The following is a 72089-nucleotide window of genomic DNA, read 5'->3' on the forward strand; positions in this document are numbered from 1 at the left end:
CAAGCGGTGTTACACCTTACACGGAAACGGAATGATCTTAAAACATATGGCGGTGCAGTGCGGAAAGAAAAGAAAAACGTGCAAGTCAACGTGCTTGCTAAGACGAGAGTCACTAGTTTTGAACAAAGTCTATTCTTTTTTGCACAATATAGCTGTCTGACGTTTCCTGTGATGAAGAAAAAAAACGGGATTAGAATAAGATTACATCAGCAGAAGATATTCTATCCGTATCAGAAGGTGGGCCGGTGGTCTAGTGGTAACACGCTTGACTGTCAATCCAGAGGTCCGGGGTTCGAATCCCGGTCCAGGCACTGGAAATTTCTGAGATGCCCTTGAGTGTTTCCCACCTAACTAAGAGGCCTGTACTGGTTCTTCCCAGGAAAACCGGCTTTGGGTGTATCGGTGCTATACACCAGGCACGTTAAAGAACCAAACTGTCTATTCGCAAAGAGCTAGACTAAGTTAGCTGGACAGGCTTACATCTAAAAAGGATTTCTCTTTATCTGTTTTGGTTTTTTTTTATCTCACTATGTCCCTCTGGTCGGATCGCTCTGTGTCTGTACTAGTAGAGGATGAATTTCGCGCCCTGTGTGGCTGTGTTTGCTTTATGTAAAGCGCCTTTGAACGTGTTTATTATGAAGAAATCTGGTAAAATAATAATAATAATAACAATAATCAGGGAAATGTTCTAAAATTCCTATCATCAGTTTTTCTACTAATAAGCATTCTTTTTTTATAATTATTTTGTTTGCAACAATTAACTAGCATCTGTTAAGCAGAAGTATGGAAATATCAATATGTCAATAACCTGTAACAAGTGAATTTACACATACTGTGAAAAAAATAAGCATCACGACCATTTAAATGCACCTACGTGTTTTTTTTTTTACAAATTGTGGCATGAAAATCTTTCTTGTCGCTGACATGAGTCGGGGAAAAGCATTGGCACTATAAAATGGAAAATCGGCGCATAAAGTCAGTGAATAAGATAAAGGTTTGCTTGGTGAACATTTTTATCGGTAACGTATTCTCATTGGCTTAATTTTAATACAGACAGTCGCAAAAAGTATACCTATTTACATGTGACGCCATCCAGCTGACTTATGGAAGGTCGGTGGTTGTTCTATCCAGATGCCCACCCGTGATGAAATAATGGTCAGAAGGGCACCTGGGGTCTTTCTCCACAATCAAAAGTTAGAAAGTTGTCATATGACCTACAATTGTGGACCAAAAAAAAATGTTCATGTGACAAACATCTGAGCTAGTTGTGTAAAGATATAAGACAACAAGTAAAGCATCTTAAAAAGTCACAAACACTCAACTTTTAAGCTGTCCTACTCTTTATACCTCTTTGTTTATTTTACGACAAAGACCAGACTGTGTAATTTGATTTCCGCTCCTTATGTTTTTCATGGTAACCAATTATGTAAATAGGTCTGGAGGCCTTCATATTGTTACAAGAAATAGTAGATAGTTAATTGTAAAAATCAAATGATACGGCAAAATTTACGACTTTTTGTCTGAATATTTCTAGCTCTGTAGCAGATAAAAGCACGTATTGTGATAAATCGTGCAATCACATGGCCGTATTATACAAAAAAAGACAGACTTTCTTACAACGTTAACATGAGAATTTCGAAGGGAAAGTCAGTTCTCTAACAAATTAATCCATCTGCATTTAAATATGAGCATAACTTAATAGAACGATACTACAATGGTTGCCAGTGATTGCAGGTATAATTATTTAGATATGAATAAAATATTAACGTAAATGGACCAAAATAAACAAAAGAAAACAAAACCAAAATGTAACGTTTAATATATTGAAACATAACAGGGCCAAAACATAAGAATTAGTGGTTATTCATCGCTTTCCGTTCTTAGTAGAGAAACATTATATATGGCGTTCCAGTATCTAACATATAAACAGTTTGCTTTCTATGTGATTCGATATCCGAATGCAGATTTAGTAGTTGTGTTCTTATCAAAACCAACCGCTCATTTTGAAGAGTTTGAATTAAACGCAGATATTCTCGGAATGAAGGGCTCTCCGTGCACATCTTACCAAAGACTTTCCCACAGTCTAATATAAATCTAACAGCTGTTATTCGTCGTCACCATTTCTAAAGCAAATGGCGCTCCTAATTGGATGTTTGCATCCAGCGATTGACGCTGTATTAAAAATGTACATACATCTACGTGTGTAGTGTAATCCACAAGTAAACAGTCATACTGTATTAAAAGGTTTTAAATAGTAGTTCTCCTATAAACAGAAAATAAAATCAACAAAATATTAAATAATGCATTTTATCACAGTTTTGAGCTGACATGCATTTATGTTGAGCGGAAGAAATAGCGAGGCACAATATTTGCATCAACTATGATAGAATGCAAATGTTTTTAAATAAAAGGATAATATATAAAATAAGAACAACAATATGTATCAGTTCCGCGACAGCGAGAGTAAATAATTATAAAGCAGACAAGAGTCGATTAAGATTTAGGCATACTAAATTATATGGATTATTTTTCCAAAATAATTCAATGATGCGAGTTGATAGTCTAAGTACATAATTATGAAAACACTGAAAAAAACATGAAAATATTCATTTCCGATATCTTTGTATTTTGTAATCTATTTGTCAGCTTTTGTGTTCTCTGATATTCTATACAATTGGTATTTGAGTATTAAGTGTCACTTCTGTCTATAGTTATTTCAGACGTATTGCACTTAGGACATTTTATAGAGAGAGTTTCTGATACGACACAACTCAAATTATGTTACTTATAATTATTACATTGTATACCAGTCTGAGATTATTACCCCAGATTTATATAGCACCCTTTTTTATGATTTACACGTTCAAAGGTGCTTTACATAGCGTTAAAAACAAGTTATTTCTACTGTATGCAAGACAAATACGAAGCAATTATTTTTGATATTTCATTAAAATGTGTCTTTCTCTTTAGATAAACCCCATTCACTTATAAAATTAACAATTGCATTTTGTCGTTCAAGGATGGCATCCCATAAACCAGGCTTTTTGAGTTTTAACTAAGTGTTATATTTGCCATCCTTTTCGATCATAAACTCCATCCTATGGAGCTGTATAACATAAATCCACTTAAAGGTGGATAATCGGATTTTGGCCATGTAAGGGATTTGTTCGAAACTTTAGCATCTGATCATTTACACTCATTTATGTTCACTTAACACTTAATGCAAATTAGATTTTCACTGGAGGTATTTTTAAAATTTCATTTTCCTAATCCTGGTTGCCCAACCAAGATAGAGTTATTTTATCATAAGTATAAATTTGATAAACATACTTTGCCTAAGGAAATGTATAAATATTAGACATATTGTAATATATTTGTAAAATGTTTGCATTAAAAATTATGTATTTAGATGGAATTCATTAGAAACGCAAGTTTGAAAAATTATTATTACCTCCCTTTGCCTATCTTGGTTGCGCAACCAAGATAGATTGGAAATAAATGAATTCAGAAGCTACACACAGCTTTTAAACTTGCATTTTGGTTCAGATTGTTCAATAGTTGATATGTCTATCAAATGCAAATGTAAAACTAGACACTGTATCGAAATAAAAAGAAATACCCAGCTTTTTATATACTTTCATATTAAAGGGGAGTAATTACAAAATTTTATAAAAATAATAAAATATACATTTCAAATAGGAATCTAACTCTATGTAATCGTCTTTTTGTTCCTTAAATAATTCTCTACCAGAATATACAAAAGTAAAAATGTCATTAAATGTTGTTTAAATGTGATTGACCACCTTTAAGCTGGAGATGGAGGGGTGTTGCACATCATGAGCAGGCTCAGTCAAACCAAATGTGCTGATTTTCATCTTTGTTGCGTTCCATGCATCTATTATAGATGTCATTAACTGTCACAACAGCAGTCTTAAATTGACGACCGTAAAATTTCTCTCTGAACTTGTTATACTTTTAATCATTTTGGATCAGTTTGTATGTATAATGGACTTCACCTTTAGTCGTTGCAAGGGGACTGGATGGGTTGTTGCACAGTTCATTGTCTCTCAAGAACAGTCTATTATCAACGATCTTATCATAGATTTTATTAATAGGTTCTATCACATAAGAAGTCTTTAAGGTATTAGGCCCATAATAGAGTACCTCCTTTATGAAGAGTATTCAATTCCTACCATAAACCTACTTTGACTGCAACTTTCAGGGGGGCCGCTGGGACCAAATGTTTTTTCCTTTTTTTCTAGTAAGTTTTTACTTCTTTCAAGACTTATTGATTTATTGTTCAAAAGTGGAAAAAATCATTTGATAAGCGATTTCTTGCTGTTCAAAGTGAATTTACCTCTGAATCAGAAGGGGTAGAGTTAGACATCTGTAAAACTACTGAGTTACATGCGGTAAAAGTTCTCTATTTTGCCTTCATTCTTTAGATTACATATTGTGGAAGAAGTGTAGGTAGGTTTTACTTCTGCGTCAAGGTTATTTTTGAATAAAGTGAGCAAAATTCAAAACAGACCCACAGGATTCGACCTTAAATTTTCAATGCTGGAGTTGGAATTCTGTCTCATCAAATCCGTTTACTCGAGGCACCCTAGAAAAATTATACTGACAGTTTTTATTTTATGTTTTATAATTGTTTACACAAAATTTATAAAAAACGGCACGGTAAAAGTTATTAAAAATTTGCAACTAAGTGTGAAGCACGGTCAACTGTAAGAATATACCAAGCAAATGCCATTTTTTAAACATTACTATTAGGGGCCTAATACCTTAAGTATAGTTTAGCGAACGTAGATAAATGTCCACATACTTAGACTCGATATTGTTATATTTTTGGTGCATTAATTGAATCCATTTCAATATATCAGTATACTGGGATTCCACCTGAGTCGGTACTAAGGGCTGTAAAGTGGATTGAACATTTCTTTTCCTCTCAAGAACAGACCCAGTCAATTCTTGTTTAATTCTGTTGTTTTGCTTAGTTGCGTTCTTTGATTCTAAAAATTCATAATAATTTCTGTTGTATTACCTCACATAATGCTGTGATGATTTCTATTTTTAAGGCATTAAAAGCCAATTAAGTGTTCAATAAAGGTTGTCTCGGAATTATAAAAAATACGTTAAGATGGTTCATTAGTATACAATGTATTAAATGTGGGTAATCTGATGTAGACATTAATTTAAAAAATCCAAATTAATGAAACACTGTTAATAGTGAGTTGTACAGTTTGATTTTGAGAAAGTAATTTGAGCCGTGCCATGAGAAAACCAACATAGTGGGTATGCGACCAGCATGGATCCAGACCAGCCTGCGCATCCGCGCAGTCTGGTCAGGCTCCATGCTGTTCGCTTTTAAAGCTTTGGAAAGCATAGTTTTTGGGGTTTCGAAAACTAAATCGTCAAATAAAAGTAAAACTGTAGAAAATGAACTCGGATATGACTTGGGTATAACACTTCTTAACATGATTACCAGATATTTATCGTTAGACTGGGTTAAAGTACAATAAATACAGTACAAGCCCTATTACTGTCATACAGGTTGTAAGTTTCTCTCGAAGCTTTGATATTTTTCTAAAATTGGGACCAAAAAATGCACCAGAGGCCAGACCATTCCTATATTTCAAAAATGTCTATTGGGATACCTTTTGACCTCCTAAATAGGATCTCAAATCTCAAGTTTTGGACAAAAATGCAGCAGGGACCACCATTTCATACCTATGTTTCAAAAATGACAAGGGAGAAACACTGTGACTCCATGTCAGGAGGGGGTTAACCCCCGGACCTCAAAATTTGGACTAAAAATGCAACAGGGGCCACCATTTTATACATATATTTCAAACATTTCCAGGCGGACACGCCCTGACCCACCTAACATGAGGGGTTACCCCCTCGTACCTAGCCCCACTCGGCTTGCCGATGCCGCCTTCATTCTTTAATTGTTGCCGCTCCCCGCACCCAAATGAAATATTTCTCGAACCGGGTCTGTTATACATACACTTTGTATTCTAAAAAAGATAACTGACATCTAACATATTAGTGTACTGTTTTATAATCTCAGATCTTTAGTGAATATAAATATATTCTGAATTGACGGTTCGTTCGCATAGAAATAAAAATGCTTCTAAAACCCTATGCCACTGGTTTCAGAATAAGTTAACTCTAAGTTTTATAAGAGGTGTCTGAAAAGTATTTGTCGTATTGTCGTGTCGGCGGGGCGAAAACACGACAACATGAAAACTCGACAAATACCTAATTTGTCGAGTTTTCGTGTCGGCGGGGCGAAAACACGAAAACTCGACAAGTAATGTATTTGTCGTGTTTTCATGTTGGAGGGGCGAAAACACGACAACACGAAAACTCGACAAACACCTAATATGTCAAGTTTTCGTGTTGGCGGGTCGAAAACACGACAAATAAAGGGCGCCAACACGTCATATTTATAACCGCAAACACGAAAACTCGGCAGATAAATTTATCGTGTTGGCGCCCTCTAAACGTCGAGTTTTCGCGTAAGATGTGTCGTGTTCCCTCCCCCCTCCCCCCACACGAAAACTCGACAAATTAGGTTTTTGTCGAGTTTTCGTGTTGTCGTGTTTTCGCCCCGCCAACACGAAATGGCAGAAATCAGCCACCATTTATTCGTAATAATGTTCACGGCGAAGAGGACAACACTTTTAATAACAAGCTTTATTATAAAATCATTAGCGAAACGTTTTAAGTATCTCGAATTGATCAGATAATATTTCATTTGATACAGTCCGACATTTCTCTCGCATGTGTCAGATGAACATAAAAACTGCATCAACGAAATTACAAGACTGCTGGTATTCGTAAGTTTTATTTGAGTGTTTAATGTATAATCCCAACGTATTTAAACATTCTACTTATACACGGAATTGTTTGAAACAACACCAGAAGCGACAAATACTTTTACTGAACTAGCTTTTAAATTAATGTATCATAAACATATTTTAGCCATTTACTGAACGTTTGAAAGCTGGTTAAAAGTGTGAGAAAAAGAATTTTCCTTACAATTAAAAGACATATATAATTTATATTGTTACTTTCTGATTAACCATTATATAGTGCTACTTTTACATTAGTCCATACATTTATGATACTTACAAAGATAATAGTATCATACATGGAGATCATCCCACAAAAATGGTTTTGATACAAGCTGAAGCAATTGTTTAGTGATAAAAAAAATGTCAATTGGCCTAAACCCACCTACACTGTCTACAAGAGGGATAATATGTGAAACTGTGGGATGTTGAGATCATATATTTTAGACATGAAATCTCACTTAACATGTTTGATATTTTGCAGTTCTTATACGAAATTGTGCGTTTTCTGAATTTTCTGAGAGAGACTTACATTAAATAAATTAATTACTATGTTTTATATGCTTATGTGCTTGTTTCCGCTTGAATTTATGACGTAATCTACGATATTTGCCATGCACACGTGACTCTTTCCTTTATTATACTGATTATACTACGTTGTTCAAATAAGTTAATTTACCTTAATTGTTTTAAGTCATTCAATTTTTTCTGTTTTTCAGTTTTCCTGTTTACGTGACATCCTACTTGTCACAGTTTTAAAATGCGTTCAGTGCTATTTTATTTGCATAATGTCGCTTTCTTTGAATATATTATAAATCTCCACATCACCATCGCAACTTCTATGCATTTATTGTAAAATATACTTTACGTTACTGTTAAGTCGGTTGAAAAGCTCAAAAGACCTTATGTTGAACTTGTTTGCTATCTATGCGATTTTAAATAAACCTTACCTTCGTTATATTATAAATGATATCATATTGCACGAAAACAAAAGCACATACATTTACAAAACAGAGTTGAGTTGTCGTAAGTTTCTGTGCTGCAAAGGATGTACATTCACATATCTTATAGCAATACACATATTTCTATAACCATAAAATTTTATTTTTCTGATCGAATAAACACTTTTCCATGAAGACCCCTACATTAAAAACCAAATACAGTCTTTCTGACATATATATTTTGAAAATTTATGTGAACATAGTTAAATTGTTAACTAATATTTAAAAAACATATACAAGTAACTTCATTTTAAATGACTTAAGGATGGTTATTCTTGTTGCATCAGTTTCCTTATGTTTTAATAGAAAGTATGACCACAATAACACCTAATGAAATAGTGCAATATCTGTCCGAGAAAATTAATGTATTCTCTGATGAATGTTTATATCAGTTTTGGTCCTTACTAAAGGCATAATCCAAGTGAATCATCTAGAAATAGTAGTGATGTGTTGGCCAAAATATTCGTACAAAAAGATTCCTGTAAAAATAGTTGAATTTAAAATTTTCGTATCATATTTAGGGCAATAATGTTAAAATATTTTCTTAAAATGATAAAGTAATGCAAGAAATCCCTATGACTTTCCAACTAACATCATCCACACTGCATCTGCTTGTGTTCTTGCATTGTGTTACATTTAATTTAGCTATCCGTGAAGTATATGTTAAATTACGTTTAGGCAATGATAATGTCAACTACAAGATTACGTGCAAAATAACCCGTGCAGTTCATAATTTAGCAATTATTGAACCTCATGTGTGGGCAAAGTACTTATACTAAGCAAAATCAAAGCCCTGAAAGGACTGATAGCCAGTGCTTATTGAGTGATATTTCAACCGATAACCTAAAGAATCAACATTACATTGTGCATAGACCGGTGGTGATTTGAACAATGTTGGTAGAGGTTCACAAGACAATGGTACATGCCAAATATCTAACCTCTGTTCATTATGGTTCAAGACAAGAAGATTTTTAAAGGTTTTCCCTATACAATTCTATGTAAAACTAAGTTTGTCCCAGGGTGGGGCCAATTTTAACCCTAACCCTAAATCCTAAAACCTAACCATAAACACTAACCCTAACCCTAGAGCGGAGTGATTTCGAATGTGAATATAAAGTTCATAATTATCCTAGAATCCGTTGCTGCTTGTTATTGTTGTTTAAAAAAGTATTCGTCAGTTACCCACTGTCACAAACTGACATACGGGCCTCAATGCATCTGTAGTTTAAATGCAGGTATTGGATCATCTTTTTTTCGTAAATTTTTTAGTTATTGAGGTAAATGTCAGATTTTACGCATAAAATACCTCTCATGATTTTCTGTATTTCATAACTTAAATTTCCATGTAAATTTTGTTAAATTCGGTTCAGTAATAAGAAAGTTGATATTTTATAAACTTCAGTAATTTATGCTTTTATCCCCAAAACCACTATAACGGGCCTTAAATTGTCAAATACATAGCCGCGCCAAAGTAGTCGAATTTCCCGGCTATATTATGATTCCCGTGATCATGTAAATAGTCAGAGTTCACGCCTATGTTGTGAGTCCCATGAAATCCAATATTTGGCGGGACATAACCCTACAAATAGACTGGACTAGATATGTCTAGTGCACATCATTTTCGACATTACACGAAATTATGTCACTTTGATTTTTTCTTGGTAGAAATTTTGCTCGATCGAGGTAAGAAATTCATTTCTTAGATTTTTGTACAATTTTTAAATTACGATGTTTATTTTGTAAATTTTTGCTCATCCTACAGAATTTTGTAAAACGTTTACTTTTCGGCAAGAGATAAGCAAGTTTCGGTATGTCAGGCTAATTAATTAAATTTTTCAGACTCTTGTAAATTATTTCGAAAGAGGAATCTAAAATGTTTCCTTTTGTATAAGCTGTAAGATTTGTACTGAAATTTGTGTAAGATGATAATTGTAAAGTACCCTTTTTCATAAAACATCCATGTCAAACATTTCGATGTAAATTATGGAACGCCGATACTGCATTGCATTATAATGTATAAATCTATATGTTGGCAAGTCTAGCACCGTGTATTTGATATGTAATTGTAATTTGAAATTATTGTGTGCCAGTCTATAGCATATCTATACAATGTCCGTTTTGTTGTATGGTTGTTGATCTTACATTCATACCAGCTGTTGTAAAACGTTTGACTGCATTGCATTTTGTTAATTAGTGGTTGTAAATAATAGCTGCAGTTTATCATTTCCTTATCTATAAGTTTTCATCATAAACTTTTCATATCTTTTTCATACTTTAACTTTAGACTTGTAAGTAATTTATTTGAGAAATAATGGAAGTAATTAGTGACGTATTGTAATCACGTGACGTATGAACATAGGAGCACTCATATTTTGTATAAGTAGCACGTATTATTTATGGGAGCCTTCGGAGGTATGGTATACCCAAAGGAGCAGTTTTATGCCCTTATTTGTTTTGCTATGGTGTTTACCATATGTTATATATTTTAGCTTCTTCCACCAGACGACTTTTACCTGGTGATGATGTCACGACCCGGAAGTACAATACTCGAGATTAACATTTCTTCCCTCGCCTGGATGTGATTTTCGCAGCGCAGAGCTTTCGTTCCATGGTTGTGGCTTAACCGCAGTGACGGTGATTTTTCTAATCAACTGAGACAGCTCAGGGATACAAACACCTACCTACATAGGGAGCCAAAAAGGAGTCAACGTTTTCACGGTTTAGAGGGACTTTATTTGAAGATACGTTTTTTTTGTGCTACTTTAAGTTTGAAGTAAAAGGAAACACCTGTGATATGCCATGGCAGAAATGAACTGCAATTTTTAGAACTGTACATCTTCTAGAAAGAGATACTGAGCTCAGAATTTTTTTTATTTTTCTGTTCGTTCTTTTCTTATAATAAGAAATTTTTCTTTCCTTCATTCATTGTAAATAATCATTTTCTGTAAATAAACTTGTAAATATTGTAATGGGTGTTAAGTTGTTCTGGTAGTTATTGCCCCCGGTACGTCCATCCTGTTACACCCACACTATCACACAATACAAAGATTATAAAAAATAAATATGGGACTATTTTCAGAATATTTGGTTGATGCGGTCACATAGAAATAGAAGGAAAACTCAAAGGACGCAAGGTTGAAACTTGTTACATGTAGTTGATTTAGAGCTATAGCCTGTTGCTAAAGCACTGGCTAAAACAACATATCATTATGACCGGATATATTAGGCGGGTCAGTCAACACGTTTACGTATTTTCAACCGAATAACTGTGTATGGGTCAGAAGGCATTGAGACTGCCAAGAACGAAGTAATCAACGGGTCTGCGAAAGAAAGTGCATTATTGACTGCTCAGCTGAAAGTATAGCATACACACGCCACCGAGTTTTATTTATTGGCATTTTTACAATGTTTAATGTATAAAACCACTATGTACTAAATAACTTTTCGGCCAGGATCAAATAGAAAGAAGTGGAAACTCCATAGGTCGCTCAACACGACAAAAACGAAAATGTTGCAGGCTCGGCTTGATTGAGCCTGTTCATGGACGGTAGTGGAAATGCTTGCTACCATCCACGCCCTCTAACCCCGGGTTGAGCAGAACTCCACATTTACACATGCTTCATGTACAAAACAATTTAGAGACGTCCGCAGATGTATTCATATGGCAGAGCACACGGAACCTTCAATGACACACAAGGTGTAATTCCATGAAAAGAGGCGTACGGTCCCCAGTTAAAATAAGGGGTTTGCCCTTAACGAAAAAACAATGGGCAGAACAGCCGCACAAGTAGTATTTCTTGACAAAGTTTGAATTTGTTGCTCTTAAAAGAAACGAATGAATATTAAAACCGTATTTTATGATCAGTTCTAATTTCATAATTTTTAAGAATACGTAATTCCCACCTTGTATTATCACAAAAGAAAATCCGAAGAGTACGCACTCATTGATCGTAGAAAGGTTTTGCCAATACAGCCATGAATAATTATGTTTGTTCTTGTTCACAAGCATCCGTAAGTATAATTTAGTATGACAGAAATGCCAGAGTAATGATTGCCTTTTACTGCAAATATTATAAAGATCTTAGTGCAAAGGTATAAATTTGCACTCTAAAATGCATTACGCAGAAAAGATAGAATAACTATTGTCATAAATATTGACAGTGAGTAAAATAATAATGTTAGCCTATCTTTCAAAACCAATTAATCTTCATCTTTAATCAGATGTCGACTAATTAAAAACTTGATCATGCAAATATTTTCTGAGGGCATATGGTAGTTTCGTATGAGACACCAAATCAAGTTATTTAGAGGGAGCTTATTACAACTGCATTGTTATATTTATGACTGATTAAAAAGGGCATCTTTGAGCAAAATATTGGCTTTAAATATGGGACCATTTATTCCAATTAAAGTGGCAAAGCTTACTTGTCTGAGTGCACGAATTTTGAAAGGTATTTTCTACAAAGATCTGTGATATTAAAAACATACTTAACTTTCTTTTTAGACTTTATATAACCAAGCTTTAGTATAGCAAAGACCCAATTATTTACAGCTTTACTACATCAGACTTCGTGCATTTTAATCTCCCATACATTTACATAGTTATAAAGCCACCAACTACGTACAGTTACCACGAGCAAAGAAGTTGAAACAGAATTTGACAGATCATTAACCTGTAAAAATAAAATGATTTTTAACTAAAAAGCTATTTTTAGAGACTAAAGCGAAAAATTTCCCTTTTACTGACAAATACTTTGTTTAAAATAGAAAAAGTGGAAATCCACAGGTCGCCTAATACGACATAAACGAAAATGTTGCAGGCTGTGTTTGATTGAGCCTGTTCATGGGAGGTAGTGGAAATGCAAGCCATCGTCCACGCCTTCTAACCCAGGGTTGATTAGAACTGTATGCAGAGCGTAATTCTATGTTATAAGTTCCAGAATATAATTTAGAGACATCCGTAGATGTGTTCATATGGCGGCGCACTTGGAATCGTCAATGATAAACAGGGTGCAATTACATGAAAAGCGCCGTATGGTCTCCAGATAAAATAATGGCTCCAAAACTTCCAAAAGCAGGCACCATATCCACGGGGTGATTGAACAAAACCCAAAGCTTTTAAAGCGGGAGTATTAATATTCACCCAAGCCGAAATGTTCAAGCTAAAAAAATAAACTGTACACTAACAAAACATAAATGTCGTGATGAACAATCTAAAGAGATTAGGTTTATTTCATCAGAATAGGAATCACACGATACACAAATTTGTCTCTAGTTAGAACTATATGTATAAAATAAAGTTTCCTATAACAAAGTATGAGACATTGCCTAATGTATTTGATTTATATATGTTGACATTTTGACACTGCCACTATTTATTGATTAGATTGACAGACAGTAGTAACTTTGTATCAGAAAAGTAGTCATTAATAGTCTTTAGAAAACTTGTTAGACATAAGCTTGATTCAAGATACATGTTGTATTTGCATTTTTAGGGTTTTTGTTTCAAGAAAGCAAACATTTTCAAAACTACAATTGCCAGATGATGTGAGAGTAAGTGTACTAAATGCAATAGGCATTTCATTTCTATTTGTGTTCAGTATTGCTGTTTCATTTCATAGCATACGGTTGTATTATAATTTACATCTCTGTGGCAAATCACTAAAACATTCCAAATAAAAGAAAGCAAAATTAAATGTGATGACCGGAAATTTTGTCGGTACGACTTTAAACCCAACAAAAAAAGTTATAACAACTATTTTCATATCCAATCTACAGAAACAGCTAAAGAACAATATGAAATCACAAGATTGACTTGACTTATGTTATTTATTATAAAGCTTGTTAAATGCGCCCTAAAATAATAAAACCAATTGTTTAAACTACATGTATCAAATTATACTATTTAATTACAATTTATATATTTTTTATAGAATATGTTATTTCATGCAGATTTTCTGTCAGAAAAGAAACCACATTATATTTGATCCCACTATCTTTGATCACGTTCAAGAAAAGGAATCGTGTTGATTCTTGTTCATCGACATGCAAACATTTCATTTAGTTTGACTAAAACACAAACTTTATGATAATCTGTTTCGTCAAACAAAAGGGCTTTCAATGAAATAGGTGGAAAACTCCAAATGCATCAAGGATTACAATTGGTATAACACTTCAAAGCGTGAGAATCAATTATAGTAATTTGTCTTGCAAAGCCAATTAAGCTATATTAGACTGACATGAATATAGACTTGATCACGCAAAGATGTTTAAAACACACCACACTATTAATTCCCATCTGAAAGGCAAATGCATAAGAAAAAGAATGATCCTTTTTAGATGTATTTATGAGTAAGTTTGTCACGTAAGCAATGTATCCTTTTTGCGAATATATCTTACAGATTTCAGTGGTAGAAAATTACACACTAGGCATAATTTTATAATGATTCTTGATCCGTAAGTAAAACGCTTTACACTAAACGAACATAGCGGCGGTGTCTTAATTTGTAAGCTCCAGGAGCATGTTTACAGAATTTTTGCGCTGTCTGCGAGATTTTTCGTCCGCTAAACGTACACAAATTGTGTAAGTTCATAGGTCAAGAGCCTGTTTCACAAAACTTGTTTATTCTTTGTGCTTTTTTTGTACTTAACTACGGCATTCATATTAAATTACATACGAAATTCATACGAAACGTCTACTGCTTATTTAAAACTGATATGTTGGGCATATGGACCAGTAAACTATTCAGTTAAATTGACCGTTTTGATCTATGCATTTATATTTTAAGCGTACACCAAATCGAACAATTCTTAAAGTGTATGAGTATATCATCCAAACACAGAAATATTTGATAAACGAATGTACATGTACATAGCATGCATATATATGTTCTGCCGTACTGTCCCGCACGACTGGATACTTTCATATATTATATTCTCAAAAACTTGCCACCTTTAAAAACGAATGTCAGTTGTAATGAAATAGAAATAAACAAGCGCTGAAAACTACGTTTCATCTAGTTATGTGAAATTTCAGCACTGGAACATTATTGCAAATGCAACAAAACAATGATATGTAACAATTCTTTGAGAATGGTGAGTTTCTAAATGCGTTGAACTGCCTGAAAGTCTGGACTCTTTATGCAGTCCTTTCCGGAATTCAAAGAATATTTCAGCAAATTGACAATTGTTTTGTAGAGTTATGTACATGTTCAATTTTAGTATAAAACAACCCTTCCTTACTAATATTTAATTTTGTTTGAATGTTTCTTTCTCAGTATGTCGTGGCTAAGCGTTAAAATGAAATGCAGACATTTAGATTAAAAATATATATTCCCAAATAATAGATATACACATTATTACATAGTCAAAAATTGAATAGTAACACAGGAAAGCATAAGAAAGAGAGAAAAGTCTTATAGAATTCTTCTCCCTTGCGGAATATTTACTTGTAGACAAATGACGAGTTTAAAGCTTAACCAGAAAAATAGTCTTTAGTTATCAAAAAAACTGTGTACAAGTCGTCAATGTTTACTGTTGAAAAAGAAAATTATGACGAAAAAGGGAAAATAAAAAATGTTAAACGTGTTGAATGATATAGTTAGTATGAGATAATACTATTTAGTGCGTGCGATAAAGATAGAAGTGTGGATTGTATTTGTTTGTTTTGGCTTTAACGCCGTTTTTCAACAGTATTTCAGTCATGTAACGGCGGGCAGTTAACCTAACCAGTGTTCCTGTATTCTGTACCAGTACAAACCTGTTCTCCGCAAGTAATTGCCAACTTCCCCACATGAATTGTCGGAGGCTGAGGACGAATGATTTAAGACACAATGTATTTTATCAAATCGTCAAGGAGAACATACGCCCCGCCCGGGGCTCGAACTCGCGATCCCGCGATCTATAGACCAACGCTCTCCCTACTGAGCTAAGCGGGCGGGCGCCAGAAGTGTTGAAGGTTGAAGGTTGCCTCAAACGAAGGTGTCAATTGACCTATACGACTCTCTTATAGTCAAATGACCCCTTCCTTTAGAGACAACCGTCGACACTGCAGACATTTTAACATGCAGGTATTTTTGCAAAATGTTTGAATATAAGATGACCATTACTCGTGAAACCCATCCAGTTGTATTACTGTGTCAGTCACCAATTTAATAAGTAATTCTGGAACCATTTGTATTTAATTTAGGTAAGTCATCGTATATAACAAAGACAATGTCAAAGATAACAATATCCTTGTCGGAAAAAAACTTACTTTATGGCAAGTAAACGGTTAAATTCAGCTAAAATGATTGGCTGCAGATATTGACAAACACTGCAATGCATTCTGATTGCTTTTATAAATCTCTCAATTACATGTATAACGTTATGTCATGGTTACAAATAGTGTACTTTCATTTGTATAATATTTTTATTGCATGAAAGTATATTATTTTATATATATTTCTGACTGATTTTAAGATAAAAAAAGTATGTGGTACAGATCTAAGCTATCTCCGTTAAGCAATAGAAAGTGGTGGTTTTGTTGAATGATTTAACTGAAAGGAAGTCTGCTTTTACTCTACATTATACTTTTCAATGTTACATCAAAACTATTCTGGTCAGTTAAGAACTAGAGGAGCATTGCTTGTCAGGGGTCAAAGAGTCTTACTGTCATGATACGACTGCGTCATAATCAATGTCAGTTTTACAATTACTCAATATCTGTATTGGTTCACCCCATGATAAGCATTAGGGATTTGCAATTCGACCTGTTCTCCTACTTAAAACTAGATTGTTTTGATATGTTTGAATTTACATAGTGAGTCACCCTTGATATTTATTGCGTAACATAAAATATTGAGATTAAACAAAACACATCACGTGGTAGCGGAAACCATCAAGAAATCTATGGAAATTGAATTGCTGTCTGTCATGTCAGTGCGTCATGTATGTTATTCTATGAGAGAAGTTGTGAGTAAGCTAATTTTAGATGCAAATATTTCAACACAGTGTACGGTCTTGCATCTTATGGGAATTAACTTGACGTTCATTTTCTAATTTTTGTTAAAGTATCGTCTTTGTTTTTTCACTTCGTAACCGTGATATAATTTATACAATAAATAGTCTTAAATCTAAATCTTAAAACTAAGAACAAAATGAAATTGCAATAATGATAGAATCTAAGATGTAGAACTTCACAATAAACAGTACTTATCCATTGAACTTATTCTACTTTCTAATATTTAAAAACAAACACGTTAAGTTATATATAATTGGACCATGAGATGACCCGTTATATTGACACAGGTTGCTTATTTTACTATTTCTTAGAGGTCCTTTAGATTAAAATAACTTCAATGGCTAAGATTGTTTCATTATTATCAAAGTGGTGTCCGTAGAGTTACGGCACATATAAGATTTTGTAAAAAAAAAATACCCTGTAAACTTGCAAATATAGAAGTATTGAGGAAACATGGAAGGTGTCCTCCCTAAAATATTTAAAGGGAGAGAGAGAGTTACAAAATAATTGTTGAAACTGACAAACACTTCTCAAGGTACAGTAACTGATGTTTTGGATGTGTAAATGACATGTTAAAGCCCTTTAGAACAGCTACGACATGTATATTTATTGTACCGTGTAGAATCGTATACATATATAACTGTTTTCCAGTTTTGCAAAAACGATAACGACACCTAGTTATACATTAAAATATGCCGATACTAGTATATCGTTCTGTATGTTTGAATTATATTGTAAACATAATGTTGATAATGACTACTTAGGGAAATTGTTAGGTTGTTTTAGAAAACTTTTCTATTGTTTAGCTATTGAAACAGGAAGATATAGCGGTATAGCTAGGAATCAAAGAAAACGTGCATTTTTGTAATTTATTTGTCAACTTCCGCTTTCTCTGAAATTCTACACAATTGGTAGCAAAGTATTTAGTGTCACTTCTATCTCCAGTTATTTCAGACAGATTGCCCATTCCTTTATGACATTTTAAACGTCCAGCTGCGTAGCGAAATTTTCTGTTGTTTACATACTGATATCATGACAACGACACGAAGCCAATTATGTTAATAACATAATATCCTTTATAGTTATTTCGACTGTACTTCTGTGTCCAAATGCGAGGCAAATACGAAACAGATATTTTCAATAATTGCAGTTAATTTGTTTTTCTCTTTAGATAAAACTTATTCACTTAAAAAAATACAACTGCATTTGGCTCTCAAGGAAGGGATCGCAGAAACCGGGCTTTGTGCGTTTTAACTTAGCGTTGTTATATTTCTCACATTTTTCGATCTTGGACTCTGTCCTTTGAATCTGTATAATAGAAATCCACTAAAGCTGGATATGGAGTGGTATGAAACATCAAGATCAAACTCGATAAAACCAAATGAGCCGGGCCATAAGAAAACCAACATAGTGTATTTGCGACCAGCATGGATCTAGACCAGCCTGCGCATCCGCGCAGTCTGGTCAGGATCCATGCTGTTCGCTAACGGTTTCTCTAATTGCAATAAGCTTTGCAATCGAACAGCATGGATCCTGACCAGACTGCGCGGAAGTGCAGACTGGTCTGGATCCATGCTGGTCGCAAATGCACTATGTTGGCTTTCTCATGGCGCGGCTCAAATGTGTTTATTTTCTGCTTTGTTGCGTTCCATGTTTTTCTTACAGATGCCATTAACGGTCACAACAGCAGTTTTTAAGTGCAGATCGTGAAATGTCTCTCTGAACTTGTTTCACTTTTAATCATTTTGAATCAGGGAGTCAATTCAGTTTGTATGTAAAATGGACTTCTGCTTAGGTCGTTGCAAGGGGACTGGAGGGGTTGTTTCAACGTTCTTCAAGTACTATATTGCTTGGTATATTCCTTACAAAGGGTCTAAGTATAAATCTTGAGAATAGTTTCCATCCGATAAGAAGTCTTTTTAAGTACAGTTTAGCGACCGAAGATAAATATCCACGGACTCTTTATTGTTATTTTTTCTGGCCCTTTGGAATAATAGAATCCATTCAATATATCAGTATACCGGAATTCCTCTTGTGTCGGTTCAAGGGGGTGTAAGGTGTGCTGAACCTTTCATTTCCTCTAAAAAACTGACCCGTTCAAACCTAGCCTCCAAATGTTTTGCTTGGTTGCATTATATATGTTTCAAAGGACTTTTCTTACAGATATATTACTGGCTGAAATTAAAGTCACTTTAAAAATCGTGAATGGTTTCTGGTAAGTGATAAATTCAATTTTTAATGTGTTAAAGGACAATAAATTGTTCAATAAAGGTTGTCTCAAAATTATTATAAAGTACGTTAAGATGATTAATTTGAATAGAATTTACTTAATGTAGACGTTGATTGGAGAAATCCTAAATTGTTAAAACAAATTATTGAGTTGTATAGTTTGATTTTTGGAAATTTATTCTTGTCCGGGTTTCATATGAAAAGGGAGCATATACTAGTATGTTTGAAAAACTGATGATCTACTCTAGGAAATCAATTTTTAAAGGTATCAAGGTACAAAAATAACTGTTAAATATTAAGACTGTGGCAAAATTATTTACAATTGAAGTCTAAATCTCCGATGGGTATGCACAATACATTTTGAAATTCGTGCATTTCACTGTTACCTTCCGATATATCATCTTATAGATATAAACACTTTGATTTGAATGTTTAAACTATACGCACGAAAATGAAACGGACTGGAAATTATAGTTCTTCATATGAAACCGTAGAATATGAGTTCGGATATGACTGGGGTACAACTCTTCTTAACCTGATTACATGTACAAAGTAAACTAAAATTGCGTTAAAGTGCAATAATTACAGTTCACGTTCCACAATCTGCCGACAATTATGTCATCCAGGTTAGAAGTTTCTCTTAGCTTATAATTGTAATAGTCTTCTAAAATTGGGAAGCCAACTTACAAAAAATGCAAGATGCATTAGCCAAACACTCTGCACAAACAAAGAGAAGAATCGTTTTCGCTGCATAATAAATTGCGCTATGGGCTTTAACAAAAACAACACTTTGTTGATGGGGCTATGTTCTACTGAGGTTGAACATACGGACATGGGCGGTTATGCTAAATATATAACAAACGGTGTAATAATCATTAAGCTTGATTCTACTACAATAGAATTTATCATTTTGGCTGAAGTCTTGATCTAAGGCATAACTCAGATTCAAATGCTCAACAAATAAACTTAAGAAAATTCTAATTATTATTTAGGAAAGCTTTTGAAACCTTTTATGGACAAGGTATGGACAAAACTTTGTTTTAAATCTGATTCCCGAGAATATCGGTATGATATGTGTTGTTCCGTTAACGACAGTGAACTTGAAAGTTCAAAGAGTGGGTTCCAAAATACACAGACCCAGTAGACTAGTTTGTTTGTTTTTGTTGAGCTTCACGACGCTCCGACACAATTATAGGTCATATGGTGATTTTGCAGCTTTGGTAGTGGAGGAAAATCCAAGGTGCCCCTCCGTGCATTATTTCCTCACGCGCGCAGACCTGGGTAGCACCATCGACATTCCGTAAGACAGCTAGATGGTTTCCTCGGTAAACTGTAGTATATGTAGAATATTTTCTCCAAGATCATGACGAAGAGCACAACCAAAAATATATAATACAAACATTAACAAAACGTTTTAAGTAATCTCAAATTGATAAAGTAACAATTCATTTGACACATTCCGACATTTCTCTCGCACTTGTCAAATGAACATGAGAATTCCATCAACAAAATTGCAGGACTGCTGGTATTTTTAAGTTTTCAGTGTTAAAGATATTATCTGAACGTATCTAAACAGTCTGCTTATTCACGGAATGGTGTTGAAACAACACCGTGAGCGACGAACATGTTTACTGAAACAGCTTTAATAAGTAAATTATCATAAACATATACGAGCCATTTCCTTTTAGCGTGAGAAAAACATGTTTCCTTACAAAAGACATGTAAGTATACATCTATATTGCTATTTTCTGATTAACCACTATCTAGAACTATTTTTACACTTGTCCATGCATTAATGTTAACCACAAAGATAATAGTTTCATACATGGTAACCACACCATGAATATGGTGACGGAATAAACTGAACCAAATTTTACGATATTGACTTAAGACTGAGCCTATAGGTAGCCAATAGTAAGACCAAGGAAAAATTTGAATTTGGGGTCAGTGAAATCAAGGTCAATATCACTATTACTATAAATATAAACATAAGTTTCTGTTCAATAATTTTCGTTGATGGATTGAAATTTAACTTGGCAGAAAAATGGCTTATACGAAAACCAAGGCTGGGATTGCATTGGGTCAAGGGCAGGGTTATAGTTAGTATAATTAGATTTCGTGCACTGTGATCATCAAAAAGGTGGTTTTCAGTTTATAACTTTAGTTAGGGGTGACTGACTGTCACCAAAGCATAGTAATCTTATATGAAGAACAGTAGGATTGTATTTTGGGTCACTGTTACTAAGAATAGAAAATGGTTGTGCTCAATATCGTTCTATTGTCAGCGAACTGTGTTTATCAAAGACAGAGGTTGGAAATATATTTAGGGATCACTCGGATCAAGTTGACTGTGGTGCAGTGAGCTAAAGCTTTGGTCAAGTGTACCTTTTATAATGTGGAATGAATAGGTCACAGTTTAAAACCTGGTCTGGGCCTTATACTGCCGAAGAGTCAAGGTCAAACTAATGATGTAAGTCAGAAATTACATACATGTATGACAATTGTTATATCGGTACTTTTGAATGACATGATTAGATGCAGTCATATATGTATAATAGAACATAATCCTTTTTAAAACTGAATCTTTCGGCGTGATGCAAATTTTGAAAACCTGGTTTTCGTGGAATTTTCACATTTCTTGTTTTGAGTATATTTCTAAGATTTATGGTCAATTTAGGTGATAAAATAAAAAAAAATGAAGTCGATGCTAAGAGAAATAATATTTGAATTTCTTCTCAGCGGTCATGTAATTTTCATAGTCATGTGGTTTTTGTAATTTATGCAGCGCTATGGCAGATAATCACTGCTGGGAGTTTTGTACATCAAGCGGCACATGTTGTGTTATAAACTGAAGGTAATAACTGATTTAACTCGGCTTGAAGTACTGAGTATTGTTGAAAAGCTTTTGCAAGGTTTTGCTGGTTATTTTCGGAGACAAAATACAATAGTATTCATGAGACACCACATTATTTCTTCAAAATTTCCATGTTAATGCAGATAAAAGTAAACTGACATTTGAAAGTTGTCAATTTATGTTTATTTAGCTACTGACAAATTGTATCATTTATGTCATTAAGTAATAAGGTAGAAAACAGTCTTCCTGCAATTTTAACAATTTTCTACAAAGGTCACTCTCATCTACGTGTCAGAAAAGAACTGGGAAATTTTTATAAATTTATACCAGCTTTTGTATTTGTTTGTATCAGTTGGTATTACAACAGACTGTTTCTACTAAAGCCATTGGTAAATGGAAGGAATAGTTCAGAGGTAAATTTTCTTTTACTGATTTTTTTTATGATATTAAATATTTCTTTTGTGTAGTTTTATAAAGCTACAATATTGATATCAATTGAAAAATCAAATGTTTTGTCGAATGTAATTTTTTAGAAATCTCTTTAGAAACAGTAGAGGGAAGTAAAAGTATTCTGAAGTAACTTTACTGAATCAATAAAAAAAATTGAAGAACTTTCCTAGAAAAAACAATATTCAGGTTGTAAAATGGAAAACTTAAGATTCTTAATAATGAATTTGAGGTTCACATTTTATCCCCCGCCGAAGGCAAAATTGCTTCAGGAACACATGAGTTATGGCCCTTATTACTTATATAATGTTTACTAAATAGGGTATTTATTCGCAAATTAAAGGCACTTTAGGGTCCATTTTTGCTATGTCATATTGTGACCAAGCTTGTTAAATATATAGCATTCTCTGAAACTGATGTACGATATACATTTTGGTCATTGGGCTGAAATTCAAGGTCGGTGTTACTAAAATTAGAAACTTGTTTCTGCTAAATAATTTCAGTAAAGAATAGTGTATTGCGATCAAACTTGGAATCTATAGGAAGCTTGCATGGAGGCTATGGTTTTAGATATAATTTGGTAGAATCATTGTTACTAAATATAAATAAAATGTTTATCTCTCAATACCTTCAATTAGGAATGAGTTGAGCAGACCAAACATGGTAAATAGGTACCTTTCATAGAGACCAATGTATTTATTTTAAGCTTGGGTCAAGGTCATTGTTACTAAATATAAAAAATGGGTTTTGGTTAATGATTTAGTAAATTAAAGGCACTTTAGGGTCCATTTTTGCTATGTCATATTGTGACCAAGCTTGTTAAATATATAGCATTCTTTGAAACTGATGTACGATATACATTTTGGTCATTGGGCTGAAATTCAAGGTCGGTGTTACTAAAATTAGAAACTTGTTTCTGCTAAATAATTTCAGTAAAGAATAGTGTATTGCGATCAAACTTGGAATCTATAGGAAGCTTGCATGGAGGCTATGGTTTTAGATATAATTTGGTAGAATCATTGTTACTAAATATAAATTCAATGTTTATCTCTCAATACCTTCAATTAGGAATGAGTTGAGCAGACCAAACATGGTAAATAGGTACCTTTCATAGAGACCAATGTATTTATTTTAAGCTTGGGTCAAGGTCATTGTTACTAAATATAAAAATGGGTTTTGGTTAATGATTTAGTAAGGAATGAGTAGCTTTCAAAGAAACTGAAATTCAATTGCATTTAAGTGCATTTTATAGGCAGAAATTGCTTCCTGTAATCCGTTCGGTGGGGGTTGACAATTCACTAAATGTGCTTGTTGCTGATAAAATAAAATAAAATTCTTATATGTCTGAATTTAATTTCGTTGTTTGGCGAAATATCAAAGACTACAAAAACTAGTCTACCACAATTTTTTTACTATATTATAGTTGATGGTTCTCAGAAATTTAGGAAAAAACCCGAAAATAATGTTCAAACAAACATTTTATATATTCCTTTATTTGGAAGATTTTGTTAAACTTTGAGAGGAATACTTCGATGAATGTTTGACAATTATGCCATTATCTGACTTGTACTGATAATATGTAAGGCCGGCACAGTGGTGTTTGTGCAGAGAATAACTCGTAGCATGACTCCTAACCTAGAAATTAAAGGTCTGAACACCGTCAGGGGTGGAAATTAACTGTCGTATTCACAGTACTACATGGTACCATAGGTGAGAGAACAGTTCAAACGTGCTGGGAGCAGTAAGTGACACAGACACTTGGGGTCTGTGTCCCCTCACCATCCGCCCCTGTCAGCTGAAAGCCAATATATTTTTCAGCCTGTTAACACGAAATGACCATGTGGTGATGTTGCGATCATAGAAAATTGCAATTTCAGCATATTTAAAAAAAAGGTACTTTTTACTATCAATACTAGAAGATCGGAAATAGAAAAACTGACAACTGGAAACAATAGTCGACTCAGCTGTACAGTTAACACCTACCTATCCATCCCTGGTATCAGTCGACGCGTCTGCAACAATTTTGACAAACGATGATGGTCCTGACAACTATAATTCGAAATTCGATGAAAACTCGATAACTTTCATAAACCGATCAATTGTTTTGTTTGATTTTGGTTTAACGCCATTTGTAATGTAACGGCGGGCAGTTAGCCTAACCAGTGTTCCTTGATTCTGTACCAGTACAAACCTGTTCTCCGCAAGTAACTGCAAACTTCCCCACATGAAACAGAGGTAGAGGACGAATGATTTCAGACACGATGTCTTTCACCAAATCGTCACGGAGAACATACGCCTCGCCCATGGCTCGAACTCACGACCCCGCGATCCCTAGATCTGCACTCTCCCTGTTGAGCTAAGCGGGCGGGCTAAACCGATCAATTATCTTTCTATGGAAAACTCCATATGAATAGATACTCGCTCTATATATATCATAGGCCGGCGGAGCAAAGTACCAAAATAATTCATCGTGCCTTCCCTTATGAATACTGATGGATTAAGCAAAGGGTTAAATGGAGATTGTGTATTTTGACAATTTGTTATTTATAAAACTGTATGAATTTTGTTAAAATCTGAAACATTCTAAAGAAATAATTCTTTTTTTTTTAAAGCAAGGAAATACACGAACTATCTAAGTCGTGATTACGAGTGCTGTACCCCGCTATATTCTATGATAATCGGACGCTAAACTAATCCTCTACTAGCTATTTAACAAATTATCCATATACCCTTCCCATTTACACAAACAGACACTATTTTGTTCGTGATTTTAGTCATTATTCAGATGTTTATTATTGTGGTCTCTGGCGTTAGGTTCTTCTACATGTGATTCTGTCACATAATTGACGTTTTATATTATTATAATAATAGTTTCTTCTTAATAAATTTAACAGACCTATTTCACCCATGCTACGCTTGTAATTGCAGTGTAAACGATATATTGCGATAACAGATCATTACCTAACACGTCGCTATGTAAAAAGTCCTGTCTCGATATATTAATATATGCCCTCCGTAGCTAAAGGTACATATAGGGACTATTTTAACGAAATCCATATACTACCTCAATAATGTTCCGTTGTTTATATGCGCATCACTTGTGTTACCGAGGTATCCAGCGCAAGGAGGTGTTCCAAGTGTCAATTTCTCTTATTCCAGTCTTCTATAATTCAGAGAATGGCTGGTAAGAATTCAAAGTTTTAAAACATGCTGACATTGTGACAAAACATGTTCTTTGATCACCATATACGATTAGTTCGTGTTAAAATGCTAAAATGTATTGACTTACAAAACCCGGTTTTTATGGGGATGTGGTTTAAAAACTTTGTAAGATTTTGCGTCATGGCAATTTTCCAATTGTATTTAATAAAATTATTAAACGTTTTATTAAAAGATGGTATGATCCAACTGTTTTTAGACACACCGCATGTTTTGCTGTTCAGCCTTTTTAAAGTTATATCTTTGTGTTGTGTCTGACGGAAAAGGTTGACGACTCTATGATGTGGATTTTTAATACCACCACTGAGCTCTTTTGATTTTTGTCTTCAGGTCTGTTTCGTATTTTTGGTGTTTAGTCCTTTTACAGTTGTTGGACAATACGCTTTCCTCTTTGTTTGGGTCTGACGGAACAGATGATGGAGGACTCTTATCATAGGTAGTTTTTAAATTCCACCACTGAGCTATTTTGATTTCTTTCTTCGTTGGGCCCTTAGGGGGATTTCCCTTGTTGCTCTGTCTTCTGCAAAGGCATTGAGTACAGGCGTTTAAGGTGCTTAAGGATTGCTGTATTTTTTAAATATACAAGACAATTTTTGTGTTTTACATAACATGCCTTCTTTTGCCATTGCGTATGTTAGGGTTTCACCTGTCGGAGGTCTGTTTCGTATTTTTGGTGTTTAGTCCTTTTACAGTTGTTGGACAATATGCTTTCCTCTTTGTTTGGGTCTGACGGAACAGATGATGGAGGACTCTTATCATAGGTAGTTTTTAAATTCCACCACTGAGCTATTTTGATTTCTTTCTTCGTTGGGCCCTTAGGGGGATTTCCCTTGTTGCTCTGTCTTCTGCAAAGGCATTGAGTACAGGCGTTTTAGGTGCTTAAGGATTGCTGGTTTTTTTTAAATATACAAGACAATTTTTGTGTTTTACATAACATGCCTTCTTTTGCCATTGCGTATGTTAGGGTTTCACCTGTCGGAGATATTTTTTCACACTACCCTATGGCTTTGTAGCATGTTGGAGGTAAGACTGAGGTTAGATGCACAATGAACCGGTTGAAGCTCCCTAGTGGAGGTTTTGCCGCTGACCGTTTCAAGGCGTTGTCCCACTGTATTCCTTCATTTGTTCGTTTTCTTCTAGTGTGCTTGCTTTGTGTTAGAGTGTGTGTATTGGTCGTGTGGACGTGCTTGGAGAGGTTGCGTTTTTGTAAAGTGGTTTTCCCTGTTGCATATCTATCCTTGTTATTTTACAGTTGACAGTGGCGGAGGAGTGGAGGATTCTGATACCAAGTGTTTGTGGTCAGTGAGTGTTGTTTCCCTTTATGATGTAAAAACTTTCTCTATGTTCAATGTAAAGTAAAAGAGGTTTTAACTTTTATTTGTGTTAAACATCTTTCTTTTTAGATTTCCAGTTACCAGACCATCCAGCATGCTTCTTCTGTCCCTGTTGTTGCTGACGTTTGGTGAGGTTAGAGGGTTGCAGAGACGTGAGCACACTGCAGATCACTTGAGGTCTTTAAACGGTAGAGCTTTTCAACAGTTAAATGAAATAATTGAAAAGGTTGCTGGCTTGAAATTGAAAAATGCCAGAGATATTCAACAAGGGTCAGTTTCTGAATTTGCCAGGGCTGTAGACAAAATAGGAAATTCAGCTCAAAATTTGCTAGATGCCCTGTCTATACATGGAAGAGCTTTGTCGAAAGGCATGATGACAGATAGTCAAGAAGAACATGTGCAGAACAATTTAAGGAATCTTGCCAGTGTCTCGTCATTAGATGAAAGGGACCTAAAGAATGGATTTTTGATGAAAATTGAGGACTTGAAAAATCTGGGACGAACCGCTGAGAAACTTGCGTCTGGAAATGTAAGAGATTTGAGGCAAGAGTTAATGTCAAAATCTACAGGAGATTTACAAGAGATAAATCAAGTAGTAAGGGAAGTCTTAGGTTTGAAATCACTAAATGTAAGGGAACAAAAGAATGGACTGGTGAATAAACTTGGAAAAAATGTAAATCAGAGAAACAAAACACCAGGCAATCTTGCATCCCTTGCGTCTGTAGATTCGTTTCACTGGTCTCCACACAAACAAGGATCACTTCAAAAATCAGAAAGGGGTGTTAACCAAAGAGACCAAACATCAAATAAGGTTTTAGGCATTTCCTCTATATTTGACTGGTGGTTTCCACACAAAGAAGGATCGCTTCATATGTCAGAAAGGAATGTTAACCAAAGAGATCAAACAGCAGAAAACGTTGTTGGTATTTCTTCCCTATTTGACTGGATTCCACGTAAACAAGGATCACTTCAAAAGTCGGAAAGAAATGTTAACCAAAGAGATCAGACATCAGATAAAGTTTTAGGCATTTCCTCTCTGTTTGACTGGATTCCACTCAAACAGAGATCACCCCAAAAATCAGAAAGAAAGGTTAATCAAAGAGACCAAACTGCAGATAAAGTTTTAGGCATTTCGTCTGTATTTGACTGGATTCCACTCAAACAAGGATCACTTCAAAAATCAGAAAGAAAGGTTAATCAAAGAGACCAAACTGCAAATAAAATTTTAGGCATTTCGTCTGTATTTGATTGGATTCCACTCAAACAAGGATCACTTCAAAAATCAGAAAGAAAGGTTAATCAAAGAGACCAAACTGCAAATAAAGTGTTAGGCATTTCCTCAATATTTGACTGGATTCCACTCAAACAAGGATCACTTCAAAAGTCAGAAAGAAAGGTTAACCAAAGAGACCAAACAGCAGATAAAGATTTAGGCATTTCCTCTCTGTTTGACTGGTTTCCTCGCAAACGAGGATCGTTGCAAAAGTCAGAAAGGGACATAACACAAAGAGACCAAACTTTGGAGAATCTCGCAGGCTTTTCTTCTATATCGAAATCTGGAAGAGCTGTAAAACAAAGACTTTCAAAAGATGGTCATGCTGACCCTTTGTATACAAATGGATTTTATCAATTTGAGCATGCGCTACCTAAGGACAAGAAGAGAGTAAAGCAAAGGGATCAAGTAGCCAAAAGTCTTAATGAGAGGTATCCGGCGAGTGCTTTGGACTGGAAAATAGGGTTGTTGCCTCAGCTGAGTAGAGAAATGAATGCGAGAGAGAGTAACAAGAAGGAACAAAGCAAGCATGTATCAACAGATGATAGAAGTTCTCGGCTACGCCGCGGTTCAGTAAAGATGCAGGGAGGCTGCTTCTATGTGTGTGATGATGTCTGCGACCCAATATGTCATGTTGTTTGTGAACACATTTGCTAACGGTTGACATTAATTCCCCCAAACTGAGTGTAAACACGCATTGAATATACACTATTAAACCTATGTTAAACCTAATACAATTTGCAAAAATATCCTTTGGATGCATACAATGGAATTAAGCAAAATAACAGCAGACTCGGTTTGACTGACTCTGTTCATGAGAGGTAATGGAAAGTGCAACACCCCTCACACCCCCATTCTATTAAACAGATATTGAATGGACTGCAAAAAATATAACAACTCTGAATCAAAGTACGGGGAAACTCACGGCACTTAAAGAATGCTGTTGTAATAGTTAATACAATATTAACCCTAATCTAACCCTAATCTTTAGTTAGTAGATTTTACATTCAATACGTGCGTACATCCAGTTTTGTTAGTCTGCTAACATGGAATAGTTTCAGCAATGCAGCTCTTCAGTTGGAGGCGTGAAACTGAAACTATGTATTTAATGACATCTCTTTATTTTGCGAAATCTGCTTAGTTATAAAACTTTCTATATTTAAAGGCTCTTGAATAGTTTGTTATGATTAATGACTCATACAGTTTGTTGCTTCTTGAAGTAATCTATAAAGAAATATTTCTCATTCTCATTTCAGACAAATTTGTTTGTTTGTTTTGGGTTTAACGCCACTTTTCGACAGTAGTTCAGTTATTTAACGGCGTACAGTTAACCTAACCAGTGTTCCTGGATTCTGTACCAGTACTAATCTGTTCTCTGCAAGTAACAGCTAACTTCCCAACAGAGGTGGAGGACGTATGATTTCAGACACATTATCTTCTATCAAATCGTCATGGTGAAAGAACGCCTCGTCCGAGGATCGGACTGACGACCCCGCGATCCGTAGATCTGCAGACAATTTGGTCTGTGATCCATGATCAAAATAATTGAAAGTCGTAACCCAGAACATAAGCAAAGTTTGAACTATATCAAGATGTTTTGCTATCCTTAAGGAACCTTTTAAGGTTGGATGTCGGTCTGGGTAAAATGTGAGTAAAATTCAAATTTCTTTGGTTGTCACAAAATGCTACTTTATGTATTTTATACCGAATAAGATGTAAAACGTTTGGGTTGATGTAACCTACCCGCCGCTTTAATACATATGCTTATGCAGACAATCATAAGAGCTTCTAATCCTTTTTAAAGATGTTATAACTAAAGTTATCTGATTTTGTTAAAATAATTTCCATTGAAAACTGCGTGAACAATATGAACTATTTCTTTTCTTTTAATCAAGATCGATGGTGCAATTTTCAAAATACATCCTTGAAAAAAAAAACGCTTAAATGATATGATTTAAATGTTGCTTTTATTTCTTTAAAACCAAACATAACTCACAATGTTCTTTCAAAGGGTTTTGTTTGTAACGAATATTTATTTGTATCAGGGTGGCTTCTTGTTAGATGTTACATATTCAGTGTGTCAGATTTAGATTACGTAATAACATTTTAAAGTGTGTTTTTATTTATTAAAAGTCAAAATATACAAGTTAGCTTACTTTGGCATTTACAATAAAAGGAAACTATTGGTACCACAAACCGTTCTAAATGGAACATTATTGGCTTGAATTTTTGAGAAATGGCGTATGATTTATATGTGTTACATTTGTATGCACGTTGTCAGAAATTTAAATTGAATTCAAAATATTATATTTTTTCGTGAACATTTATGAAAATATGAATCTTAAGACAATTGTTCGATGACATCTTAAAAAATACAGTTATTTTGATAATTTTATTAGCTACTAAAAACTGGCGGAGATAAAGCTAGCTTGGGTGGGGTACTGTAATCACTATTGGTTGAAATCGTCAAAATGTGAAATGAATCACTATAGGAAGCCTGTAATTGCCTTACTACAGTAACATACTAAGGCAAAACCCTAATATCTGAAAATCAGTATTGAAACAATCTAATAAAATTTCATTTATAACCGATAATAGTTTCAAAGAGAGAGAATTCGGCATTTTTCATTTACCAGGTTTACTAAAATTAGTATATTTTCTTTTTGATAAACGGTACAAAGTGACATCTGGTCTTAAACGATCCCGGAGTGAATTTATTTATGGCTGAAGTAGATGGGCCTTTGCCTAATTTCTGGGTAACGAAGTAACGAAGTCGAATAACTAGAGGACTTGAAGAAACTGGCCGACAGATCAGTATGTTTGACTTACTTTTGTTATGAACTGATAGAGTTTCAGTTTGTTTTTCTTTGGAAAAGCATGCCGTTGGTGCGAAAATGAGGCACAGATTTAATACAAACAGATATCTAACTAAGATTATATTTTCCGGAAATAACCTTGCAGTTAGAAAAATAACAAAAATGTCTAACATTTACAAAGAGCTGTTCAGTAGACGCAATTTACATTTTGTTATCTGACAAAAGGTTCGATATGTATTTTACAACAGGGACATAAGCAGCTTATCGGATAACGTCGGTTACTGTAAATGCACATGGGCTAGCAAATGGATACGTTAGAAAGTGAAGTAACTTATAAGCTGAGCAAAATGGAAAGCTAATTAACCATAAAATTGAATTTGATATACAAATACACATACATGATCTTTATTACTATTTCGTACCTTTTTCAGTATACGAAACATTGAGGAAATGTCATAAGAGTAGAGACATCTTTTTTTTTACAAGTACATAGCTCAACGTGTTTTATGTCATGTTTGAAATCACTTCCGTTAACGTTAACATATTAAAGCTTGCATATTCTCCTTTAAGCACAGAGTCTAATGGACAATTAAATCCATTAATCACCGTTCTCAGTGTTCACAGGTATGAAAAAAATCTTCCCTTAGATGAAAGATGCGTATCTTTTCCTCTGTTTATTTATTTTCTTCTACATATGTGTATGTTGTTTACTGGGTTTCTTTACATCATGCATTTTAAACTAATGTTAGGGATTGACTTGACGAACCTATAATGTATAAACACTGTCTTGTAACTTTGGAACAATCTGGCTCTTAAGAGTGAGGCTTGTATATTATTTACGGTTAAATCTAATAGGTGCTTTCCCCATAGACCTTTCCAAGACGGTGCCTTGTTGCGTATATCAATCATTTATAGATACACTGTTGCAGGAGTTTATTTTAGGGTGTTGCTTTTTTTCTATCGATCTTCTGTCCTTCTTTTTGCATCTACAAGACAGGACATAAACTAAATATTTGTAAGGTATGGGCATTACATAACTGACAGAAATAGAAATATATTGTGTGAACCTTAGATATTTTCATTGAGTTCTTTCAAGTGCGTAAGGATAGGCTTTCCTATACAAACATTATAGTCTCCATGACAAAACTCTACTTAAAAATAGTTAATTTGCAATTGATCTTTGCTTCTGCGAAATACACTGACGAGAAAAAAATACCCGCCTCATTCAAACTCATTGTACAGTCTTTTGTTAACCGTGATTCAAAATTAGAAAAGAACAATTCCTATTGCAAATCTGATTATTTAAAAGAGTTGGTGGTTAATTACACATTTCATGGTCGCATTATGCTTCAAATCTTGAATTTCAGTAGACTGGTCAGAAAAATTCACTGACACAATCAATAGTGCGTATGGCCACCTCTACTGGCAACCACAGCAGCAATATGTCGCCCCATGGACCAGCACCGTTTACGTAGCAGATACCATGGGATTCTCGCCTTCTCCTGGTGAAGCGTTTCTTTCAGTTCCTGGACGTTGGCAGGCAGCGGTTGGCGTTGAGGTAACCGCCGTCCAAGGTAATCCCAAGCGCGTTCAATCGGATTGCAGCCCGGTGAGCACGCCAGCCAAGGAAAACGTCAATGTTGCTCGTCTGTAAAATATTCCTCGTGACACGTGCAACGTGAGTCGCGCATTGTCTTACTGATTTCATGATTTCTCACTTAGAGGCCGTCCACGGTTATCTACCACTAAACGTGACGTGGATTACGCCGTCACAAATCTGTCACGCAAATGGTGTTGACGTATGTAATTGTCCTGACGTACTGACGTTACCCGCGGTCCACCCGAACGGGGCCTATCGAGAAACGTTTCCGTGTCTTTGACACATCGTACGAGACGCAGTATTATCGATCGAGAGACGTTAAAACGTCAAGCGACTTGTTTTTGCGTTCGCCCACATTCGTGCTTGGCCAAAACTTGGGCCTTCTCTTTGAAATTTATCCTCGACATTATCAAAACTGATTAATTGTCTGAAATCTCTAAAAATATGGTCGTATGTTGACTAACACACGTAACTGTGTACAATTTGCGCAATAAAACTACATGGTTGACACAAACGGGCTGCACTAGGAAATCATAAGCAGGTACATGAATTTAACAATGGGCTGAATAAAATCGTACGCGTTTCGGTTGGCTGTGTTTGTCAATACATGTACATTTCTGATATTGCCCAACAAATTTAAACTATATAATGAAAATAACGCCAACTTTCAATGAGGCGTTTCTTTATCTCGTCAGTATACATAAACAGTGGAATTCGATTAAATCGGGGTTCGTATTTCTTTTAATGTAAAACAGATCTGAAGGTAGTTTGTAACAACACACATGCTATTGGTCTTCCTGTCATGATTTATTGATATCTGCAATATTTATTTTTCCGCTACCAATTGTGTTAATAGGTCTGCTTATTATTGGAGACAATAATAGATAATTAATAGGATAAATCAAAGTGAATGGCAGAAAGAACAATTTACTTGTCGGAAGACAACTTGATTTGTAACAAATACTATCCGTTATTATACTAAATCGCTCAATTATACGACAGATTCAGTACAAAATAACAGCTTTTAATCATAAACTATAAGTAAGACCATGTGAAAAAAGCATAAGAGAGGTATTTTGTCCTTTATTTATAATGGATGATACATGAATGACTCGTTTATAATCCTGCAAAGATTGACTGAAAACTATCGTACCATTTCGGAGATATATTTAGTTTTCTATTAAGAGTAGTCATATACACTAAGAAAATACATGAAGATATGAAAAGCGAACAAAAAATTGAAATTAGAGCGTACATAAAAGTAAAAAATACCTGCAAGGTAGATTCTAATGAACTGCATACTTCATATGGGAAGTCTGCAGTAACAGAGAAACCGATTTACAGGTAGATACGTAACGTTTTAGAAAATGGCGTGAGTTCTTAACGACAGGACTCATCCTGACAGATCCAAAACAGTAGTGACGCCAAAAAACATTTCTGCTGTCAGACGTCGGATTGATGAAGACGCAAGGTATAGGGTGTCCGATATAACGTCTTTTTTAGCATGTCAACTCAGGAGATTCTCACCAAACACTTGGGTTTAAGAATGGTTTGTGTCCGATGGGTCCCTCATATGTTAACCAAGGAGCAAAATGTCAATAGAGTCAAATGTGCTAATGTTCTCAAATTTAGATGATCGCACAATGTCACAGCTCCTTTAGATGTGACCTGGGTATACTTTTAGGAGCCACAGGGTAGTGCTGACAACAGACTGTGGCTGCAAAAAGGTGACCATAGACCATTAATTGCAAAAAGAACTAAAGGTATCAAAAAAGATTTTGTATTCCATTTTCTTTCACTCAAGGGGTATTGTACCAATTCCTACTTTGTCGGGAAAGTCAGTCGCAAGAAAGTTTTATAGAGACAAAGAACTACAAAAGAAATGCGTCCAAGGACCTGCCTTTGCGGTTTCCAGTTGCTCCAGGACAAAGTTGCGGCTCACAAAAGTGCTAGCGTTCAAAAGTTTCTGAGTGATGAAAAAGTGGTACAAATCAATCATTCAGCTTATTCACAAGATCTAAGTCCTTGTGACTTTTCCCTCTTTCCAAGGCTGAAAAAGATAATGGCTTGGCGCAAATATTTATCGAATAAAGCACTTGGGAGGGAGCGGTATTGTTTATTTACATAAGACCATACCAAGGGGAGACTTCTCTGCAACGTTCACTATTAAATTTCTCGATGTCGGAAGCTATTGGAAGTCATGGGCATATACTTTGATAAACTTAACTTGAAGTCTGTGTACAGACTGTGTACAATATGCCAATACGATTGCCTTTATTTTTAGAATGACCCTCGTATTTCGGATACGTTTATTAACGGCAATGTATTCATTGAATTTAATGGAATTGTGATTATGATTCAAACACAGGTATTGATGCCCCATATTCATGTATGTTTGGCCAATAACGTTTAGTCATCTTAGGAGCTATTGACTTACACAAATAATATGACAGTCACAGAAATCATACCAGGAGAGATTCATTTCCTACACATGAAAGAAAACTAATCAAACATTTCATCAATGACGCAGGAAAAGCATTTTTCACTCTGTTTTTTTTTTTTTTTTTTTTTTTTTTTTTGTAATTTGCTTCAGTTTTGCAATAGGTTTTACACAGCTATTCTTTCAAACACGCACAGGAAATAAAGACAAATGAGAGATATGTTTCGCTACACGAAAGTAATTGCGTATTTGATTTACATTAATTTACTATTGTTGTTCCGTGATCAATGCTATGGCCAGCTGATTAAATGCATTTGTAACATGTGCAATTGACGAATCAATTATGTTGTATTTCCTTTACAATTAGTTTCGAATATTACACATATGTTTCCTACTGATGTATGAGGAAGCTTTGCGTATCACATTTTATTCCGCAGATTTTATTAATAATAAGCTAAAAGATATCCAGAGTATGTCGCACGTATCGCAAGTGTTTGACTTGGAGTCATGAAATTTTATAGAAATGTTGATCAGCATACGTAGTTGAGCATATAAGATTATATTTGGGATTAAAACCCCTTCCCCATTCTTAACCGTCCCCAAAGAAAAGCCTGTTTTTACTCTTTCAGTTTCTTTTATCTTGTGTTACGTGATGATATTTTGTAATACCCATATCCCCACACTCGCTCATCTAGTTGTTTGCAATTTGTCGACTGTACTAATATATTGTTGCTGCAGTTTATTCATTAAGGTAGGTAATGACAAATATTCTTCTTGGACTGCAACTTCGGAGGCAGCAAATTAGTTATGCTTAACATAACACACAAGTAAAGTTCAAAACACTATGTAAGTCTTTCTTCTCTTACCGAATCAGCTGAATATCAATGGCTGGTGGAAAATATATGTAGGCTGACCAATGAAAAATTTCAATTTCGGCAATATTTGTCATTAATAAAAAAAAGTGTGATAGTGAAACGTGATAATTATTTCACTGATACTTTCAGGTATCTAATATAGCATATAATAAAAGGGTGCATTGACATTGTCTTGCTAAAGAACCTGCTGTTTACAGGTAAGAGTGTAAGAGGTTTTGTGTTCGAGTTCCAGTCTGGGCTTATATAGTCGCACCCTGTCACAAAAAAAAATTATACTTGCATAGTATCGGCCAGTCCCACTGTACTAAATCTTAGCGAACAGCAAACATGCCTTTTTATTTAGAAAGTCTGACTGTAAAATGAAATACCTCTCACAGAATATATCAAGTATATCAGGTATTTCATATTTCTGCTGCATATGTCCAAGAACAGTTAAATTTCCTTGATCACAAGTTTTCATAATATACGAACATTTCAAATGCTTAAAACTGTGTATTTTTGTTGAAAATGTTATGAAAAAAATTAACTTTAGAAAAACATGAAAAAAAAAAGGCTTTTCAACTATTTTCAAAAAAAAATAAGGTAAGACACAGTAACTCCAGAACATTGTCTTTTAGTGAGAGTATCGTGCAAGATACAGAATATGACCCGTTTCCAGACATTATCTTAATGTTAGTAAGTTTAGTTTGGGGAGCGGCCGCGGTCACGGCACCTGGCTTTGTAGTGCAAAGTTTTACCGCTGGACCACTTGTCCGTTCTTTCTGGTAATGTAAAAGGTTGACATATTTTGATGACGAGTTAGGTTTAACCGCAGTTTCTATTGTTTCCCACACACAGTGTGTGATTAACTTTAATTGTCGCGGCTTCTATTGATCTATGAAACAAAATGTTAGAAAGTTTTCAAATTAAAGTACTCAGCTCCCCGGCAAATTTAGCTAAAAAGGAATATGACCCCTGTCTCAAATAATAAAACTCATCCTGAAATACAATACCGCGTGTAATTTCATTGATGGAATTAATATGTTCGTTTGCTGTGAGCACGAGAATTTATAGGACGCTTTTATGAATTATTAAATTCTGATATCAATTGCGGATAGCATCAAGAAAGCCAAATGGTGCTTTTCATCGTAACATAGCAAAGAACCTAAATTATCATGTTATGTTAACATTTACAGGGTTTTGTCAAAAATTCTTTTTTGTATCTACAAGACAGGACATCAAATAAATATTTGTAAGGTTTTGGCGTTATAAAACTGACAGAAATAGAATTGTTCTGAGTAAACTGTAGACATTTTTGTTGATTTCATTCAATAAGGAAAGGTTTGATATCAAAACAGTTTAGTCTCCATGACAAAATTCTACTTGAACCAATAATTAATTTGCAATTAATTTGTGCTTCATAAAAACTTTTAAACAGTGGAAGCGAATATCGGCTATATCGCAGTTAATGTAGAAAAGAATCGAAGACAGTTTGTTGCAACACACATGGAATAGTTATGATTTATTGATTTCGCATTCTTTAATATCTATTTCCCCCCCTACCAATTATATTAATATGTCTGCTTATTATTGGAGACCATTATACTATAGACAATGAATAGAATAGGCAGGAAGACAACTTGATTTGTAACAAATACTATCCGTTATTATACTAAATCGCTCAATTATACGACAGATTCAGTACAAAATAACAGCTTTCAATCATAAACTATAAGTAAGACCATGTGAAAGAGAATAAGAGAGGTATGTTGTCTTTTGTTTTTTAAGTTTTTTGCATTAGCCTAAACGCAGTCACATGCATATGTTTAATGATAAAATGTCGTATTGCTTCGTAGGCGGAGGCAAAACCACGTATTGACTTCAAGCAGTTACATCATAACATTTTGATGTAATAACAAAGCGACGCCATATACAACTTAACCTTATAATTGTTGGATTTAATAAAAGGTACAACTGTTGCCTTTCAGGTTCGGTCAATATGAGACCATATCACTTTCTTATATATAATAGTTTTAAACCTGGTTAATTATAGGGTCTAATTTAATTCTGAAAGTCAACAGTTGGGTCCGAAGTCGATTGTCGGGCCACGAAGTGGAAAAGTGGGTCTTTGGCACCCAACTATTTTTTACCACTTCTCCAGTGGTCTAGGGGGTTACCTCTATAAAACTATCCTAATGTGTTAGGAACCGATAAGTGGGTCTCTTTGATTATAACTGATTGGTGGGTCAAACTTTTATATACAAATTTAATAGGGACCCTTTAAGTCTTTATAACGGAGTCACTTAATATTGCAAGCTGTCAAAATTAGCTTTCAGCGCTTGAATTCGTGGAATCTTGGATATGGGAGGATTTAGAAAGAACCATAGCTCGTCGAGAAAAACCTCTTTTTTCTGAGTCCATGTATAGATATTAAAGCAGGCATAACGTTTCCTTTGTGAGGATGGGTAATCCTGATTGCAACTGATCTTCAGATGCAGCAAGTTATGTTTACCACTAGGCTAGTCTTTGTGCTTTCTTTTTCTTTGAAAATCATCATAACGAATCAGCTGAACATCAATGACTGATGAGAAATATATAAAGGCACACCTAGGAAAAGTTTCCATTCCGGCAAAATTTGTGATTAATAAACAAAAATAGCTCGTCGTAAAGTGTGGTATTTATTTCACTGAAACTTCCAGATATTTAGTCTAAAAGCAAGTAATAAAAGGGATACTGACACTGTTTTTTTTTTAAATAGAACCTGCTGTTACAGCGCTGTGGCAGTGTCTGTTTAATGTGTAATTGATAGTTGTTCGAGTTCCGGCCTGGGCTTATATAGACGCAATTTGTTATAGCATGTATATTAACATTGTATCGGACTTTTTTCATTGTATTATATTTTTACTATAACAGCTTACTTGCCATTTAGTCAGTAATGCCGATTGTGAAATGAAATATCTTAAATAGAACATATCCAGTGCATCATGTCTCTTTCATTTTTCTGCTGTACATGTCCAAGAATAGATGCATTTCCTTGATCACAAACAGTTCTTTATTACGAAAATTTCAAATTATCGTAACTATGTTTTTATTCAAAATGTTATAAACAAACTTATTTTTAGAAATATATGGACATTTGCATCTATTTCAAGGCTTTTTAATTTCACACCAAAATTTTGAAAAAATATGACACTGGTGGCTACTCCAGAAGATTGTTTGTTAGTTTTTTAGTAAGATCACGCAAGATACAGAATACGGCTTAAATCCAGAAGTCTATTGGGTATATAGCGTGTCAAATGTAAAGTACCAATGCACGAGAGTCTCATCATAATGTTAGTTGACAGTCTTGCTCTGCGTCATATAAAACGCAATTCACCTTTTTAAACGCCGTTGTTAATGTTAGATTTTGATGAAGAGTCAGTTTCTCGCAAAACAGTTTAACAACAGATTCTATTGCTTCCACAATTTTTGTTTAGCTTAAATCTTCGTGGCTTCCGTCGATCGTTAAAACATGAAATGGAATTGAAAAACAGTTTAACAGCAGTTTCTATTGTCACCGTCACACAGTTTATGTTTAGCTTAAGGATGTAGAATCGTTTTTTTTCTAACTTTAAGAATGTTTTCATACTCTGTGAGCTTGAAGAACATTAGTTTCTAAGACAAATAAAAGAAGAAAAAGCACAGGTCACCGAAATCGTTTTAACTTTATAGGGCATTTTCTTCACCCACTGTTTAAGCATTTCTGAAATTTTGTAAAAATTGAAAAATAAATGGTGTTACTTTATAAAACATATGATATCCCACCAAATGTTGTAAGGAGTTCAGTTATTACAGGTTACTGTGAATATAAGGTGATATCAGAATTATATAAGCATATATGTCACTAACAAATCTCTTTCATGTTTACATGCTGACATAATTACCTCACCCACGTTATTTCCAATGGGATAAACTACATAGATTAATCTACAAAAAAAAAAGTCTGACGTTAAGATTTTAGAAATATTTTGCAGCTTTAATGACACGCAAAAACTGCTTTTAAAGTTGGGGTCACCGTACATCTACGAAATTTATTTAGAAAAAAATGTTTAAAAATTGGTAAATTAATTCTTTTATACTTTTAGTTCTTTTTGTTTTAATTTATTTTTCCTGGAAAATATGAAGTACTATGTTGAAAACTTTTATTTCAGCTGTAGCTTATCATTATATATATAATATCAGTCAGAAAAATATCAGAATCAACCCTACCATCTACTTTCATAGATATTTGAAATTACCGAACCCTACCCCATTGTACATATTACATCAATTTTAGACAAATGTCAGTCAAAATAAAGGGTAAAAAAAATGCAACAAGTAGAATCTGTTTGGTAAAATGCTACATTATTAGTCATATTTTAATTACTTAGCATTAAGTTTTGGCAAAGAAATTGTTTGAAAGAAATATTCGAAGAAACATTTTTCAAAATTACGGATATCCTGGAAAAACCGCTCGTACATCCTTAAGGTATTTCTACACGTTTAATAAACCGGAAATGATGGCATATCCAGATAACGTAGAATAAAGCCTGTATTCGGCGTACGGAAATGAAAATCATTTAATGAATTAATGGCAACCCGTGAGTACATTTACAACAATGGCAACGTTACCATCTTTCTAAAGTTAAAATAAGATATTAAAACATCTGACACGTTAAATAATCCAAAATAAATTCTTAAAACCAGCTTGAAATATTCGGATCACTTTAATCATGGGCAAATCCCTGAGAAACAAACACATGGACCTATGCATTTTATTTCATAATATTATAGGCGATACATTTATTTACAACTGCGAGAAGTTTCATTAAAATCTACATTGTAGACAAATTTCTACTCGCGAAAATGTTATGAAAATTGTGATTTTCCGATAGATTCCTATTATAAAACTTTCGTGAGGTTCATTTATTTTCAAATCAGTCTAGCAAAAAATCAAGAATACGACCCTATCCTTTTTACTTTCTAGATTTTCTGAGTATATTCTGAAGTTTAAAAAAAAATCAGGGTTTAATTAAGTTCTACATTGTAGAAAAAATTTTGATCCGAACGTGCAGAAATACCTTAAATCGTCGTGGCTTCTGTCGATTGTTAAAAAAACTTACCAAATTAAAGTAAACAGCTTTCCGGCATATTTAGTTAAAAAAAAGAAATAAGACCCTTATCTCAAATGATAAAACTCATCCTGAAATACAGTATCGCGTGTAATTTCATTGATGGAATTTATATGTCAGTTTGCTGCGAGCAAGAGAACTTTTAGGATGTTTTTATAATTATTAACTTCCGGTATCAATCATGGATAGCATCATGAAAGCCAAATGGTGCGTTTTATTGTTACATGTTTACCTTAGCAACAAGCCAGCAAAGCCATGTATCTTTTATTTACAAAATCCCAATGCTGGCCTGCCAGTAGACTTAACCATCAAACTTTACCAACATACGGTTCTACCCATTCTTACCTACGGATTCGAAATTTATGGCTTCGAAAATATTAATTTGCTAGAAAAAATAAATAACGATTATCTTAGAAAATTATCGAATGCTAGAAAAAGTACTCCACTATACATGTTATATTGAGAAACTGGGACGTTTCCGGTATCAATATCTATAAAATCTAGGATGATATCCTTCTGGACAAGATTACTCCTAGAAAAGAAAATAAGATCTCATTTTTGATGTATAAATATATGCTTAACCAAAATGACGTAAGTTTTAAATGGATCTCTAAAATCAAAGAAATTCTGGATTCGGTTGGAAGGTCAGACTTATGGCTTAACCAAGATGTAGCACTAAATAAAAGTACACCTAAAAGAATAAACCAAACTCTTAATGACCAGTTCAAACAACACTGGCATAGCCAAATGCAGCTTTCTACAAAAGGTCTTTTTACAATAGCTTTTACCATTGCCATGAATATGAAAATTACTTCAATGTACTTTGCAGGAAAGATTATTTAACGCTTTTTAAATTTCGCACCAGCAACCACAGATTGCCAGTTGAAACAGGCCGTTATGGTGGAACCCTTTTTCAGGAACGTATATGCTCACTGTGTAATAATAACTCCGTCGGAAATGAACGACATTTTCTACTCAGTTGCGAATTCTTTAGGCAAGAAAGAAATAGATACCTGCGCGATTCGAATATTCAGGATAGCGATCATTTATTTCGACAAATTATATAGTCAACAGACGCAAATTCGCTAGTGCATCTCTGCTTTTTTCTACGAATTATTATTTCTAAATTTTGACAATGCCTCCCAATTACAGATACGCAAATAACCTTCTTTTCTTTCAAGTTAGTATTTAAAATACAGAACACTTAAGATAGTAAATATATGACCTACAAATCTCTTAGAGTTAATCCGAACACGTGTAACCTATTCATTATTCGCTGTTATTGATCCATATAAGCAAGCACTTATTTTTGTCTAGATATAGAATGACAGGTCATTAAAACATAGTCACGTACTCCCACGCTTTAATTTAAATCATTGCGACGTATTATGTAGTTGTACTGAACTTATATTTTCGTAATCCCTTTGTGTGTGTATTACTATGTTTTTTGTCAATGAACTATACATCTTTTTTCCATATTTGTTCTCTACCATTTGTTAATATTCGTGAGTTTATCATGTGTTTGAATTAAAGGAGTAAATGAGTTCCCCCTCAATACATATATACATGTATTTGTTAACAATTGATTGTACTCATTTTTGCAGGTTACTACCGGAACTAGTTTTTGGCTTTATTCAAATTTATTTGCATATCCTCATGTAGTATTGTATAATAACTTGGGTGAAATAAAGTTATCTGTCTGTCTGTCTGTCTGTCAGTAAAGAACTTAAATTATCTTTTGATATAATATAACTTGTTTTAATACCATTTTCGGGTGCCAATCGAACAGATTTATAAAGCAAATATTTATTTTCATTTTACTGGCTATGATACCCGACTTCAGGAATCCATGTTTACGTAAAATTATGGTAAATAGCCTAACGATCTGCCACATAAAACGCAGAAATAATGTTCCACTTGAAAAAAAGGGCTTAACACGGTATCGTTCAATTGTTCGTGTATCAAATACAATTGATTTGATTTAACCGGAGATAAAGAAGGCAGGGCATAATTTGTAAATTTATGCTATTTTTCCTTAAAAAGGAATGAGGTTTGTTTGTTGAATGAGAAAATTAGGTATTCAGCCATCTCTGATCGTCTTGTTTCTAGTATTTAGTACTGCGTATAACCCGTAGGTTACATTTCCAAACATATCAACTACGAAGATTACAAATAAAGGAAAACAAATGATACAGTATAAAAAGCTGTCAAACTGGGCTTTCTTCACTAGAATTCTTTTTACTCTGATTCTCCTACATTGATATCAACATTACTTTTTCAGTATCATCTGGGGATCGTCGCACATGTTCCCAAAAACACTTATATATGGATGCAGTACAATTATTGTGTTTGTATACCTTTCCTCTACAAGCAAATACAGCCTGGAATGTATATAAACTGCGGCCTTTCAGCTCGCATTTCAGTTTAGAAATAGAGCAAACTTTAGTAAGCAGGCTATGCAGAACATATGAAACGAATCTTCTGTATCTCTCTTTTTTTTTGGCCGTATGTGTAGTCGAGATATACGTAATATATCGTCACAAGTTGTTGTCCACTACATTGTTGCCGGGGATAAAATTAATTTTAAACTTACATACATTTGACTGTGGACATGTCTGAGATTGAGAATGATGTTTTCCATACACTTAACCGGTTTAAACATCTGAGTGGTTACTTAGTCACAATGTGGTGAAGTACTGTATTATGTGCTCACATTTCATTTACCATTTATGCTTATTTTGTACATATTTGATATATACACACCCATACAATATACTGGTGTAGGGTACTGCATTATGTTGTTTATGTGATCTTTGAAAGTTCTGTAAATGTGACTAATCCCTATTGTTTTTTGTCTTTTCTTTGCTAAGGACTGTAAAAATAAAACTGTATATTTTCAAATTGTGATTTTTCTGCTTTGAAACTCTTGGCTCTTTTTCTAATATAACTTCAGAAATGTTTTAACAACGACATAATATTTCAACATGATTAAGGGAGATATAAGACCTAGCAATAGATCCGTGGTAGAGGCGTGTCCTTTCAGAGGCATGTCCATTCTGGAGGCAACCCTTTCTGGAGGCATGTCGATTCTGAAGAATTGCCCAGGAAACCTAGGAAACCTGTTGATTATGGAGGAAAGTCCATTATGGACATCTGTCTATTCTTGAGGTATGTCCATTTAAAATGCCTGTCTGTTCTGGAGGCTTGTTAATTCTGGAGGTCTATCCACTCATGTCCATTCTTGACGACTGTCCATATTTGAGACATGTTCATTCTGGAAACATTTCCATTGCAGAGCCTTGAACTTTCACAAGGCCTTTCTATGCTTGAGGCATGTTCGTTTTGGGATTTCGATTCGCCATAAGCGTGTTGTTGCCTATTTTAGCTTATAACAAAAAGTGTATGATCACTCCGTTGGAGAACATCGACGTTACTATTAAATTACAAAGTACCAAAATGAATTACACGTAGAAAATGTAACAATTTATTGTATTTATTATAAACGTTTTAATTTAATAATGGCCGTGGCTCCAAATATGTTTTCAGCAAATTGATATTGCGTGTTATAGGACAGTAGGTTTTTGCCCAAGCAAAGGACACAAACATATTTATTTTATACTAATATTTTATCATGGTTCCTTGCATATTGAAAATGTACTTGCAACAATAGAAAGCAGTTTCGCTGTTATGAATGTGTAAGTGTGCATATACCAAGAAATTACAATAAGCATATAACAGTAGGGAAAAGATTTTAATTAATAAATGCATAATAAAGATGATAATGATATTGGGGACATGTGTCTCATCTGATGACAATGTCAGTCCAGCCCGCCCGCTTAGCTCAATAGGGAGAGCGTCGGTCTACGGATCGCGGGGTCGTGAGTTCGATCCCCGGGCGGGGCGTATATTCTCCGTGACGATTTGATAAAAGACATTGTGCCTGATATCATTCGTCTTCCACCTCTGATTTATGTGGGGAAGTTGGCAGTTACTTGCGGAGAACAGGTTTGTACTGGTACAGAATCCGGGAACACTGGTTAGGTTAACTGCCCGCCGTTACATAACTGAGATACTGTTGAAAAACGGCGTTAAACCCAAACAAACAAACAAACAAACAATGTCAGTCCGCTTCGTGATTTTTTTCTTTTTTATAGAAAGTCAATAGCCACACTTTATATTCTCTCACACAGTTTTAGATGCCCTTACGAGGTTTACAATTAATTTATTAAAACCTCCTTTAACGGATGAATCATATATTGTGCCAAAGGTTTCAACTTGTAATTGAACACTTTGAGATTTATGTGATGATGGGCGCGCACGCTAATTTCGAAATATTTGTATTGCTACAATATCGTATAGATACTTATTCGAAACATTGAAGATATGCGCACAATTGGTGCCAAATTAGAGGACATGGCGCTTATGCCTTTAAATAATGTCCATTCATGTAGGTGTATAAGGAAAATTGTAAATTAGCTTCAAGAGAGTTATAACATTATTTACACTTAATCATAAAAAAAATAAAAAGCGCCATAAAAAGGCGTCAACAGACAATACAATTCGTGGTGGAACTCCAAAATCGATCAATAGCGACAACGCCTATGCTAATTAAGAGAAGATGTTAGCCTGTTTCTCATGGCAACTATAACTTTGCTATTTTTCTTAAGTTAAGAAGTAAAGTTACGGGAAAACGAAAGGTTCTTCTGCTCGACACTGTTCAAATCACCAATCAGGTTCCTAGAGGCTGTATAAGAAATTATGCGATAGGATTCGGAAAACCGTTGTAATTTATGATCCGGCTACGGTTTACTTCGCTGGACCTACGTAAACATGCGGTTGTGCTACTATTGATGGTGAGACACGGAAGATCATTAAGCGAGATTCTCTTGCTTGATTCTCATTTTAAATCAATAATGAGATTTAATTTGTCATAAATTAAGTAAAACGAATCTTACATTCTATAAAGGGAAATTTTTTACGATTTTAGCTCATCGGAGTACGCACTGCTCATTGCGAGCTCTTAGAATGGCTAGATGATTGTCGTCCGTCTGTCGGCAGTCTACATTGTTGTCTAAATAACTTATCATAAACCAGTTTAATGTATCTTCACCAAACTTGGCCAGAAGCATTGAGTTCTCATCGATTCGGTCAAATGATTCAGAGTGACTAAACTAGATCTCCATTTTATTGTTCAAATCATGCGCTTTTTGTCACATCTTACCCTTCCCTGAAATGTTCACTAGTTTTACATAGACTCTAAAATTATTCTTTCCTAAAACCTCGAGCCTAGGTATTCGGCATGAAGCATCATCGCATCGGCATGCCCTGAGGTTAGATATTTTTGTAGTGGTACTTTAAAATTACCAAGTTTGATTAAAAGGCCCGTGGGATTAATATTGGTCCAGTCCTGGCGTTCTCTTGTTTTACAAAATCTTATATAAGAAAACCTTTAAAAACAATATTGTCCTAAATGTCAAACTCTTGAGATTAAATATTTAGCATGTCGATTGGTGTAGTGGTCATTTACCAAGTTAGTCAAACCAGTCATCCGGGATCAAAGTTGACTGTCCCCGGGGATTACTTGTTTATATAAGAAAAACTTGTAAAATCTTCCTGTATAAACCCTCAAGCCCGGTAACGTATGTATTAGACACGTAGTACTGGGTTGTAGCATATACCAGGTCTGCAAAAACATTTTGCCCCGTCCGAGGGGTCACTTGTTTATGTTTGAAAAACGTTTTAAAATCATCTTCTTTGAAAGCTTAGACATTTGGTACGTAGCATCCTTTGGATGCCTCTGCCAAGTTAATTCAAATCATGCCCCTTGATTCAAATTGGCCTCACCCATGGGGGAATAACTTAATTTAGAAAGAGACTTATATATTTTTTCAGAAAAAAAATAGAATCTTGTCTACAACTTTAAGGCATACAGCTTAGATATTTATTATGTAGCATTGTGTAGAGGGTCTCTACCATGTGTGATGAAATCATGCCCTGGTGTCAAAATTGTACCTTTCCTTGGATTGACCTACTTTATATTGACGTATACAGGCAAACTAAATTTAAGATTATTTTCATCTAATTTAATGCCCTGAGCTTAGATATTTGGCATTTGGCATTGTCTGGTAATTATCTTCGAAATTTGTTATAATTATGTCCTCTGATCCAAAATTGACAACGTCCTAGGGGTAATTTGTTGTATTCAGGCAAACTTAGAAAACTACGTTAAATTAAACAAGCTTTAAATAACTTTCATTTACTAGGAGGTAAAGGGCAATTATACTATTATAAAATCACTATTATTATAAAGGTCAAACAGAAATCTTGGACAGACAACAGCAGAATACTCTATCATTCAAATGAATTACAAACTTGATCCTAAAGACAAACGAGGTGTTAAAACATCTTTGTCGTATTTTCAAGGCGTTGCAGAATGACTTATTACAAAAATTGGATAATAAAGAGAACACTGATGCAAGACAATACAGATAAGTTCACATAATTGTATGTTTGTAACAAATTCAAATATAACAGACCAAGCCTCGTATAATGAAATAGGTTTAATACGTTGTCATATTTTATTTATTTTTATGACGTTATCTTCAAAGTTCTTTCTAGCAGATTCTTTCAGCCCACCTTATAGACATTCTCAATTATGGTAAAAAGCGGCTTGGGGAATAATGTAAGGAAACATCTTTTACATGTTAAATAATGCATCTTTCTAAACACATTTAAAGAAACTTGACGCATTCTTAAGAAAAAGGCGAGAATAAAAGAAATTGTGTTTCCCAAATATTTCTCGTGATGTCTCATATCAGCTGACATTTTTGACAATAAAACGAAGGAAACAATAATATAAAATGATTTTCTCTGTTTTTTATCTGGGTTTCGTGATTTTATATAAAACAGAGTGTAACGTTTTATGAAAAGGCCAAACGAAATCAATTATTGAAGAGAAAAGAATAAAAGCAGGGCTTAACTTAATGCTGAAGCTCTTGGCTAAAACTGCTGTGTCGTGGGGGTATGAATTCATGGATTTCATGGTTTTAACACAAAAAGGAATGAGTAATTTACTTCTTCGATGGAATTAATGTCGCGGATTGACCCAGCAAAGAAATCCGCGAAAACCAGTCTTCAACGAATATAAATAACTGTATATTCATAAGGATATGCAGAATGTTTATGGGTTATGCTCAAGTTCAACAATCAGCCGGATAATCTTTTGTCGCTTTGAAGTTATTGTCGTTGGATTAGTCGAAATCGAGTAATTAACAAGTAGTCTGCTCAATTAGTAGAGTATTTTAAAAGCCAAAAGTAGTTTGCTATGATGGGCGTATAATGTGATAGTTTGGCATTCCTGATATCATTGATTATGTTCTGAATTAGTATTGGAATTGTTTATCACGTATATGACTGTATATTTTGTTATTGTTGATTGTTCGTCACACTCTTACTTTAATATGTTTAAAGACAGTATTTAGCTCAACGAAACCCATGCACGAAAAAGTTAAATAGATAATGTCTTCTGTTTAAAAAAAAATAATAAAAACAAAACAAAACGCTTTTCTCGGGAAAAATCTCGAAATATTTCAAAATTCACCGACACTTGAAACGAATCTTTCCTGCTTGCTATATTATTACGTTTACGAATCTACTGTGTCTACTGTGGTAGCATCCTGGTGCAGAGAGATTTTATTATTTTTTCTACGTATGACTTAGTATCTAATACGAATGATTTACTAACTCATATCTACGACTTAGTATCCCATACGTCCGACTTATTAACTTATACTTTCGACTTATTAATTCACTAATTCATATGTATGCGTCCGCGTGCTTGGTTTGTGTTTGGGGAGGCTGCGTTTTTAGAACGTGGCTTTCCCTGTTGGATATTCTTCCTTGTTTTTAGTATCTCATACGTATGACTTAGTACGCAATTTTAAAAAGTCAGTAAGCAACAATCAACACTTGTACCGGCAACACAAGTAGGACCACAGCCCGTTGAGTTGCCGCAATGAACCCTTACGTATGAGTTAGTAAGTCATAGGTATAAGATACTAATTATTACGTATGAGTAAGTATGTCGTACGCATGAGATACTTAGTCATGTGTATGAGGTACTAAGTAATACGTATGGGTTGACAAAGTCGTACGTTTGATTTAGTAATTCGTGCATATGAGATACTTAGACGTACGTAAGAGATATGAAGTCTTACGTTTGAGATATTAAGTCATACGTATGAGGTAATTTGTGCGTAAATTATGAGTTAGTTAGTCGTATGTATGAGATATTAAATCATAACTATGAGTTAGTAAGTCGTACGTATGAAACACTAAGTCGTACGTATGAGTTTGTAAACCAAAATTAAATCACTCTTTAAGTCAATCTCTTCTGACCCATCACCTTTTCATTGCAATTGTGTATCTTCATATATGTTTCATATTATTTGATTAACACAGCTAATTGTGGAGAGGAAGTTTAATACCATTTTCTTATCATTATAAATATTTCTACAGAGTCATTTATAAAACATTTCGTAAAAAAATCAAAATGCACTATTAGTAAGTGGAATCCTGTCTTTTTTTTTGGCTGTAAATTTAGTTAACTTTGTTATACTTTTATTAGACTTAACTAAGTAATAAGTGTAAAGTCTGATTGTTCAGCTGAGCAACTGTATATTCAACAAATTATCTGTTTATGCAATAATGACATTACGATTAATTCCGCATGGGTTTCTCTTTAAACTTAAGACAGTTCTGCACGTTCGGATCATTTCTTTACTACAGTGTAGAATTTATTCAACACTGATTGTTCAAAACGTTAGAATATACTTTTGACATTCAGCAAGTAAAATACTGGGCCGTATGTTTGATTTTTTTGCTAGACTGATTCGAAAAATTTGGATTTCACACAAGTTTTCATGATCCACTGTTTTATTAATATTTTCCCGTAAAGAAACTTCTCAGTCGAAAATAAATAGAGGATATGTGTTTGTTTTGAGTGAATATGGAATATATCTCATTGAGAAGTGAGAAGATTTTAAATATTCGAGGTGAGATATATTCCATTGTCACTCAAAACAAACAAATTTTCATTTTATTTTATGCTTAATTACGTTGAGATGTGCATTTTGCAACAAATTGTGATCTCAACGCGAGAAACAGACGCGCATAAACAGACGTGACGTCAGACATGTTGTGACGTTATAAAGACGCACACAACATATAGTTCCATTTTATTTTATTTTTAGCTGCATAACGTTATGAAAATCTCATTAAATAAAATAATTTGGATCGAGAAATATACTATAAAGAACAAAGTGCGACTACAAGTTTTATCCTGTTTTAAGCAAATAATTTAAAATTTATACACAATGTACAAATAGATCGGCAGCTATATCTCTCACAGTGTGAAAATAGAGATTTCATATTTTCACAGTGTGAGTGGTGAGATATAAAAATATTTAACTTATAGAATACAATATTTCATTAGTTAGCATAAAATAAACAGTCATATTGTCTGTGACGGTGAAATAAAATATATAGGTCCCTGGCCATATTTTTGAGACATTTTCCATAATTAAACAGATCGGCACATTACACGGTAATTTGAAGACATAGTTTAGAATTCTTTAAAGTGTTAAGCGTTTTAGAATCATGTTTTATTTTTAAAAAGATAGTAACGTAACCGTTTCAATATGTTGTTTCACGGGCTTTCATTAATTCATAAAACGCTTTTTATTTCCGTATACCGAGCCAAGGCTTTATTCTACGTATCCTGACAAATGACGTTACGCCATCACTTCCGGTTTATCAAACGTGTAGAACTTCCTTCATAAGAATACGATCAATGGCTTGAAAGAATAGTTTTTTTCTCGTACAATGTCAATGACACTTTAATAACTCACATATCACATACAGAGCACCAAGTATAAATAAGAAGACGCATATACATATGTATATCAATTGGATTGCATTTAATTGTCTTAAAATTAATTATGTATGTATTCCAGTAGTTCACTTGTTTTTGCTAGATACAAGTTATGCAATTTCTTTTGTCTCTGTTTCCAAAGGATTTCATTACATATTTAACTAATGGTAAAACATTAGTTTAAAAATGCCTTGTGGCGGCAGCGTACTTTGACTCAGTGCAGTTATATTTTCTGGTCCGTTGGAATCGTGGAGTCCATTAAGATTTATTTGTGATAGAATTCTGACAAAGCCTGTGCTAGGGAGCGCGAGGGATTTAAAATTAATTGTAAAAACTCGTACAGGAGTAATTGCCATTATTAATTAAAAAAACCCCACTAAAACTGGTCTTAGGGAAGCCCGTAAACGACCGATTATATAACACAGCATAATACTTATACCTCATATGTAAAGCAGTCCGACTATTTAAATTTGGTACTGAGATTTCATCATCGAAATGTCAAATGCTGCAACAAGAATAAAAAATTACATGAGACATTTTTGTCGGACACTAAATATATCAAAGTTAATGGTGTTCCCCCTTATCAACATTTTTAGTATTCATTCTAATTGATCAATATGTGCTTTCAAGTGACGAAGTCCTTTGTTTTGGTTTATACTTAATCATAGGACTGGCATTAAATTCGTTTACTGGAACTCAAATTCAAACATAACATCATCGCAGAAATAAAATAATTAAAACAGTACATTCTCGACAGATACACAGTGACGGACGAACCGAAAATTCTTGTGTTTTCGTATCACGTGTTTGTTTTTAAAAATGTGATGTGTTTTATCATTAATTAAAAAAAATGGATCTTCCGCGTTGTCGTTCTTAATTAGAATTGAGTTTGAACCGTTCTGTAAATTTACAAACAGATTAAATTGTTTGGCAAATATTTGAACGTGAGCTTTGTACACTGCCTCTATCTTTATACTTCAGTATCAATGAACCAAACGAAAGGGGAGTTTTCTAGTTAGTATAACAGATGCTTGTATTCGGATGGAGTGTCGGATTGCAAGAACCGACTGCGATCAAGCCTGGCAAATCGGTGAGATCCGAACACAACTTCTCAGAACAAGCTACTGCTATAATGACACTTTTATTATATACTTCCTACTTTTTGTTTTGCTGTTCTGTTACGAAAGTTTTCTCGGTGAAAGAATATCACCAAGTGGGGTTTTTTTGCGCGCGCGATTAACAGAGCTGTGTCAGGTCATTAATATCAATTAACAAAAGTAGACCGGCAACATGCACAATATGGGAGTTTCAATATGAAATATTTGTCTACCTGTTTTATCTTTTAAAAATAAAAATTACTGAAATACAAGCCAAACTTACAGTATTTATACAAGTATATAATAAAGCATAATATTGCGTTGGTTTGGCGTGTATTGCGATATGAGTCTTTAAAATTTATCTTGGCGCAAGAAATGTCTGTCTTAGAGTTTGCTCACACTAAATTACACGTGCTCACAACATAATCAAACTGGAAGACGTGGTACTTTCCTTTTCAAACTTTATTAGATTTAGTGTAGTAGAATTTGTTGAATGTGTTTGACAGAACATGAACAAGAGAGCAAATTTTTCTTTACTTCCAGTTTTATCAAATAAATGAGATATTAGACTGACAAAGAAACAGGCTGGCGCCTAACAACCGGAATGGGCTAGTGCGAGATAAAAATCAGTTTAATCTTAACTCTATGCGAAAATGATCATACATGTTAAAATGTAAAAATGTGGCGTCCGATAGACTAGTCAGTATGGTTTTTCGTTGAAATATGAGAAATATTAAACAAAACGAAAGGAAACAAGAAAAGTTCAAAGGAATTTACTGCGGCAGAAATTTCATTTCGCTTGATCCATAATAAGATAGGGATCAAAGTTACGTGACAACGTGCCGCTGTTCTAACGACGCTCCTGTGTAGTCAGAGAGAACATGCTTTCGACGACGTCGGAGTTGTTCTGTCTTGTCGAAGCTGATACTCATATTTCAGGTATAACAGAATCTGTGCTATTTTAGAAATGGAAGGGAAATTTCGCGTAAAATTGTGATTTTTATAAGGAGTTCATGCGGAATGACATAGTATGATCGGCAAATTAACATCAATCGCTAGCACATTGCATTTTCTCTCATGAACAATTATCGGGTAATATCTTGTCTCGTTACTATAGCAAGAATAATTTACACGTAAATAAAGAAAAAAATGACATTTATTCTGTACCAGCATCTTACGAGAAATTCAAACTCAAATACATAGTGCCTGTCATATTGTCAATTTATTCAACGTAAGAGAGAAGTCACACGGGGTTTGATATTTCAATAGCTTCCTAGAATGGACTTGAAATGTTGAAATGTCAAAGATATTTGTATCCGTAGAGTAACAATGTTATTTCGAATTTACACTCCAAAGCGTCTGACATAACACTCTGAAGGTTATATGACTCATGTTTGAAATAACACATGTGTTATAAATGCTGCTTCTCGTTTTCTTGCTGCAAACGGAAATGTTTTGAAAGTATCGTATCTAAGGGTAACCATTGCCTGTTACTTCAAATCCTAAATGTAACAGAAAAACAAAATAGCAATTATTACCAATTATATTTCTATAGTAACATTTACAATGCCTTTAGATATTAACTATCCGTAAAGTCCAATTCTAATCAGCAAGAAAGCATGACCTGATCAAATTTAAGTCCAATCAGTTTTAATTCCAATTATTTTACACAGACTCCAGACTGAATTTAGTATATCCAAAAAATAAAAATTCCTTATATTGACTTAAGATTTACAATGGGGTAGGGGTAGGTAATTACGAATAACTATTGAAGTAGATCAGTTTTGGTTTTGATACTTTCCTGACTGATACATATAATGATAAGCTATAATTGATATAAAAGTTTTCAAGATAGCTCTTTATATAATCTAGAAGATATAAATTAAAACAAAAAGAACAAAAAATATCAAAATTCACCAGTTTTTAACAGGTTTCTTTTCTTAATAAGTTTTTTAGATGCACGGCGACCCCAACATTTTTTCTTTCCATTTTAAGCATTTTTGTGTGTCATCAATGCTGCAAAATATCTTAAAAATACGTTTTTTCCATTCCATTGAAAATAAAGTGGGTGAGGTAATTATGTCGACATGTAAAAATGGAAGAGATTTGTTAGTTACATTTATGCTGATATTATACTGATATCACCTTGTATTCATATTAAAATCCATATAACATTAAGTGGGATATTATATGTTTTATAATGTACCACCATTTTTTCAAGTTTACAAGATTTCGGAAATGCTTAAACAGTGGGTGAAGAAAATGCCCTATAAAATTAAAACGAGTTCGGTGACCGTTGTTTTTTTTTCTCTTGTTTGCCTTGGAAACTAATGTTCTTCAAGCTTGCAGAGTATGAAATGGCAATATTTTACTTAGGTTCTACCAGTCTTCAAATAGCTTCCTATTTAAAGCATCAAGTAAGATTCCAGCACTTTCTTGTATCACCTGGAATAAAAAAGAAGATTCTGGAAAAAAACCAGACTTTGAAATAAAGTTAACACCCTATTTATCAGTATTTGTGTTGGAACCATCAGGAAAGACATTGAATATAGATACCGTACGTTTAAAGACGTACTTACGTAAATATCATATGCCTAGTATATATAAATCAGTTCAGTTCAGTTAGGCTTAATTAGATAACCTTTAAGTTAGCAGTAGTTTACTACCAAATAGAAATAATGATAATAAGAACATATGATTTCGTTGTAAAGCTAAGATTTTAATATTATCTCATTAATTCAGATGGGATTTTGCGGTACACTTTATTGTTCTAATTGATTTTGTTGCAAAATATGACGACAATGCAAAGACATTTGAAATGAAAACAAATAGAAGTGTTTTTAGACAAATAACACTATAGAATAGAAACCACGAGGTTACATGTATATATATTGACTTTTATTTCTAATGTACATTTTTTCGTTTCCAGTGCTTGCTTTCATGTAAGAAAATTGCATAGAATCTTAATTAGATAAGTAGACGATTGTTTTATTTCATCAGTTATATGGGTAATTGGAGTGTATGGAATAAATTCTACCACGATAATCCATACCAGGAGAGATTGAAACTTACTCTGGTGTGGCTTTCCAAGACATACAGCCACCCAAAAATCCAGTAACTAATTTATTTTGCCGAACATCCCATACTTAAGTATTTTATATATCATTACTGTCATATATGTATATTTCAACCAAAAGAATATGGAGGGTGGCGAACACTCTTGTGAATGCGGAGCGGGCAGATGTAACAAAAACTGATGCGGCCGTAAATGTTAATGTTATTGTTCGTTCTTGTTGTAACACCATTTGAGTATATTCTTCAATTTATCTTGATGTTGTATTGGTAACACAACTACAAAGCCAATATCTGATATGGAATATATCAGGTCAATAGTTTACGTCTCGTAAACAATACTCATACATATAGTTTTTCCTTAACACTTGCATGCAAAGTTGTAATTTAGTGTAATAAAACGCAGTTCTTATGTGATTCCGATACATTAAAGATAATATCTCTTGGCGAAATTAGCGTAAGTTTTCACCAAAACACGCATTTCTGACATAAAATGGAATGCATTATGGTTTAAATATTATAATGGGGGAAATAATTGCATTAATGGTCCTTGCAAATCCAATTTAACTTCTTCTTTATCAGTTGCCGCTTGAATTTGCAAATTATTCATTGTAACAGTACACCTTAATATTAATCTAAAAGGAAACACGCATGTTATATGTTTTGTCAACTATATACAGCTACTGTTTGACATTTAGAGCCGCTGTGACCATTCTTACTTTCAAGTGGTTTTGCAAAGCACATATTTTTGTAGAAGAAACCTAGTTACGCGTAAAACTATCAATATTTTCATCAAGTTAAGTGGCCATTTTCCACTATTCTACAAGTGCTTCAGAGTTTATCTATTAAACAGAAATGCGTATCGTACGTAGATATTCTGTAAGGATGTTTCTGAAAGGTCACGCATAATAGTCATTTCTGTAAGTTTTCTCCCTTTGAAATCTAAGGGTAAGTTAAATATAATACGGGGGTTTCTTAAAGCATGAACTGTTGCTTTTTGCGAAATACACAAAACACACATAAGCATTTACAAAAAAAATAGAGTCTATGTAACCAAAATTTAGTATAGCTTTGGCTCTATCATTTACAGCTTGACTTCACCAGACTACGTGCGGATCTCCCTTACATAGCCACCAACTACGTAAAATATCTATGAGTAAATTAGATCTTTAACCTAAAACAAATTAAAATAATTCAAAGGAAGCTATTTTTAGAGACTAATACGAAGAATGACACGTTCACTGGCAAACTGCCTTGTTTAAATCATTAGATTTTTTCATATGAATATGAATCACATTATACGCAAATTTGGCTCTAGTTCTATGTGTGTAAAACGTTTCCAGTAACAAAGAAGAAGAAAATTGTCTTAAATATTGAGTTATATATGTTGAAATTTTGACACTGCCATTAGCTACTGATTAGATTGCCAGTCAGTAGTAACTTTATGTTAGAAATTGTGTCATAAATTGTCTTAAGAAAACTTGTTAAACTTGAGTTTGAATCCATTAATTTGCATTCATATTAGCTCTTTAAGAAAACAAACAATTTCAAGACTGCATTTTCCAGATGATGTGAGACTAAATGTTCTGAAGGTCATTGCTATTTCATGTTTGATTGTGTTCAATATTGCATTTCAATTCGATAGCATATATTTTCATTATTATAAGATACATCTTTCAAATTGCAAAAACATACCCAAAAAAGGAAAGCAAAATTAAATATCATTTCAACTGCAATGTTCCTGAATTCTTAAACCGGGTGGGTTTTCACATTTTCCATTCTGTTACGACTAATATTTTCAAATCAAATCTCGGGAAAAACTGGTATAAAATAATAACTGACACGACTGGCTTGATTAATGTCATATATAACAAAGTGTGTTAAATGTGCCCTGAAATAAAGAAACCACTTGTTAAAACTACATGCAAAAAATGTTTTATTATCATTTCTTTGTTGTATCACGCCCGTTTTCTGTCAGAAAAAGAACGCATTATATTTTTTATCCCTCCAACTTTGATCACGTTCAAGGGAGGGATTTGTGCATTTAGCATCACAGTGCATTTAGCTTCACAAAAATCAAACTTTATGAGTATCTGTTACGTTAAACAAAAAGTTTTTTAATGAAGTAGGTGGAAATATTCACTCCAAAATGCATCAAGGATATACGATGCAGTTACAATTGGTATGAAATTGGGAAGCGTGAGAGATAAGTAGAGTAATATGTCTTGCAAAGCCAACTAAACTGTATTACACTGACAAGAATATCGAATTGATCACGCAAAGATATTCTAAGTACACCACACTAATAATTCCTACTTGAAAGGCAAATCTTCAAAAGAAACAAAATATTTTCTGATGTATTTATAAGTAAGCTTGTCACGTAAACATTGTATCTTTTCTGAGAATATATCTTACAGATTTCAGCTATAGAAATAAGTATGGTTTTATGATTATTCTGTATCCGTCCGAAACAAAAGCTTAATTTGTACGCTCAAGGAGCATGTTTCACAAAACTTTTGCGTTGTCTGCGAGATATTCATCCGCTAAAAGTACGGCAATTTTACGAGTTTGTGGATCAGGAGCCCGGGGCCTGTTTCACGCAGCCTACTTACATGTAGCTTAGGACAAAGATAGAACTTAGGAATGAGGTGTTTCAAGAACATAATTTTAAAATGATTCATTTTATATATTCGTCTTTTCTTAGAATCTGAGTCGAAGAAAGATAAGGTAGAACTTCAAAGAATTGAATTAATGACTCCTCTTTAAAGCGATTGTAGTAATATCCAATGAAATATATGTGTTTTAAAGGTACATAGTTATGAGAATACATAGGATGAAACTTTAAAGTACTTCTGTGAAACGAGCTATTGTTTCACAAAACTTGTTTTTTAAGTACCAATTGGACCAGTAAACTATTAATTCAACTTTTTGATCAATGCATTTATAATTGTAACGACATCAAAGCAGACCTTTGTTAAAATGAAATAATGACATTTAATGTAAACATATTTATTCCCAAATAGTAGACATATACATTAATACATAGTACAAGCGTAATAAATTGAATACAATAACCCAGGAAAGAATAAGAAAAGAAGACAAGTCTTAAAGAATTAATATCCTTCGCGGTCAATTAACTTGTAGACATATGATGAGTCTAAAGCTAAACTGGAAAAATATGATCAGTAAAATATGCACAGTTCGTCAATATTCATAGTGTAAAAAGAAAAATAAAGACGGAAAACGGTAAATACAAGATGTTAGATCTGTTGAAGGATATAGTAAGAGTTAGGTATATTTATAGCGTGTTAGTTTTTATTACAAAGATTGAAGTGTTAGTGTCTCAAAGGAAGGGCTCATTTGACATATAATACGAATCTCTTAATCGTCACTAGAACAAGCGTGTTTCAGCAATGTATTTTCGTTGTCTTAGTCACCAATTCATTAAATAGTTCTGGGAAACGTATATATCAAAGAAAATGTCAAAGAGAACTATTTCCCTGTCTGAATATGACTCACTTTATGGCAAATAAACGTTTTAATTCTGCTAAACTGATTCGACCGTGGATCATAAATATATCCATGTGACAAACAAAGTGATGCATTCTGTGCTTTTATGAATTTCTCAAAAACTTTATGTTATGGTTATATTCAGTGTACATTACTAGTTTCGTATTCATTCATCATTAAACTATGGAATGTCACGTTTTATATTTGCGAAAACCCAACTATTGGTATATAATTACATGTCGATGTTTTGAAATGCCAGTTTAAAAAAGTACATTTGTGTTTTATAGCCGACTACGTGAAAAAAAACTAGACTCACCATTGTGAAAGTAAAGATAAATGAGATTTTTAACGGCCCATTATAAAGAAGTAAACACGTTTGTTTTATATATCCTTTTCTTTTCAAAGTGCATGAAAATATATCATTTTATATACATTTGATAAATTAATGTATGTGGCACAAACAATTTGTGGTAGTACTAGTTTCGCTTAATGATTTAAAGGGACTGGCCTCCAGATCGTTCGACAAGATTTTTTTTATATATCTAGAAATAAATGCTATATTTATTAAGTAGGCTTTAAAACTTAATTAATGACAAGCTATCTGTTACGGAAACTCTTGAGAATTTGCTGTTTTTACTGCTTTTTACGATGAAAATCGAAAAGCGTTTTTAACGCTTTACTCCAGGTAAACTGTCTCGTTTATAAATATTCCGCTATAGCGCTATTGGTTACGACGACGGGAAAATGTCTTAGTTGCCGCGGTGGTCCGGGGTTCGATTCCCGACGCGGTCATCTTTATTTCTTGATTTGGATTAGAAACAAACTCATATTCTAATGCTCATAATATGACCAAACTTCAATTTGAGAGAAAGATTATTTTTAGCCAAATCTGGAGGTCAGTGTCTTTAAAAAACTTATTGAAAAGAAAGCTGCAGTTACTCTACATAATATTTTTCAATGTCACTTTAAAGACTAATTTTGCTCAGTTTAGAACTGTGGAACATTGCTTCTCAGGGATCAACCAGTCTTACGACAAGACTGCGTCACAATCAATGCCAATTAATAAATCCCAATAGCTACGTCGGTTAACTCCTGATTGAAAGTTTGTAATTCGTTCTATTCCTCTACTTACAACTACATGTTACATGTTTTGAAATTAACATAATGAGTCACCCTCGATATTTATTGAGGAACATAAAATACTAAGACCAAACAAACCACATTACGTGGTAAAGGAAACCCACGAGAAATCTATGGAAATTGAAGTGCTGTCTGTCACGTAATTGCCTTTCTAACAATTTATTTAGAAAAATTATGCGTCATGTCTGTTATTTAAAGAGAGATGTTGTGAGTAAGGTAATTGAAGATGCAAATATTTTAACACAGTGTACGGTTTTGCATTTTCAGGGAAGTAACTTGAAGGACATTTTTTAATTCCAATTTATTTAAGTTTTGTCTGTGTTGTTTCCTTCTTAATACTGATATATGTATTGAGTGTGCAATCGATAGCCGTAAACATAACCCTAAAATCGAAATGATATGTACAAAACTTCCATACTTTTCCATTAAATTTATTCTACTTTCTATTACATTTGTTTTGTACTTAAAACAAATATGTACGTGCATGAGAAACATACATAGTGGGTATGCGACAGCAGACAGACCAGCCTGCATCGGCAGCTGGTCAGGCCAATCTGTTCCTTTTAAGCCTATGGAAGGGAAAATCTGTTAGCGAACAGCATGAATCCTGACAATGCGCAGATGCGCAGGGGTCGGATCCAGCGTCGCATACATATGTGGTTTCAGCTGCTATCTGTATATAGTACGATGAAAAACTTGGCAGGGCGATTATTTTGAGGGAAATCGATCTTTAAATTAAAATCAATACTTATGCTAGATTTTTCATTGTTGTCAAGAAACAGATTGAGAAGTGGTGTCAGTGTGGTTACGGATTTACAGATCGGGTACATATGAAGTTTTCTAAAAAGTACTCTGTAAACTTCCAAGTCCCAAATATGGTATAATTATTGAAAAATCATGGAAGGTATCCTCTCTTATAAAGTCAGTGATATATAATATTGGTTGAAACCGACAAACATTTCTCAAGATATCATTATTGACATTTCTGGATGTGCAAATTAGTCAAAGCATGTTAAGGTCCATGCGTACAACGACACCATGGATATTCATGGTACGATGTACGAGGGTTCTGCAAAACGTTTTGTCACTAATGGGCTTCCGTAGTATTATCTCAGGCATTTTTAAAACGCTTCATTGCGCTTGAATGGTGTCCGATATCCGATTTTTCTTCGTGCAAATTGCTTTTCAAATGACCAAGTATTTTCAAATTGAAATACATGTAGTCATATACACTGACCAATTTACTTGTCGCATCGTAAAATGGACAAAAAGACTGAAATTCGTAGCTATATTTAATACCGCATTAGGCTTAATATAGATTCAAAGCAGGTGCAGGTATTTGATGCGCACAGTTTTTAGGTCGGTTAAAGCCTTTAAAGCTGGGACATTAGCTGTCAAAGATGATACCCGTTCTGGTAGGCCTAAGGGCAGTGGAAGTTGTAAACAATCCACCTTATTAACCTGACCTGAGTCCCTGAGAATTTTTTTATTTCAAAGGCTTAAGAAAATGCTTTTTGGTAAAAAAAAAAAAAAAAACATAAGTCAAGAAGTTCTCTCGGCAGCGCCATTTATCAGTGTCTCAAACAGATACCAAAAGAAGATTATTTATCTACTTTTTGCGACTGGGTAAAAATGTTACAAAAATGTGTTTCGGTAAAGGTGTAATACTTTGAAGGTTTGTAATAAAAATAATGTTGATAACAGGTAGCACTTAATAAGAAATCCGAACCCAATGACAGAACTTTTTTCAGGACCCTCGTATAGTCAAATATGAACTGCCTTCCAATGTTGCAAAAATCATAATGAGTCCAACTTATACATAACAAATATGCCGATACTAGAAAATTATTCTATATGTATGAACCAAATTTTAAAAATATGTATATAATGACTATTTTAGGAAATGTTTTAGAATACCTTCAGATTGTTTAGTTATTGAAACGGGAAGGTATCAGTGGTATAGGTAGGAACCAAGGAATATGTCAAAATTGTGACTTAAATGTAACTTTATCTGAGTATTATGCATTATTGTCTTGTCCTAGATAAATAAATATATACAATAATGGCCGAAAATATCGGGGCAAACCTTTAGATGTTTTGATGATTTTATGTCATCTGATATCAAAATAAAACGTTCAATTTCATATATTGAAATATTTAAAGGATTTGAAATGCAAATGGTATTAGTGTGTGAATATATACGCATGCTGCACAAAACAAGTTTAATATTATTGTATACTGTTTATAAGCCAAAGGCATATTGATGTAGAATTTTCTAAATAAATGCTATTGTTGTTCTTAAAATATCATCATTGTGCTTTCATTTATCGCACATTTTGCTACATTTATTGAATCTGTGTAATATAAATCCGAACAACAACGCAACCACGCGCTATAAAACGTTTTATCATTGATACTATCTATCAAACGTGTACTAATTTCGCAGTTTTCAATTCCATTATAGACATAGACACAAACAATATTTAGAAAATGAATCTTACTAAAACGAACTGCAAACTAAATATATTATATAATTATTATTTACATTCGAGTATATCCAAGAGAAATAGTTCATCATTGACTGCTATTAGTGTTGCTTTGATCATTACCTGCCTTCTAAAAATAGAATTCAAGAACCTATAACTGATGTCGAATATTAATATAGATCCTATTAGAAATATCACTTCCGGATTATTATTAATGTTAACATTAACATATAAGACTTGCAGGGTCTCCTTTAAGTAGAAAGTGTGATGGACAGCTTGATCCTTTATTTAATACTACAATAATTAGCGGCGAAGGTACAAAAAACATCTTCCTTTAGATGAAAGAAGTGTAAACAGAATCATATTTTTTCTCTATTTATTTGTTTCCTTCTACACATGTGTATGTTGTTTATTGGGTTTTCGTTATTTCGTGCATTTTTAACGAATATTAGGAACTCACATGACGAGCATATATTGTATTAACGCTGTCCTGTAACATTAGAACGATCTGGCTGTGAATACTGAGGTTTGTATACTGTTAACGGCTTTAAATCCCTAAAGGCGGTGCTTTTCTGTAAATATATCAATCATTTATAGCTACACTGTGACACCAGTGCATTTTTAGGGTGCTGCTTCATTTTGTATCTAAAAGACAAGATATCAACTAAATTTGTAAATAACGGACATAACTGTAAATAAAATCTGAAAAGTAGATCCCTCGGAAGCACCGAGAACAATGCAAACAGTGAAAATTGCAAACCTTAGAATTTTTTCCGTTGATTTCAATCAAATGCGCAAGGATAGGCTTTCAAACAGAGCCTGCAACATTTTCATTTATGTCGTGTTTCCCACTTTTATACTGTGATATACAAACATAATATTCTCCATGTCAAAACTCTGAAAATACTGTTAAGTTGCAATGGATTTTCGCTCCTGAGAAATACTTTAACAGTGGAAGCGAATATAGACTAAATCGTAGTTAGTATTTCTTGTAATGTAAAACATATCTGACGACAGTTTATTACAACACACATGGTATTGTTCTTCATGTCATGATTTACTGCTTATAATCATAGACAAAAATAGATAATTAATAGAATAAATCAAAATGAATGGCAGAAAGAGAGCAATTTACTTGTCGGAAAACAACTTGATTTGTAACAAATACTATCCGTTATTATACTAAATCGCGCAATTATGCGTCAGATTCACTACAACATAACAGCTGTAAGTAGGACAATGTGAAAACGCATAAGAGAGGTATTTTGTCCTTTATTTTTAAAGTCGTTTGCATTGTTCTAAATACAGTCGCATGTTTAATGGTAATCGTATTGATTCGTAGATAATATTGCCCATGTATCAACTTGCCAGCCCTCATAGCTAATTTCTTTGTAAGTTTTCCTTTTAGTAACACTCGATATTAAAGATATAATATCTAATGGTCATCTTTCGCTGAAGTATTTCATCTTTAGATATTTAATTAAAATATGTAATATCCTGATCAAATTTATTTAACTTTACTAAATATATAAATTAAGTTTGCATAAAGAGCTATATTCATAATTAAATGTCATGCAGTAACAGGTGATTGTTAAAATAACAGCCATTTGTAGTGTAGTACACATTTATGTCCATGAACAAATTACAGTTTCAATGAAATTTCGAAAAAGAAATGTTTCTAAAATGTAGATTTTAATAAAAGATGAAAGTTAAGGGTAGAATTCCCGGAAGCACAGAGCACTCCAAACACAGCAATAGAGCCAGGCCTACAACAAAAGGATGTAACAGAAAAAAGTATTGTAGACGGGTTTCTTCAAAAATCTAACAATGACATTATAAATATATGCAAAATACAGACAAATGGGGGTGGGGTAATAGGGGGTAGATCAAAGGGTCGGGTGTACTGAGAAGGTGGAGCAAGGATGAATATTTAATAGGGAAAGCCACATTCCTTAAAGTCAGTATTTCTACAAAGTCGTAGACACGCACGTTCAAAAGAAACACACACACACACACACGCACGCACACACGCAAACATACACACACACAACTTACACGCACAGGTAAACAAACAGACAAATAAGAAAAAACATCACTGTGGGGCACTGCCCATGACAAACACGCACAGATACACATACACGCACACACATAAGAAGGAAAAAACACAACAGTCGAGCACCGCCTAAGGACGGCACTGTTGTCATGGTAAAAGGAGGGACGCAGCAAGTAAAAGGAAGCGTAAATACAAGGGAAAGGGATGGGATGGGGCGGGATAATAGGGGTAGGGAGGAGAAAGAGGAAAGAAACGCTAACAACAAACAAGACAACATACACAACACAAAGTACGAGACGGACAGAAAACAAGTTGAAAATAGGGGCACCGCCTTGGAACGGTCAGTAGCCCATAACAAGGAAACCAGGGGTTTAAAGTTAAAACGCGTTTAGGGCATGCTAATCTCACCTCGCACTTACCCTATTTTAAAACTTCTTACAGTCGTAAATAAACATACCGTCTATTATATAGTAAAATAAAATGTATAGGCCTGTCAGATTGTTTTTGAGATAACTGACAATCATGAATTTTAAAGAGATCCACACATTTCAAGCTAATTTTAGGTATAGTGTGAAGTTATTCAACGTGTCAGACTTTTTAATTTTTATTATATTTTATCTTTAGAAAGATAGTTATGTTGCCGTTTTAATAAATTTACTCACGGGTTTCCATTAATCTATGTCCTTATGCCTACACATTCTACGTTTTTCGGTTAAACGACTTTGCACCATTACTTCCAGTTTATCAGATGTGCAGAACAACCTTCAATGAATTTCAAAACTAAGTCGTGTTCCTTATTTTTCTTCAAACAAGTAAACCACATCTTGCCTTTATGTGAAATTAGAGAAGTGTATTTGTATAACATGTTTACTATCATTTCGGTTAAAATAGAGAAAAGTGGAAACTTCACAGGTCGCTCAACACGACAAAAACGAAAATGTTGCAGGCTCACCTGGAGGGGATTACTTTTATTTACACTGTCCCATGTCTTTGGAACATGGTGGGGGTAAGAGTGAGGTTGGGTGCGCACCATAAACCGGTTTAAGCTCCCCAGTGGTGTTTTTGCCACTGACCGTTCCAAGGCGGTGCCCCACTGTGTTCCTTTGTTTGTTCGTTTTGTCCTTGTATGTTGACTTTGTGTGCGCGCGTGTGTGTATGCTTATTGTTCGTCTTGTCCTTATGTATTGGCTTTGAGTGTGTGTGTGTGTGTTGTTCGTTTTGTCCTGATGTGTAAGCTTTTGAGTGTGTGTGTGTGTGTGTGTGTGTGTGTGTGTGTGGTGCACGCGTTTGCGTGCTGGGGGTTCGTTTTGAGCATCTTCCTTGCTTGTATACATCCGGTTTGCGACGGAGTGAATTTGTAGTAGTTATTGCGATGGTCAAAATTAAACCTTCAATTTTGAGGGTTGAAAATTTTGTGAGAATAAATTGGGAAATTTATATTTTAGACATTGTAAATATGTTTACAAAATATACAAAGAATAAAGATATTAAAATAAAGTTCGTACTGTACATTCATGAAATACCGCATGATCGCTGAATACCGACACGGACGGCAATTATCGTAACCGCTCCTGATTGGTTGCTGCTTTATTTACTTTCTGTGGAGGCAAATTTAAATTAGAAAAACGTACAATCAAAAGCATTTTGTCTACTAAATTGACCATGTCACGAACTAAAAAAACAACTTATGACATAACATGGTTTGTGTTATTTATTATCAACAGTTAAATGTTCAATATATTTGTTAATAGACACTGTAGATGTTTTTTTTCTTCTTGTTTTCTTTCAATTATTCCGGAACTGATTTGGACAGGCTTTATATGTTTCATTTATATACAAATTAATTGATTTATATACCAATTAATTGATAAGGCCACACAATTCACACAAGACGTCCCGATGTTGCTTTATCGTACGAAGAAGTACGAATAGGCAGTGAAGATTCTACACCTCCTGCGAAACACGTTCTTAGTTTAGTGCCCTGTCTGTAGCTCTGCTACAGGACGCATAAATAATCATATATACCCTTTATTTCATTGTTGGTTTATGCTATAACATTTATACAGTAAGAAAATTGCAATAAAATGGTATTGGTTTGTAGTTTGTTTGTATTATTACTCATTGCCACTACCGATAACCGATATGGGCAACGCCCCCCCTCCCCACAGAAGACTGTTTTATAATGACCCATCCCATACAAAAAGTAGCCCCCCCCCCCTCCCCCATCTTTACCCCCGAGACGACTCTTTCCGTTTCTGCTGAGATCGGCCAACTGTAGAGCTATACCCCCACTGTGTATAGCCAAAGTATGACCGCACCTAAGGGTGGTTGGGTTGTTATCATTTGGTTATTATTCCAAATATCGCTTCATGCATTTATTGTACGTTTAAAGTGCAACTTTCTTAGTTTAAACGTTGGTTTAAATACAGCCGCTGGCTTACACCTGCTGTTCTTTATTAGCAGGATAATCTTCATTCGGAGGTTGACTCTGACACCATTTCAACTAATTGGTATATGTTTGGACTGCAGACTGAATTTGCAATGAAAGCGGGATAAATCTAGAATAAATACGTTATTTAATCATCTCCGATACCAACTGTGTATCAAAGAGGGACAACACATGAGCAGAAACTAGTTGTGAAAAAAAGAAAAGAAAAAAAGCACGAAAAAAAAGAACAACAAAATTATTTCAAGGGCATTCAAATGTTTTTAGTATCAAATCAAGAGGTATGAAAATAATGTAATAACTGGAAAGTTGTGTACAAAGTCAGTTTCTTTTGTTTCCGGATCGATCAGGTTTGTATTCGCGTGTACACAAGGCTAATCTCGGTTCATGAAACGATGACTGGGCCATGAATATATCGACTTAAGAGTGGCCATGTAGGCTAATATGATAATATAAAACTCTGCTCTATGCATGCATTAATGTAAAAGTTACCTGTTAGAATAAGCATTAACCGTCATAAACGATAATAAATACATGTATTTTATTAAGTTTCTGTAACATTCAAAGATTGAAATATAAAGCATGATATAATATTACACGATTTTTAAAGCAGCTTGCTAATAATATATTTATTCACAATTTAGTTATATGTTAGGAAAAAGCTCAGTTGCGACTCATGAATGGAACAAATTTGCAGAATGTTCAATTCAGTAAATTGCATTTTATATAAATGCTCAAGTTATTTTATTGACTTCAAACATAGGCTTTTAAGATATTCGTTATGTATGTATCAAAAGACACAGTCAAATCCATTTTAGAACAAGAGCTGTCAGAGACAGCAACGCTCGACTATTCAACAGCACTGTCATTTGAATTAATACGAAAGTGTAAAAAGGGGCATACTTTTGGCAAAAAGCAGAGTTATGGGACCTGCACAGTGCATGTCAGATTATGACAAGTGTGTGAATTTTCAATCCATTCCCATCAGTGGATATTAAAATAGCAGCATACATACAAAACCTTAACCAAAACTTTCTAAATCGAAAAAGGGGCGTAATTTTGTAACACAGCAAATAGAGTTATGGAACCTGTGCAATGTAAGTCAGTTGATCACAGTAAATATCCATAAATGGTATCTGAAATACCAGCTTACATACAAAAAACTTAACCAAATCGGAAATGAAAATTCAGAGAATTACATGGTGAGATCAAATACTTGCAGACAAGTGACAAATGTGGGATGCACAGGTTCAAGGATAGATTCTATAGAATTAGCTTGTAGAGCTTGTCAGGTGAATATCTCAAAAGTAAGCGTTAAAAAACTAGTTCCTGACATTGAAGTTGCAAGTAATATTAATGAAAATACGGAACAGAACTTAGTACCACAACCCGAAGATGATTCAACTATTGATCTAAATGAAGAAGATCACAGTGATTTAATGACTGTTCTTGAAAATATTTTTCCCGATGCGCCGGAGAGCATGAAATTATTGCTAAAAGCTCAACATGATGCTTTGACGGTAAAATCAATGCATGCACGACGATGGGATTTGAAAATAATCGGTGTCTGTTTATCTCTTTGGGTACGCAGTCGAAAAAATTATCAAACATTAACTGACAGCGGAATGTTGATTCTGCCATCTGGGAGACAACTCCAAAGGTACAAAAATGTTGTTCCTCAGGGAGCCGGTATTAGTGAAAAAGTTCTTGAATGGATGTTCGAGGCCGCCAAGGATGCCAAAATACCTCCGCACGGTTGGTCCGGTGGACTGCATCACGATGAGACAAAAATACAATCAGACCTTGTCATTGACATGACAAATGGCGTGCCATCATTAATTGGGTGGGTTGATCTAGGAGAGGAAGCCACGTTTTTGCGCATGCTTCGATATAAGGAAGTACAACAGCAGCTAGCACACGAAGTTATACATTTAACTTTCCTAGGATATACCGGTTTCCGCTTCCCTATTTGCCATTTCCCCACATCAGGGATAAAAGCTTCAGAACTTCATATCATCATATGGAAAGCAAAAGCGAAGTTGAAGGATTGGGGATTTAGTGTTGACTATATAATGCAGGACGGAGGCTCTGAAAATAGAAGTTGTACAAATATGCATTTTGAAGGAAACGCCCGTGATGCTCATTACGGCAGTCCCAGTCTAATAAATCCGAGAGAAATGGTTTATCATGTGCAGGATTATTCCCACAATATAAAAAAACTTAGAAATAGCATTTTAAAGAGTGCCAATGTGAAGGATGACTCTGTGTTAACGCCGTCTTTTAAACCAAAAAAACTGTGCACGGCTGCCCCTTCTCCCAACACGAACTTGATATGCCGTTGTTGCGTTAAATATACTACACGATCTTTTCAAGTTTTTTTTTAAATTCACAAGAGCACTAGACTTGCCTGTACCGGCTTGGCCCGTTATAATGATGTTGTGGCCACGCTTAGCAGCGCATTTTAGTTCTTCCAATTGAGATGACATTTTTGTTTATTATTGTTTACCGCTACTTTTTAATTCAGTTCTATTCAAGTAATGAAAATGAAGGTATATAGCCGAGGTGTATCGATTTTTCCCGGTATCTGTCAAACCATACCTATCAACCAATGAAAACGCAGAGGATATTCGCGCCGTAGATCCGGAAACAGCGGAGCAAGGCAAATGTTGGGCTCGATTCAAAAAGAAAAATATCGATTTTATAGCTTAAATAGGACTTATTTGAGCATTTTCTGTGGTATATTTGTTACAATTAATATTTCCAACTAACATTTAAACTTTATTTGATTGCAATCGATCATATATTAATGAATAAGAGAATAGGGGTTTTTGGAAGTGTCGTACCTTTTCTTTTTCTTACTATATATACGCTATACAATAAGGATACCGTTAGATGGGGCCTGTGGTTTTGAGGAGGCTGCGCTTTTGGTGCGTGGCATTCCCTGTTTGATATTTTTCTTTGTTTTTTTGACTGAGCCTGTTCATGGACGGTAGTGGAAATGCATGCTACCGTCCACGCCCTCTAGCCCCGGGTTGAGCAGAACTCAACATTTACACATGCTAAAAGTACAAAAAGTAATTTAGAGACATCCGCAGATGTATTCAAACGGCGGTGAACATGGAACCTTCAATGATACACGTGTTGAGGCGTGTAATTCCATGAAGAGCGGCGTTTGGTCCCCAGATAAAGTAAAGGGTTTGCCCCAAACGAGAAAACAATGGGCAGAACTAAACAAACTGGAATTTAGGAAGGGGATCTGAGGTTAAGGAGCCTGCGTATCACAGGAACTGTCAAAAGACAAAATTAAAAATGTCATTTTTTCAGTGAAAGAGCGAAATTTACAACCAAATAAAAACATGATACCTAAAATATTATGTTAACTCTGGTTCGTGTGTTTTCCTTATCATAGTCATTATCAGTCGCAAAACGTCATTGGCCTATACGAAGACAAATTCATGAATGAATTATGCTGGTTGTTGGCTTTTGAAACATTTTAACATGTAAGGTCATTTGTTCATATGGTAATTGTTTAAGAAAATGAAAAAAAAACATATGATACAGATTTGGACATCTAACAATTTCTCACCCACAAGAGGAGGAGGCCATGACTATTTCAGCTAGACATTAATTATTGTGAGTTATAGTACTGTAACTGTATAAAACGCTCGTATACTGAAAGTTATAACGAAAATAATTTGTTCTTCATAAGGCAGCATATTTTCGACAGATGATTAAACGCATATAAACTTTATGCAGGGACTTTTCATCTCAATTTTGCTCAAGTGTCTTTCGAAACTAATTCGAAAATGATTTTTGAATTATAGTTTGAGCAGGTTAGCAGTTATAGAAGACCAAACATCATTAGAAGTATTTTAAGATCCTTTCTACCGCCACAATGCTGAATTTCAGCTTCAATGAGGGAAAACTTTGAATCAAATGATTGTTCTACCAAGGTGTCCGTCTGAATGGCACCCAGTCAAAAGCTGGAAAGTCACAAACGGTCAATAATTGCGAAACTTTCCATCGCTACCTACACAAAATTTATTTTAGCTTAAATTTTGGTTTCTGTCGATCGTTTAATCGTGAAATGTTAGAGGGTAACCAAATTAAAGTATTCAGATTTTCGGCATACTTATCTCAAATGTTAAAACCATGAAATACAATATCGCGTGTAACTTCATTGATGGAATTAATATGTTCGTTTGCTGCAAGCAAGAATATTTATAGGGTGCTTTGATGCATTATCAACTTCTGATATATATCGCTGATAGCGTCAAGAAAGCCAAATGGTGTTTTTCATCGTAACATGTTTACATTAGAAAAGAACTTAAATTATCATGATATATAATATACTTTTTTAATATATCATTTTCGAGAGCCGATGGAATAGATATAGCACATATTTATTTTCATTCAGTAAGAAAACTTATTATTCAGATGTGAGGGTTACACGATAGTTTTATATATATATATATATATATATATATATATATATATATATATTGTTTAAATAGTTTAAATAGCAATGCAATAGAATCAAACCTGTATACACTGCAGATAAGCACACCAGAGTTAGAAATAAAAACTTGTAGTACGAAAATTTCTGTGAGGCAGCACGTAGCAGCCCATTGTCAAGGCGACGTTGTACACTGAAAAGGCTATAAAGAGATCTGCGATATTTCCCAACTTCATTACAATTACTTACGTACCATCAAATTACCGTGTAAGCCAAGAGTTTAAATGACCTTTTCGGTTTTATGATCAAACAAGTATTTATAAACCGTTTTGCAATTCTAAGGAAGAAGAATGATACATATTTAATCAATTCTGTAAGCATTTTGTACTTGTGTTTTTCTCTCTCGGGTTCTTATGTCCAAATAACAACGTGGTTCATCTTATTTATGCCACCTTTATATCACTTTATTCCTAAATCCACTCAACAATTATGACGGTTATGAGGCCGATATTGACTATAACACCCAAATTCAGGAATCTGTGTTTACATAATATTATGGTAAATAACCTAAAGAGTTTTAATCTGCGGTCTTGTTTGCAATATAAAACGCAGAAATGATGCTCCCGTTTAAAAAAGGCATCACATGGTACCGCTTAACAGTTCGCATGTCAAAAGTAATTAGTTTAATTAAATCGGAGATTTTGAGGGCAGGACATAATTTTTAAATTTCTGCGATTTATTCTGGAAAATGGGTGAGATTTATTTGTTGAATGAGAAAATTAGGGATTCGGCCGTAGTTTTTGGTCTTTTCTTCACAGGA

General features: G+C 34.1%; 1 protein-coding gene across 2 annotated transcripts; it reads left to right on the forward strand.

Moving 5' to 3' along the window:
- Positions 1–22206: 22206 nt before the first annotated feature.
- LOC123523019 (uncharacterized) lies at positions 22207–29386 on the forward strand. Of its 2 annotated transcripts, none has more exons than XM_045300600.2 (2): positions 22207–22358; positions 27015–29386. In XM_045300600.2, exons 1-2 carry the CDS (start codon positions 22339–22341, stop codon positions 28873–28875), a joined length of 1881 nt encoding a protein of 626 aa, XP_045156535.2. In that variant the 5' UTR covers positions 22207–22338; the 3' UTR covers positions 28876–29386. The 2 variants fall into 2 exon arrangements, with proteins under 2 accessions (XP_045156535.2, XP_045156536.2); XM_045300601.2 differs by lacking the exon at positions 22207–22358 and adding an exon at positions 26888–26909.
- Positions 29387–72089: the final 42703 nt, after the last annotated feature.

Source organism: Mercenaria mercenaria, chromosome 8 (genome assembly GCF_021730395.1).
Source record: "Mercenaria mercenaria strain notata chromosome 8, MADL_Memer_1, whole genome shotgun sequence".
Classification (NCBI taxonomy): Eukaryota; Metazoa; Mollusca; class Bivalvia; order Venerida; family Veneridae; genus Mercenaria; species Mercenaria mercenaria.

Excerpts from the sequence above, each read along its gene's own strand:
- LOC123523019 (XM_045300600.2), top strand. The coding sequence starts at position 22,339 with ATGGAAGGAATAGTTCAGAG. Across the intron at positions 22,359-27,014 it reads ATGGAAGGAATAGTTCAGAG|ATTTCCAGTTACCAGACCAT; the intron begins GTAAATTTTCTT and ends CTTTCTTTTTAG.